Source organism: Papaver somniferum, chromosome 6, assembly GCF_003573695.1.
Source record: "Papaver somniferum cultivar HN1 chromosome 6, ASM357369v1, whole genome shotgun sequence".
Taxonomy (NCBI): Eukaryota; Viridiplantae; Streptophyta; class Magnoliopsida; order Ranunculales; family Papaveraceae; genus Papaver; species Papaver somniferum.
This window is the reverse complement of record NC_039363.1, coordinates 59737961-59810049: the sequence shown is the minus strand read 5'-3', so window position 1 is coordinate 59810049 and position 72089 is coordinate 59737961. Positions and strand designations below refer to the sequence as shown.

Below are 72089 nucleotides of genomic sequence, written 5' to 3'. Positions count from 1 at the left end.
TCTTAACATTAGTATTCCTTGTAACAATGGGAAAGAATGACGTTGAAAGACCATGCACATGCGCGTATACCATGCACCAAGTTCCTCTTCTACTCGTATTTATTTTTGGCGAATTTTTCTTTAGGAAATTAATTCCAAAAATATTTTCATAAGAGTTTTATTTGTGGGAAATTCTTTTTACGAGTTTTACTTGTTTTTGAAGAAAACCAAAACCTAACTTGATTTGCAAGTATCTCATCCTATAAATATGACTCGAAATTTTGTTTTCAAAACACACAAGCAGCGACTATCTCTAGGTCTACTTTTCTTCTTCTTTTTCTTATTTTTTGTGCGACGTTTTACTTTCATCCCTGTTGCTGAGTTCAAGAATGGGTAACTTGCGTTGTGCTAATTCAAGTTATATCGGGCAGTCTTATCATGGACACATCTTCGCACGTTGGGGTTTAGCATTACTTCAGAGTATACCCGCGAACTAATTGCTTAAGGACAGCTTGTTGAACCTGTGATTCTTCCCTCATCAATTTGTTCGTGGTAGAGTTTTTTGATACGGTTCTTTATATTTATTGTTTGATACATCTGACGTTTCTTCTATTGTTGCAAGACACCAACAATCTTAACACATTAGTATTCCTTGTAACGATGGGAAATAATGACGTTGAAAGACCATGCACATGCGCGTATACCATGCACCTAGTTCCTCTTCTACTCGTATTTATTTTTGGCGAATTTTTCTTTAGGAAATTAATTCCAAAAATATTTTCTTAAGAGTTTTATTTGTGGGAAATTCCTTTTACGAGTTTTACTTGTTTTTGAATAAAACCAAAACCTAACTTGATTTGCAAGTATTTCATCATATAAATATGACTCGAAATTCTGTTTTCAAAACACACAAGCAGCGACTATTTCTAGGTCTACTTTTCTTCTTCTTCTTCTTATTTTTTGTGCGGCGTTTTACTTCCATCCTTGTTGCTGAGTTCAAGAGTGGGTAACTTGCGTTGTGCAAACTCAAGTCATATCAGGCAGTCTTATCCTGGACACATCTTCGCACGTTGGGGTTTAGCATTACTTCAGAGTATACCCGCGAACTAATGTGTTAAGGACAGCTTGTTGAACCTGTGATTCTTCCCTCATCAATTTGTTCGTGGTAGAGTTTTTTGATACGGTTCTTTATATTTATTGTTTGATACATCTGACGTTTTTTCTATTGTTGCAAGACACCAACAATCTTAACACATTAGTATTCCTTGTAACGATGGGAAAGAATGACGTTTAAAGACCATGCACATGCGCGTATACCATGCACCAAGTTCCTCTTCTACTCGTATTTATTTTTGGCGAATTTTTCTTTAGGAAATTCATTCCAAAAATATTTTCTTAAGATTTTTATTTGTGGGAAATTCGTTTTACGAGTTTTACTTGTTTTTGAAGAAACCAAAACCTAACTTGATTTGCAAGTATCTCATCCTATAAATATGACTCGAAATTCTGTTTTCAAAACACACAAGCAGCGACTATCTCTAGGTCTACTTTTCTTTTTCTTATTATTTTTTGTGCGGCGTTTTACTTCCATCCTTGTTTCTAAGTTCAAGAGTGGGTAACTTGCGTTGTGCAAACTCAAGTTATATCGGGCAGTCTTATCCTGGACACATCTTCGCACGTTGGGGTTTAGCATTACTTCAGAGTATACCCGCGAATTAATGTGTTAAGGACAGCTTGTTGAACCTGTGATTCTGCCCTCATCAATTTGTTCGTGGTAGAGTTGTTTGATACGGTTATTTATATTTATTGTTTGATACATCTGACGTTTCTTCTATTGTTGCAAGACACCAACAATCTTAACTCATTAGTATTCCTTGTAACAATGGGTAAGAATGACGTTGAAAGACCATGCACATGCGCATATACCATGCACCAAGTTTCTCTTCTACTCGTATTTATTTTTGGCGAATTTTTCTTTAGGAAATTAATTCCAAAAATATTTTCTTAAGAGTTTTATTTGTGGGAAATTCCTTTTATGAGTTTTACTTGTTTTTGAAGAAAACCAAAACCTAACTTGATTTGCAAGTATCTCATCCTATAAATATGACTCGAAATTCTGTTTTCAAAACACACAAGCAGCGACTATCTTTAGGTCTAATTTTATTCTTCTTCTTATTTTTTTTGCGGCGTTTTACTTCCATCCCTGTTGCTGAGTTCAAGAGTGGGTAACTTGCGTTGTGCTAACTCAAGTTATATCGGGCAGTCTTATCGTGGACACATCTTCGCACGTTGGGGTTTAGCATTACGTCAGAGTATACCCGCGAACTAATTGCTTAAGGACAGCTTGTTGAACCTGTGATTCTTCCCTCATCAATTTGTTCGTGGTAGAGTTGTTTGATACGGTTCTTTATATTTATTGTTTGATACATCTGACGTTTCTTCAATTGTTGCAAGACACCAACAATCTTAACACATTAGTATTCCTTGTAACAATGGGAAAAAATGACGTTGAAAGACCACAAGTTTAACGGAAAGGATTTCAAGAGATGGCAATCCAAGATGCTATTTTATCTAAGCCATCATGAACTGGATTATGTACTTGTTCCACATGCTGAATTGATGAATGCTGAAGGTTTAACTGAGGAGGCGATCGAGTATAACAAGAGGTGTAATTTTCTGGCGAAAAATCATATCATGAATGGTTTGGAAGATGCGATGTATGATTTTTACAATGCTAAAGAAAATTTCAGTGCTTATGATTTGTGGACTGCGTTAGAAGCAAAGTATCAAGCGGAGACTGCAGGGAGCAAGAAATTTCTGGTGGCGAAGTTTATGGACTTCAAGATGACGAATGATAAACCTGTTGTTGATCAATTTCTCGAATTTCAACAGATCATTAATGAGATTCTTGCTGAAGGTATGGTCATTGATGAGACGTTTCAAGTATCTGCGGTAATTGAGAAGTTACCATCTTCTTGGTCTGAATACAAGAAAAAGCTAAGACATGAAACTGGCGAGATCAACATGGTTGAATTAGGAAAGAAAATTCAAGTGGAAGAGATGTTGTGCACCAAGGATAAGAACGTGTCTTCTGCAAGGGACATGAGTAACAAAGCTCATATGACTGAACACAGATCTTCCAAAGCTGGAAAAGGTGAGAGTAACAATCGTAACTCTAAGCGTGGTCCTCCCAAGAAAGGTATGTTTCGAAAACCAGAGTCTAGCATTACTAAAATTAAGGGTGCTTGTTATGCGTGTGGAGTTACTGGACATATGGCAGTTCACTGTAGACATCGTAAGGACAAAAAGGATAGTGCTAACTTGGTTGAAAAGAACAAGGACGAGTTTTTGCAGTAGTGTCTGAAGTTAATTTGGTGACCAATGTGATGGACTGGTGGGTAGACTCTGGAGCTACCAAGCATGTTTGTGGGAACAGAGACCTGTTCACCTCCTACCAGAGGGTAGGGGAAGGCGAGAAACTCTATATGGGTAACTCATCTGCATCAGAGGTTGCAGGAAAAGGAAAGGTCGGTCTGAAGCTCACATCTGGCAAGACTCTCACATTGAATGAAGTTCTTCATGTTCCAGACATCTGCAAAAATCTTGTTTCTTGTTCTGTTTTAGATGATAAGGGTTTTAAAGTTTCAATTGAGTCTGGAAAACTTATAGTAACTAAGGGCAATGATTATGTGGGTAAGGGTTATAAGACTGGGGTCTTTACAAACTTAATGTAACCTGTCCTGAAGTGAAATTGAATGATTCTTCTGCTTACATGTGTGTGTCATCGAATGTTTGGCATGGTAGACTTGGTCATGTAAATTACAAATCAATGCATAAACTGGCTAGCGTAGGCTGCATACCCAAATTCACTTTAGATAAAAGTATAAGTGTGAGATTTGCGTAGAATCTAAGCATGCTAAGAAATCATTCAGAAGAATGTCCAGAGAAACACTAAACCCTTAGAATTGATTCATTCAGACGTAGTTGACATGAAGTCAGTTCAAACTAGAGGTGGTAAGAAATGGTTTGTCACTTTTATAGATGATTGTACGAGGTACTGTCAGGTTTATTTGCTTAGAGGGAAGGACAATGCCTTAGAAGCCTTTAAGATATATAAACGTGAAGTTGAAAACCAATTGAATGCTACCATTAAAACTTTTAGGTCTGACCGTGGTGGTGAGTATCTAATTCCTATTGGAGATTTCTGTGAAGAACATGGGATAATACATGAAACTACAGCCCCTTATTCACCTCAATCCAATGGTGTAGCTGAACGAAAGAACCGTACCCTTAAGGATATGATGAATGCCATGTTGATTAGTTCAGGATTACCTTCGAATTTGTGGGGGGAGGCTATCCTCTCAGCCAATTACATCCTGAACAGAGTACCCTTTAAAGGATCAGATAAAAGTCCATATGAGTTATGGAAAGTAAACAACCATCTTATGATTACTTCAAAGTGTGGGGGTGCTTGGCAAAGGTGGCCATCCCTCCTCCTAAGACAATAAGATAGGACCCAAAACCGTTGATTGTTTTTATAGGGTATCCTGAGCATTCTAGTGCTCATAGGTTTATGGTTGTGAGTTCTGAAATTTCTGACATAGGGTTGAATACTATCATGGAGTCTAGGGATGCTGAGTTCTTTGAGAATGTTTTTCCTATGAAACGTGATTCTCGAAAGAGATGTTTAGATGATCCCCTAGAATTTACATCATCCAGTCAGTCATTACCTTTAGAGGAAGATGAACCAGAAATAGAACCTAGAAGAGGTAAAAGGGTTAAAACTATGAAAACCTATCCTGGTTGCATTACATACCTAGCCGAGTCTGATCCTCAGACTTACAGAAGCCATGACTTGTCCTGAAGCTCCGTGGTGGAAAGAAGCTTCAATTAGTGAAATGGATTCCATTCGAGAAAACGGTACTTTTGAACTTGTAGATTTACCTCCAGGGTCTAAGGCCATAGGTTGTAAATGGATTTTCAAGAGAAAACGTAATATAAATGGAACTATTGAAAAATACAAGGCTAGGTTGGTAGCGAAAGGCTATAAACAGATAGAAGGTATAGACTTCTTTGATACATATTCACCAGTAAGTAGAATTAGCTCCATTAGGATGTTAATTGCTATAGCTTCTGTCCATAACCTACAGATACATCAAATGGATGTAAAGACAGCGTTTTTGAATGGTGAATTAGATGAAATTTATATGGAACAACCCGAAGGATTTGTAGTTAAAGGTTGTGAAAGAAGGTTTGTAAACTGAAGAAATCTTTGTATGGATTGAAACAAGCACCTAAACAGTGGCATGAGAAATTTGATCATGTGATGATTTCTAGTGGTTTTAGAATTAATGAATCTGATAAGTGTGTTTATACTAAACTTGTCAAGGATGCCTGTGTGATTGTATGCTTGTATGTTGATGATATGCTTATACTAGGTACAAACATGGATGTTATTAATACCACTAAGAAAATGTTGAATGAGAACTTTGACATGAAAGACTTAGGCCCCGCTGATGTCATATTAGGGATGAAGATTAGAAAAACTTCTAATGGCTATAGTCTGAGTCAGTCTCATTATGTTGAATCCATACTTAAGAAATATAATCAGTTTTGACTGTAAACCTGTTTGCAATATATTACCTTCTCACTCATATGATTCTTCTTGCAAACTCATGAAGAATAAGGGTGTAGGTGTTAACCACTTGAATACTCGAGAGTCATAGGAAGTCTGATGTATTTGATGAATTGTACGAGACCAGACATTGCTTATGTTGTGAGTAGGTTAAGCAGGTATACTTGTAATCCAGGGCAGAAACATTGGGATGCACTTATTAGAGTGCTAAAGTACTTGAAGTACACAATGACCTTTTGTTTGAATTACGAAGGGTATCCGGCCGTCCTTGAGGGATTTTGCGATGCAAACTGGATAGCAGACTCAGAGGAGTCTAAGTCTACGAGTGGATATGTATTCACTCTAGCAGGTGCGTCTGTATCTTGGAAGAGTTCCAAACAGACATGTATAGCTCGCTCAACTATGGAGTCGGAGTTTATTGCGTTAGATAAAGTAGGAGAGGAGGCCGAATGGCTAAGAAACTTTTTAGAAGATATTCCTCTCTGGCATAGGCATGTGCCATCTATATCTATACATTGTGATAGCAAATCTACAATAGGTAGAGCTAAGAATAGCTTTTACAATGGAAAGTCTATACATATGCGTAGAAGACATGATTCTTTGAAATTACTAATCTCAACATGCGTTATTTCCATAGATTGGACTAGGTCCAAGGATAATATCGCGGACCCTTTGACGAAAGGTTTTTCCAAGGAGGTAGTTAGTAAAGCATCGAAGGGGATGGGGCTTAGGCTCAAATAATTAAACTTGCCATGAAGGATACTCAACCTTGTTGACTGGAGATCCCAAGATCAAGGTGTCGAATGAGACAATTAATTTGTGGTGGGTAAAGGTAAACACTATCAGAGAATTTCATTCTCTGTCCCTTCCTTATGGTGTTGATGTGATAGTGTGACTGCATGTGGAGGATGACTTTTAATTAAGTCTTAATGAGTTCTATAGTTTTAATTTAAGATTGAAGTGGGGTGTAGCAGTAAACACCCTTGATGGAACTCACCTATCTGAATGAGGAAGTGGGTCGCTTCCTATGAGAATGGAGCCGATTCTCTAGAGCATTCTGAGAAACAGGATACGTCCAGGGCCAAAATAGACAAAACGGCACGAACTTAGCAACACTTGGAGGATATCATGCGTGGATGTTATTAGAATTACACCAAACGCTAGCAGTTCAAGACATCGCACTGTCTAGCTAGTAGTTCCGATAACTTCTCACTAAGCAAGGTTCAAGACCTCATGGACACCTTTGCCTAAATGGTATTTTCCGTACTATGATTTTTCGTTATTTACCGAGATTCCATTCATGTGGGGGATTGTTGGAGAAAATGAGTTATTTAAGAAATGGATTTTTGGTCTTGTTGTGGTTTGATCTCATGACCTAAGGGTCTAAGGATACTCACTCATTTTTGAGTGAATGAAATGGAACCTTTAGTTCCACATTGTGGAAAACTAAAGAGGTGCTCCACTATATAACCATGTGCTCATGAATATGTTGTAAAACAATGTGGGTGGAGCGGGTGGGCCGAAAAATACATGTTTCGACCCATGCCCATGCGCGTATACCATGCACCAAGTTCCTCTTCTACTCGTATTTATTTTTGACGAATTTTTCTTTAGGAAATTAATTCCAAAAATATTTTCTTAAGATTTTTATTTGTGGGAAATTCCTTTTACGAGTTTTACTTGTTTTTGAAGAAAACCAAAACCTAACTTGATTTGCAAGTATCTCATCCTATAAATATGACTCGAAATTCTGTTTTCAAAACACACAATCAGCGACTATCTCTAGGTCTACTTTTCTTCTTCTTCTTATTTTTTTGTGCGGCGTTTTACTTCCATCCCTGTTGCTGAGTTCAAGAGTGGGTAACTTGCGTTGTGCTAACTCAAGTTATATCGGGCAGTCTTATCCTGGACACATCTATGCACGTTGGGGTTTAGCATTACTTCAGATTATACCCGCGAAATAATGTGTTAAGGACAACTTGTTGAACCTGTGATTCTGCCCTCATCAATTTGTTCGTGGTAGAGTTGTCTGATACGATTCTTTATATTTATTGTTTGATACATCTGACGTTTCTTCTATTGTTGCAAGACACCAACAATTACAACCATGATAGTGCCAAGTCCAGCAACGATTAAACGAAGACTGATGCCTATGATGCAAGTTTGAGACGACGAGCCAAGATGCAAATTCCTGTAACGATGAGCTGAAGTCTTACTACGATCATCCAAGGTCAGAAGACGATGATCCAAAGTCATGGATGAGAAACCTCGATACCGATGATTCAAAACCAGCGGACGATGCTTAATCCGAGGACGATGATGCAAGCTCAACTACGACGAAAACTCCATGACGGTGGAAACAACCCAAAACAAAGTTCATCCTGTGTCCAGACGATTCATGAAGGCCAAAGCCATCCAAAGTGTGACGACGATAATCTCCGAAGAAAAAGAACAGAAGCCTCACTACGATGATGCAAAGATAACGAAGAGGATACAAAAAGCCTTAAAACGAAGGTGCAAAATAGGCGACAACGGTCCAATCCTGATGACGATGATCCAAGTGACCCGACACAAAGTCTCTCGTAGTTCAAAGTCCAACAACGATGATGATGGGGGCTAAATACCGACGACCCAATAAAGACCCAGGCAACGATGGAGAAAAGATTCCTTGCTGTAAAGCCGATGCTGCATAACGACAATATCAAATCTGATGCCAATAATCCAAAGACCGAAGGTGCAGAGTTTGATCCCACAAACCCATGGACGCGTAATCTAAGCGCCCCGAAGGTACGAAGTTGACGACGCTGCAAAGCCGCCATGTAACCGCAGCATGGCCTGACTCAAGGTTGCTCGTAGCCAAAATCCAAAGACTAAGGTGTGAAGTTAGACGATGATGCTTAACACAAGAAGGATAACCAATTGCAACACGAAGCTTAGTTCACCCGAAGATACGGGAAAAACCCAACCCGATGATACAACTTTATTACGCACGATGATGTAGCTTCGGTCACACACTTCAGCGATGCAGCTCCAGCTTCTTTATAACCAAGCCTGTTGAAGAGCCAGCTTCTTTATAACCAACGATGACGATGCGAAATCTGGAGACGACGAGCCAAAATTCGAAGATGATGATGTAAGTGCCTGCGACGATGAGCCAAGGTCCTTTGATATGGATGCAATTACAACCCTCCGCCCCAATCCCAATAACGCCAAGTCTTTCGAAGATGATGCTTTGCCCTGTTATGTCGAAGCAAAATCCGATGACGAAGATACAGCTCCGATCCATAACACGATGATGCAGCTTCAAGTCTCTTTCGTGTGATGCAGTTCTGGTTGACGCAGAGGAGAAAAGTTGCAGCTCAAAGAATATCTCCTAGGAGGGATTCACAGCAAATCAACAGCCCGATTCAATAATGGTTGCTAACGCAACTGCCTAAAAACTTTTCAGTGTTTTTTATCTGTGTAGGTACTAAATTTATGAGAGACGGATTCATCACATCCAGTAATGCGGTAGTCTTGTGAATTGCTAGCTCCAGAACTCCCAATTCAAGCATCCCAAAAGACAATAATATTGACAAGATATAACGGAAATAACGAGAGGGCACATCAGCTTCACCAGCGATGCATAAAGGTGGCCAATAAACAACATATCAGCAAGTTGAGAACAAGGCAATGTAGCTTGTACACAACACAATCCAGGATCCGAAATGTAGCAGCAACGCTAGCTAGTTGATGACCATTTGAGCAACCGATTGATGTCGCACCAGTTCCCTTACCAACGATGTTCAAAGTTATCGATGACATTTCCCTTGCAATCAATGGCGCTGCAAACAAGCTGATGGTCCATACAACATTGTTGTAGACGTACTACTGCTGCCTTAGACGTGTTGTCATTGCTACAGTTCTGCTGTTACCCGATGCTGGTGCTACGACCACGATGTTAACTACTGCCACTATCCGTTATTCTTTGACACTGCAAGAGGAAGGAACCAACCCAGCCATTCGAAAGCACCTATGATAGACGAATATCAGGCCAACAGCTTACAAACTTAGCATACTACGACTTTCCCTACAGGGGCAATCACTTTTGTTTCCACCAGCTTCGTTAACCAGCTTCTGAAACTAAAAGGGGGCATACATACAACACACACAACTAAAAAGTTTACAAATATTCAGATCCCTTACATTTCGACAATACATCCTAAAATGCATAGGCATACATTTCTATAATGATTTTTAACTATAGAAAACTGCATTCATTTCTAAAAACTGCATAAATTTTATGCATCCATACATCATACAGTTCTTTAATACACTTCGTAGTTTCATTTCGAAAGAGAACCGGGGCAAGCACCACCGGTCTCAAACCATCATACTGGGGAAATCGCTTGCACGCAATCTCTCCGGACTCCTCGTAAACGTCTATGAGTGTATGATCGGGGGAAGGCTTTCATAAGAAAGAGATACCCAACATGACATGCTTTTGGCAACTCAGCGAAACGGTTGTTTGCAAAACATTCAGTTTTACACCACGTCTTCGGGAGATTTTCAGACCCCCACCGTTCGGTAATTTCATGGCCCGGAATCAGCCAACGGGGTGACAGGTTCAAACACTCATCTTGCCTCTACGACTACAGATTTAGAAATTCTCACAATATAGGGGCAAGAGCAGCCATAAATATGCTTGATGTTTGTTGCTTCTTAAAGCATTTTTTAATAAATACTTATCACTCATGTCATCACTTCATCTCATTGTTTAATACAGAGAACAGTTACTCAAAAATTCCATACGCTTATGTGTTTATATCATTCAAGGCAATGCAGGAAAATTAACCAGTACATGGGACAGGGCCGACAAGCAAGTAACCATATGAGAGAACATATAATGGCAAATAAGGATGAAATACAAAGGATAGACGAGCATCAATGGGAGCGGAAACAATTCAAAGTCACAGGAAATGAGAAACCCCCACTTCGTACATTGCAACTTCCTTCACCCATGGACATTCATCGGGGCTGAATCTTCAAACCACCCTGGTCAAAGAAAGAAGCAGTCCAAGCACGAAGATGAATACAAGCAAGCCTCAAAAGTTGAATATTGCTGCTAAAAGCTTACTTGCTGTTGTTATATCCCACATTGATGCTGCTACATACAAAGCTACCGACGATACCCGAGTGTACCTGCTGATGCAGCCTCCAAGCCTCCGCGGAATCCAAAGCTACATACAAAACTACATACAAAGCTACACACCACATCAACTGTTTGCAATCGGAGTGATCATACACCAAAGGCGGGAACATCAAAGGTTGAAGAGCTATTGCTATAAGTTGAAGTAAGAGATTGAAGGTTGAAGAGCCTTCGGTCCCTATCTTCGCTCACTCAATACCAAAGACGAGAACAGCTTCACAATTTCCATTACTATTATGACGGTGTTGCCGCAGTGACACGCCCAAGATATGTACATGTCGCTGATGTTGTACACAACACTGATGCTGAATGTTGTTGTTGCTAAAGTAGTGCTGTGAAGTACATTCAACTCGAAGTATATGTGGGGCAAGCTTAGTACCAGAAATCACGCGTTAGAAAGAAAAGGCAAAATACATTTAAACTCTTGGTTTGCAGAGATGTTTCATAATTTCGATGAAGGATAGGGGCAAGTATATATATTGCAACACAGTATATTCTTCACTGAAATTTCTCCACAAAGAACATAGAAGTCAGAAGAAGGAAGCACAGATAAAAGCATGAAAGCGCAAGGCATAAGTTATTTTTCTCAAGGATCGTTCACCAACAACCCTCAACAAAAGGGACAAATTGTATACACCATAAAACACCTTGACACGTGGAGGGAGATTAGAAGCTGGAGCAAGATAATAATAAAGCAACGCAACACACTATATCAATTCCAAGAGTGCTTAGAAACTAAGCTAATGTCATTTTTGTAATAAACAAGGATCCCTTTTTTCTATAAAAAGGGAGAAGATAAGGAGAAGAGAAAGAGGAGAGGGGGACAGAGAGGTGGTTAGCTAAGGAGGAGGAATTAATCCACTACCTCTGGAGATAGGAATAATAGTTGGGTTGGTTCGCTATCTTCGTTCTACCTTCGTTACTAAACACTTTCACTGAACTCCATCTCTAAGGGAGCTTCGTAACCTCTGTAATCAAACCCAAACTTAATAAAATTGTTACTATCATTACCCCGTGGATGTAGGCATTGCCGAACCACGTAAATCATTTGTGTTTATGTCTTCTTACATTCCTGCACTTTATATCTTGTTTAATATTCTCCAATTACTTCTTATTTTTCATATTGCTATATCATTTTGATCAATTGATTGCGACACTAGAAAAATGGTGTTCACAATTATAAAAACCATACCAACCCTGTCTATTCGTCAGACGTCCATCCCATCAATATCTCTAGTTGAATCTCCCTGAAACAGCTCCAATTATCCAGCCCTAAATCTGTCCGTGAATATCCATTTTTCCCGCCAAAATTTCAGAATTCAAATGTAGAAGATGATGCCCCTTATCCTGCTGTTGGGTGTCTTTAACACTTGGGGTGTCATGGAGTGTAAATAGCAAGTGAGCCCCTTAGTAATTGAGATGCCCCTTATCCAAATAAGGGGTGTCTTTAGTGATTTTCTCTCACGAGCACAAATACCGCTTTTCGAGCCAATTTTTCCACACATGTTTATTTCTCCAAAACACCTACAAAGACATAAAAAGCCGAAATAAATACAAATATGGGTACTAACAATATATAAAATCGAGATCAAAATATACACATAAATGCATCCATCAAATACCCCCGAACTTATTATTTGCTAGTCCTCGAGCAAATCTAAAATACAAAATACAATCCTAACTCACTGTCGTAGGCATCGTCGATTGCACTTAGCATGTGCAACAAGCCTTTAAACCCCTAGGTGGCCCTAGTGTCCGAGTTATAGTCTCGGGAGGGCTTACCAGAGATATACCCACAAAACCTTTACTCCAAACCCTGGCTATCTACGCTGAACCTTGGAAGGCACTAAAGAATCTCCTTGGTTGGCATACTTATTGACTACAAGAGGAAGTACCCTGATGCGAAATTCCAATTGTTGTACACGAGTTTGCACTGAAGCATACTAAAATTCATATATAAGTGACAAAGCTCTACTCAGATAGTTTCTGGACATCATAACCGGAGTCAACCAATCACATGGATAGATTAAGAAGATGGATGCAGAGAAAAACGTAGATGGTTTTTTGATGTTGACTAAGGTGAACGGTGTTTCTCATATCTGTCTGAAGGCCACTGCCAAAATGAACCTATCCTAATGGACTGAGATACTGGTCTGGACTAATATCAACACACTGGCATATACAAGGGAACCAGTGGTCGATAATCTTAATTCTAGGTCAACTCAGCTGGCATATATAAGGGTACCAGTGGTCGACTTTATTGAATTTATTCCGGTTGGTCTGGTGGTCTGGTCTCAATTTTATTTTATTTTTTCACTTTTTCACATTTTTTTTTGGTATCTCAATCACTCTATTTCACCCTAGCAATGGTAACAACTTGATTCGTCTGCCCCACCAAATCACTTAGAAACGTATTTAAAAGAAAATAAAAACAGAAGGTGAAAAGGATTCAACGAGATATGGCGAAACTACCATGTTTTTTTTTTCTAATACTTGAGCTCTGTGCTTTTATGAATAGACTCTTTAGATGTTTCCATCTAATCAGATTGGTTCCTCAACTCCTACAACCAAGATGCTTCCATCCACTTAGATTTGTTAGTGTCATCCTTAATAAGCATAAATTTCTAGGCTATGGAGTTTATTTGTCGCAACTAAAAAGTTTCTCCCATACCCCCAAACTTAAATCTAGCATTGTCCTCAATGTTCTAAAGATAAAATTAAAAGCATGAACAAGGAGAAAATGTTACCATTTGAAGCAAAATAGATAAGGAAAGATATTATCGTGTTGCATGAGCATGGGTTACCTCCCAAGAAGTGTTAAGTTTAATGTCTCCAGCCAGATTAAGAAAGGATTAGTCACCTTATAAAATCATAAAGTAATAGCCGAAATATCTACGGGTCATCCGCATCAAAAAGTGTTACCACGGATAAAAGGAAATTGCAACAAACCAATAAAGTGAATAAACATAGTACACCCTTCTCTAGTTTCCTGTTTAAGACAACTACATCTAGTTGTGGTTCAGGTTCAGATTCAATAAATGGGTCTAAATAAAATATTTTCATGGGTTGCGCCTCCTCATAAGTAAGATTCGAAATATCAGGTTGTAAAGTCTGCAAAAACTCAAATAATAATTTAGAAGCACATAATAATAACCTGAATAGTTGAGGATCCTCATAGTCAATCATATTTGACTCAAACAGTTGACCGCAATGAAAGTGGTGGTCATTTTTAAGCAAATGTGTCGTTTCTATTTTCCTAAAGTGTTTAGGTTTAGTCTCATAACTTAATAACTGACACATTTGAAACTTATACGCTCCCACATTAGGAAGAAAAGTTTTGGTGGGAAAACAAAATCAATCTGGGTATTATAGCCTGGGTAAACCACATCAACCATAGGATGGGTTTCTAACCACCAAACTTCTTTATGGACATCACTAGGTTCAGGAAAACGTGTATGAAGATAATCTTTTAAAATGGTTGAGGCACATATGTCAAGTCCCAAGTGGGAACCTTTGTAAGAGTTAAAGCACATGGAGAATGATAATCACCCCCAAACTTAGAGTCTTGGGTGTCTCTAGATAGACTAGCTATAATTTTCTTAATTTCTAGATCGTCAGAATCCTGAAAATAGTCAATTGCTTCTTCTAGGTTATACTCAGGTGACCCATCCTCACTCATATTTAATAGCTCTACGAGTTCATATTCTTCGTCTAAGACTATTGTTTCTAAATCGATAGACTCCAAAACATTATTCTCAGAATAAACTCGTTCCTCTAAACCATTATCGGCTTCGTAATCAAAAGGAAATTCTACATCGTCTAGAACGGTGGAATCTCTAGTCAAATCCTCGTCCTTTTGAATAGGCGAATAATTATTAAAATTATTTGGATTTGAATTAGAGATAATATTATCATTATAAATCTCAGTTGGAGTAACTAATTCCTGATCACTATGCCTACATATTTCATATTCTTCACCAAGACTATCCTCATCATAACCATTATTGTAATAACATGAAAATGGTTGAACCTCATCAAAGTAGGTAGTGTTACCAATTCTAACTTTGTCATCTTGATTATGCAAATAATTATCCTCATTTTCAAGGGTATTATTGGAAATACTGTATTGGAAATTAAGATCATTTCAAGCAAGTTTTTCGTTTGTCTCAGCTATATTCTTGAGGGATTCTTCTATAGAAGGTTTATTCATTGGTGAAGTTTGTTTATTCACTTCCGACACAAACCTATTTGTCTGTTCAGTTAACTTCTTGAGAGACTCTTCTAGAGAAATGGAAGGATCATAAATAGCACTAGGGTATAACTGTTTGATTAAATCATTCAACGGGGAACTAGTGCTATAATATTCCTTATTTTCTTGCTCGTATGACCGGTACGCGTGTGGATAGTGATTGGGCTCATCATGGTATGAGCCATAACCTTGAAAAGGTTGGTCCCAATCACTATTCACACTATGGCCAAAATTGTAACGTCCATTTTGAAACTCAGTCGGATATTCATTATATTGGCTATTGTAATACCAGTTCGACATTATATTGTTCACGTGGAAATGCAAGGTTGACTAAAATAGGTAAGCTCGGGTTACCACAACAAAATATACCTACAGTCAAAGACTGGTCTAAGGTACAAGGCTGAGGTTTGTGGACTTTCAGCTGATAACTCCCATAAGGCCCAAGGCACGGGTTCAGCTTACTAATCCACAAGTTTTCCTAAACTCGGTAGTCTGACGATGCAATTGGTGTGTGCACGTGTGTCAATAAAAGAAAACCCACTGACAGGGGATTCGTGGGTGGATAGAGTCCCCTCCCGTACCAGACGGGCGATGAACTGTTGAAGTCGACTCAGGCCACCGACTCCAATGTCAGTGTCCGAAACAGTATCGTAACTGTCGTCCTTCCCCGCAACAGTTTTATTTGAATCAAGCCTTCCTTAGGGTTTTAAAAATAATGTCCAAGTCCAAAAATAATACAATAAATCAAACCCTAATACAGTTTCCAAAATAAAAAGAACTAAAATAACTATATACAAAATCTTCTTCTTCACTCCATTCAGATTCCTCTTTTCTTTCCTTCTTTGGAGATGCTTTCCTTTTATAGCGCTTTTTCTTTCCTTGTCGCTTCGCTCCAAATCTGAAAAGAATATAAAAATACCAAAGGCGTAAAAAGAACAAAAAAAATCTAAAAAAATAAATAAAAATAAATAAATCCAAAACCTAAACCTAATACAAATCCGCGTCGGCGGCGCCAAAAATTGATGTAATATTTATAGTGGTAAATAAAGTTGTCGTTCACTCGGACTTGATGAGATTGGTTTAAGACTTAAAAATAAAATAAAGAAAATATATTCACAAGGTTGTCAAAAATATCGAGAGGGACTGGGACTTAGGATTCCACCATTAATCACATTCAATTGGTTTATATACTGATTCTTAACAATTATAGCTCTTTTGTAGACTCTTATTCTTTTCCAAAGTTTGATTTCTAAAACATTAGATGTAAATCACAAGCATGGTATATCAAAATCTCTTATGTCTAAGCATATACCATCAAACAAAATCACAACTAATTAATGAAAATCATATATCGATTAAACATAATGCAAAAAGTCAAAAGAATCAAAAATAGTTACCAATAAATTGTGAAACATGGCTTCCTCCATTGTCCCAGTGTTGGGGTTTAGCTCATGATGTCGTACAAACTCTCAAAAGATAGAAACATGGATCGAAGAGTGTTTAAAGATGAAAGTACAAGGAAAATCAACAAAACAGATCAACTACAACGTTTATATACGTTGCAGATCGACTGTTACTAATGACAAAGAAGATATAAGACTGCTGGAAATGATACTATGTGTATCGTGGATAAACCACACTTGTCTGCGACTGACTTGGGTCGTCTAATGTTCTTCAGCCTCGTCTTCTTCCTCCTGCTGCTGCAACTTTCTCTGCAGCGTGATTTCTTCGTACCAGAGCTTCCCCTAAACTACGTAAAGACCCCCAACTACTCGACCGAACCCTGGTAAACTTCCCAGCAACCTATATATACTCAAAAGAGTTATTGATTCTCGAATAAATCTCCAAAAATATATGTTCTTTCTTTCCGGCCAAGCTACGACAATTCCTGTTTTATCCCTTCTTTCCACGTCTGTTGATATCCAAACAAATATAGGACTTGATAGAGTCGAATCTATGTAGAATATCTTCTTTCATTACCACTTAATTTCCAAATACAAATCGTACACCCGTGAAACTCTCCTTGATGGATTATCAAGTAAACATAGAAATCATTCCTTCCTTTACCGAAACTATCCAACTACCTTCCCTGTTTATCGAAAAGCACTAGATACCAATCCAACTGCACGTGAGAACTCGAATAGATTTCGTCCAAAACCAAAATAGAAAGTTCGTCGGTGAACTTTTGTTCTTCTCCTTGTTTATCGAAAACCCTACGATCCAATCCAGTTTGATCGATTATAAAAACCATACCAATCATGTATATTTGTCATACGTCCAGCCCATCAATATCTCTAGTCGAATCTCCCTGAAACATCTCCAATTATCCAGCCATAAATCTGTCCGTGAATATCCATTTTTCCCGCCAAAATTTTAGAATTCAAATGTAGAAGATGATGCCCCTTATCCTGCTGCTGGGTGTCTTTAACACTTGGGGTGTCATGGGGTGTAAATAGCAAGTGAGTGCCCCTTATTAATTGAGATGCCCCTTATCCAAATAAGGGGTGTCTTTAGTGATTTTCTCTCACGAGCACAAATACCGCTTTTCGAGCCAATTTTCCCACACATGTTTATTTCTCCAAAAACACCTACAAAGACATAAAAAGCCGAAATAAATATAAATATGGGTACTAACAATATATAAAATCAAGATCTAAATAGACGCATAAATGCATCCATCAGGGAGTCGGGCAACAATCTGTGCACCAACTCCTTTCTGGATAGACCTACCCTGTGAAAAAAAGAACCACCTATTTTAGTATTAACATCATAGTCCGCTAAGAAAGTCTTGAGTCTCTTCAGGAAAACAAACATGTCATTGCAAATTTCACCTAGAGTCGTGAAGGCTGGGACACCAAAGTTGTATCTGTGAGAAGTGCATTTGTGTAAGTATTTGGTGTGTTTTGACTCACAGCCGTAGAGATAACATGTTCAGGAGTAAATCCCCGACCGTATCCTCCAGAAAAAGGTGAGACCCCAGTGACATCAAAACAAGTATCTGAACTGAAAATATTCTCAAGATATTTATTAATAAAGTCCATAAATTCAGTTTTCCTATTTTCAATAAATGTTAACCGATATTTCTGAAATCTCTCTTAAAAAATTTCTATTATTAGTGTAGCACATTAACTAATAATCTTTTTCAGAGAATATACTTTTGTTGTTGGTAATTAAAATAATAATTAAATGTTTTTTAGTATTTCAGTATGGGATCACCTTGAGCATAAAGGAATATCTTTGAACAATAAATGATAAGAGTTATGTTCATGTCCAAATAATATCGACATCTAGAAGTTTCTCTTAGCAAACCCTAATTCCCAATTCACAAATAATCATGAAGAAAACGTGTGAACTTTAGAAACTCGGTTTTTCTCTTGGGATCGGTTCTACCAATACTCACAATGTAAGTTGTGACAGGTTATACCATGCTCCCCAAGATAGGCTGTGACCGGTTACACCATGCTTCCCAGAAGTAGCTTGTGATCGGTTATATTTTACTTCCCAAAGTAGCTTGTGATCAGTTACACCTTGCTTCCCATAGTATCTTGTGACCGATTACAACTAACTTCCCAATGTAGCTTGTGATCGGTTACACCTTGCTTTATGAATCAGCTTGTGACCAATTACACCTTTCTTTCTGAATCAACTTGTGACATGTTGCACCTTACTATACGTTATAGGCTATGACCGATTATACCTCAATTCTCAACATGAGTTAAGGTAGGTTCTACTTTGTCATCTAGTATTGGTCATCCAAAAGATATTCAATAAAGAACCGGACCAACAAAATCATGATTTCCCTTTCGATTATGAAACAAGTTCATAAATATACTTCCTCAAACTAATGTAATATTTGAAAAGGCAGTGGTCTAAAAACCACACCCAATATTTCGCTTAGCAATATGTATGGACAAACTCCAATATACTTTTAAGAGAATCAACTAGACAGTCAGACTCAATCTTATTAAGAGTATATCAAGGAGTTATATCTCAATTTCTCGATTCAATACTTACTAAAGCAAATAAAAGTTTGCGAGTCTAATTGAACACAAGAGAAATTAACTTGAACGGTACCAAAGACCAATGTTCAAGTATCAATCAATTTCAATCAACAACTAAAGGTTGGAATTACCAATTGATCGATTCAACGTACAACCTGTGATATTTCAATTATGTAACAAAATATAATGGGGAAAAGAAATAACACAGACACCAGAAGTTTTGTTAACATGGAAACCGCAAATTAAGAAAAACCCCGGGACCTGGTCCAGATTGAACACACACTGTATTAAGCCGCTACAGACACTAACCTACTACAAAATAACTTCGGTCTGGACTGTAGTTGAACCCCAATCAATCTCACACTGATCCAAGGTACAGTTGCGCTCCTTACGTCTCTGATACGAGAAGGATACTACGCACTTGATTCCCTTAGCTGATCTCAAACACAACTAAGAGTTGTTATGACCCAAAGTCAAAGACTTAAATAAACAAATCTGTATCACACAGGAAAGTCTACAAGAATAGATAAATCAGTCTCCCACAGAAATACCTACGGGTTTTGTTCCGTCTTTTGATAGATCAAGGTGAATAGGAACCAAATGATATACCGGACTTATATTCCCGAAGAATTTCCTAGAAATATCAATCACTTCACAATAATCTAAATCGTACGATGGCGAAACTAGATATTGTGGAACCACAAACGATGAGACGAAGGTGGTTGTGACTACTTTTCTATCTTGCCTATCAGAGAAATTAATCTCAAGCCAATCTTACGATTGTACTCAAATACGATAGAAACAACAAGATCAGATCATGCAACTACAGAGAAAATAGTTGGGTCTGGCTTCACATTCCCAATGAAGTCTTCAAGTCGTTAACCTACAGGGTCTTGGTAGAAACCTAAGGTTAAAGGAGAATCGACTCTAGCTTATACAACTAGTATCACACAGGAGGTGTGGGGATTAGGTTTCCCAGTTGCTAGAGTTCTCATTTAAATAGTCTTCAAATCAGGATTTGCAATCAATGCTACCTTGGTAACAAAGCATTGAATATTCACGGTTAGATGAAAACCTGATTAGATTCATGCTAATATCTTTCAACTGTGATACCGAACTTAGCTTGTAATACACAAATGAAATGCACGTTCATTTAGGTTTGTGTAACCATACCTGAACGTGTACACCTAGTTGGTTCAACAGTAGTTAACCAAATGGTTAGCCATATGAGTACTTTCATATCAACCATATTCTTCTTTACCACAACCAGTTCAAATGACTCAAATGAACTAGTTAGAGAGTTTTTCAATTACTTAGATCTCATAGAAGTATATAAGACACAATCGAAGCAAAAACGATTTTGATTCACTCGAATCGATTCATGAACTTTATAGTCACGGTTTGCAAATATGCATTCCTTAGTTTATATAAGTTTAAGTTCACGAATAAACCGTTTTTAGAAAATAACCCACTCAAGTATGCATACCGGTACGCATACATAATTACCTGGATTAAGTTTATTTTCAGTTCACAAACTCCAGCAGAAATTTACGGGACGTGAACTTCAGACAGTACGCGTACAGGTACGCGGACTTTAGTTCCGGTTATCCTGAGCAGCAAAGTACGCATACTTTGGTTTAAGGATTATGAACTTACACAAGTATGAGTTCACATAAAATGTTTATATCCATTCAAGTTTATATATTCTAAACTCTTATTTCAATAATTAAAACATTCTTAAGGGAAGTTATATAGTTGTTGTTCACAAACTATTTTTCGTCAAAGCGATTTTCAAGTAATTGAAACTAATATGACTTTCGTCACTAGTAAAGATGAACTTGGCCAAAGCGAAATCTTACCAACACATATTTCGAGAAATAGATAAGCGAGATAAACTCGGCTCGAAATAGCAAATGTGTATAATCGAAATATATATAGCAATACGAATTTTGTCTCAAGATAGGAGATAGAGTAGATATATTTTTGAGTGATAGATATGTTCAAGTCTCCACATACCTTTTGGTCGATGAAGTTCCACCAGTTCTTCGAGTAGTTCTTCGTCTTTGTATGATGAACGTCGTGGAGTCTATAGCTCAACTACACTTTCTATCCTAGTCCGAGACTTAGCTATAAGTAGACTAGAAATCAAGACTTATAGTTTTGGCAACTAAACTTGATAAACAATCTTGAGATAGCAACGCTTGGGATTTCGACCGAGCAGTGCTCTAACAATCTCCCTCTTTGTCAATTTTAGTGACAAACTATCAATACATATGGAATACAAAATAAATAAACTTTGCAGCTTCTCTTCCACATGCATGATCTCCTTGGTTTTTCAACATTACTCGAAATCTTCGTCACTTCCAAGTACTCCAATGATTCCAAAGGTTGTAAGTTCAGCATCATCGTTGTTGAAAATCCGTAGCTATAACAATGAGAAAAAAAAAGCTCTCAAATTCATTGTTACACAGTGTCATAGTATTAATAAACAACATCAAAGTTCAATTGTATCACAACTTCAACAACAATACTATGGTGATATGAATCATTTCCCCTTAGTCAATACTCCATCTCACATGGAAACCACTCCCCCTTACATAATGATCCGAAAACCATATGTATTTGTAGTGTGAACTACACATTAGTTCTCCCCCTTTTGTCAATAAAATTGGCAAAAGTACAAAAACTAGTGGGATCCTAATGAAATTTCCTCATGGCCAAAAGAAAGCACATATCAACTTTTTAGATGCAATCATATAGCCGAAACTAAATGCATTTATCAAGGAGTTTATAAAGATACAAGATACCCCTATAATATTCCACAGCCGCACTCCGCACAAATATTTGGAAATTAAGCACAAGTTCAATTAAGAACTCTCTCCCATAAAATGTCATTCCAGAAATAAAAACAAGAGCGACCTTACTTTCACAAGAAAAGAAGGATTTCTTTGGACAACACAAATCACATAAGAATATGAATTTGTATCCAAAATACTCAATTAAATTAACCACAAGAGAACCCATGATTAATTTAGTCGTAAATGCTCAACATAAGAAAACTTATGGAGCCGCACAATATATACATAAAAAAATATGGATCAGGGAAGATCAATACCGCGGAATAGACAAGGATTCATTTTATTTTCCATCATTATTTGCACAATGACATACAATAGACATAATCCTTGTAAACAAAAGCTCATCCTTTCTTCCATCAATAATATTTGGATAATGACATAAAAGGCTTAACTTTTGCTTGTGAAAAGTTCATTCAATCTTTTATCAATACTTGCATATCGACATACGACATACTTAACTTTTGACCACGTATGGGACAATCATCTTCCAAACAAACTTTAGAATTTAAACAAGTAAATCTAAAAACATTGAAGATGAAAAACGTTGGACATAGCTATGTGTAACAACCATAGAGCTTTCTCAGAGCATCTACTGAGAATTCTTTCTCATTATTGAAAAACCCGTTGATTATGGGATCTTTCAATTCCTCTAAATCTTCAGAGATATCAGTCAACTCACTAAGTTCTCTTTTTAGCTCACGCAAGGTGTTCTTTGTTAGAGACACCATTTGCTCATAGTGAGTTATCTTTTCTAAAGATGAAATAATTTGAGATTTTAAATTATTTCTTTTGTTGATGAAGTCTTTCACCATACCTCTAAAATACTTATCAAAATGACAAACAGGTAAGAGGTAATTAGAGGAAGAACCTTCTCCATCATTTGTAGATCTCACTTTCTTCTTCCTTGAGGAAGTGATTCCTTGACACAGATACACATTAACTTTTTCGACTGCATCCATTTTTGTGGTACCTCTAGTTACAGGATCCATGAAACTGTATCTTTCAAGGTAAAGAGATGAAAGACTTGATCACAAATGATTATGAATAAACTTATGGCCACCAAAACCCTAGAAGAACTTTGAAAAAGTCTTTCATGGTTTATCTAAGTCATTAGGAGAATATTTCTTAACAAAAATAAGAAAGGAAAACACAAATAAAAAGACTTGAGCCACTTTTGATGCAAGCCTCATTTTATCAAGCTAAAGATGAGGATGCAGACGTCACTGGTATTAGACAGTGATGGAGTGAGTCAAACACTCACATCATTTAACAATTAATGGCATACCAAGGTTTGTTGTATAAACAGAATTCTTACCTCATCTGAATTTGGAATTTCTGGATTTTTTATGAAAGCCTTGTTGATCATCCAGTGCCAGATTCATCCTCTGCATGTTCTCCTGAAGTTTGGCAATTCTTTTGTTGTTCCTTTTGAATCTACAACACATACTTTGAACATAATTTGCATTTCAAAACGAACAAATCAATAAAGATTTTTTGTTCTGTTTAATTGACTTATGTTTATCACAACATTTTTCGTACATTGTTCCAGCATTATTCGGAACAAGAGCGTTGTTTGTTTTACAGTTTTGCTTTTAAACCCCAAACCATTTGTGTTTCAAAAGGGCTTCTGACCAAACAACATTGCTGATATGTTGTCATAACTTCCGGATAACCTTTGCAGGTCATTCTTGAGAGTATTAATCTCTCTTTACTTTAGAGACACGGTTCTGGTGAATTCATCATTAAGACAATCTATCTCAAGATTTTTCACCTGGAGCGACGATTCAAGTTTCTTCAACAAAGCCTTTAGTTGAAGATTTTCTTGGTGAATCTCTCCACTTTTATTCAATAATTCACAAATCTTTGTGTTAGACTCAAGTTCTGAATCAGAAATTGAGTAGATGGAGGTTTCTGCTGCAAGAGCTGAGAGTTCATTGCACACATCAGACGCATCCAAGATGTTGACACCCAGGGAAGATTTTTCTTGTATTGAATCATCTGAAGCATTAGCTGGAGAAATATGTTTATCACATCCTTTACTTATTTTTACAAAATCCTCGATCTTTTCTGTTGTCAGTGATTTATCAAAATCAACGTGATTGGAACAACATTCATCAACCCAAGACAAGTTAGAAGATTCACTTGTGTTGGTCACAACATTGAACGCAGATGTCCTGACTGTGCTTTGATTAAGATAAAAAAAAAATAACTTTCCAATTAGAGTATTTCTGGAAAGCTCATCAAGGTTGTTTTCTTCAACGATGGCATGCTTCTTAGAATCGTATCTAGATGGCAGCGATCTGAGAATTTTCATCACAATGTCCTTTTCAGGAATAGTCTTACCCATAAGATGCATTAACAATTTCAGACACTTTGTGATTAAAATCATCAAATGTTTCTTCATCTGCCATATGAAGGTTTTCCCAATCAGAATTTAGGTTTTGAAGCCTAGCTTATTTTCAATGGTATTCCCTTTAAATACAACTTATATCCCAGGCTTCTTTAGAATTTGTGCATGTAGTCACATGATGTTGAAGATATGGGGTAATGGCATGTATGATAGCATTTAAGCCGTCAAAATTTTGCTTTGTATCAAGGATTTCTTCTGGACTATTTCTACCAATATCCATAGGTATAGATACATCGGCTTCTGTATTAGCCGGAGGATCATAACCATTAACAACACATACCCATGTTTGAAAATCACGAGCTTGAATAAAAGCACGCATAGCGATTTTCCATCATAAATAATTTGAGCCATCGAAGACTGGTGGTACGTTTATGGAGATAGAATTCATGTCCATAAAGTCAGATCGCTACAAACACAGACTTATAAGGTCTTTAAATGTGTTTGTCTGCTTTGATACCAATTGAAAAGGCGAGGGTCTAACAACCACACCCAATATTTCGCTTAGCAATATGTATGGATAAACTCCAATATACTTTTAAGAGAATCAACTAGACAGTTAGACTCAATCCTACAAAAAGTATATCAAGGAGTTATATCTCAATATCTCAATTCAAAACTTACTGAAGCAAATAGAAATCTGCGAGTGTAATTAAACACAAGAGAAATTAACTGGAACGGTACCAAAGACCAATGTTCAAGTATCAATCAATTTCAATCAACAACCAAAGGTTGGATTTACCAATTGATCGATTCAACGGATAACCTGTGATATTTCAATTATATAACAAAATATATTGTGGAAAATAAATAACACATACACCAGAAGTTTTGTTAACAAGTAAATCGCAAATGCAGGAAAAACCCCGGGACCTAGTCCAGATTGAACACACACTGTATTAAGCCGCTACAGACACTAGCCTACTACAAACTAACCTCGGTCTGGACTGTAGTTGAACCCCAATCAATCTCACACTGATCCAAGGTACAGTTGCACTCCTTACATCTCTGATCCCAGCAGGACACTACGCACTTGATTTCCTTAGCTGATCTCAATCACAACTAAGAGTTGCTACGACCCAAAGTCGAAGACTTTAATAAACAAATCTGTATCACACAGAAAAGTCTACAAGAATAGATAAATTTGTCTCCCACAGAAATACCTACGAGTTTTGTTCCGTCTTTTGATAAATCAAGGTGAATAGGAACCAATTGATATACCAGACTTATATTCCCGAAGAACAACCTAGAAATATCAATCACCTCACAATAATCTAAATCGTATGATGGCGAAACTAGATATTTTGGAATACGATGAGAGGAAGGTGTTTGTGACTACTTTTCTATCTTGCCTATCGGAGAAATTAATCTCAAGCCAATCTTACGATTGTACTCAAATACGATAGAAACATCAAGATCATATCACACAACTACAGAGAAAATAGTTTGGTCTGGCTTCACAATCCCAATGAAGTCTTCAAGTCGTTAACCTACAGGGTCTTGGTAGAAACCTAAGGTTAAAGGAGAATCGACTCTAGATTATACAACTAGTGTCACATAAGAGGTGTGGGGATTAGGTTTCCCAGTTGTTATAGTTCTCCTTTATGTAGTCTTCAAATCAGGGTTTGCAATCAATGTTACCTTGGTAACAAAGCATTCAATATTCATCGTTAGATGAAAACCTGATTAGATTCAAGATAATATCTTTCAACCGTTAGATCGAACTTATCTTGTTATACACAAATGAAATGCATGTTCATTTAGGTTTTTGTAACCGTACCTAAACATGTACACCAGTTGGTTCAACAATAGTTAACCAAATGGTTAGCCATATGAGTACTTTCATATCAACCATATTCTTCATTATCATTACTAGTTCAAATGACTCAAATGAACTAGTTAGAGAGTTGTTTAATTGCTTAGATCTCATAGAAGTATATAAGACACAATCGAAGCAAAAACGATTTTGATTCACTCGAATCGATTCATGAACTTTATAGCCACGGTTTGCAAATATGCATTCCTTAGTTTATATAAGTTTAAATTCTCGAATAAACCGTTTTTAGAAAATAACCCACTCAAGTATGCATAACGGTACACATACTTAAGTACCCGGATTAAGTTTGTTTTCAGTTCACAAACTCCAAAAAATTCACGGGACGTGAACTTCCGACAGTACGTGCACAGGTACGCGGACTTTAGTTCCAGTTATCCTGAGCAGCAAAGTACGCATACTTTGGTTCAAGGATTATGGACTTACACAAGTATGAATTCACATACAATGTTTATATCCATTCAAGGTTATATATTTTAAACTTTCATTTCAATCATTGAAACATTCTTAGAGGACGTTATATAGTTGTTGTTCACAAACTATTTTTCGCCAAAGCGATTTTCAAGTAATTGAAACTAATATGACTTTCGTCACTAGTAAAGATGAACTTGGCCAAAGCGAAAGCTTACCAACACATATTTCGAGAAATAGATAAGCGAGATAAGCTCCGCTCGAAATAGCTAATGTGTATAATCAGAGTCTATATAGCAATACGACTTTTGTCTCAAGATAGGAGATAGAGTAGATAGACTTTTGAGTGATAAATATGTTCAAGTCTCTACATACCTTTTAGTCGATGAAGTTCCACCAGTTCCTTGAGTATTTCTTCGTCTTTGTATGATGAACGCAGTGGAATCTAGAGCTCATCTGCACTTTTTATCCTAGTCCGAGACTTAGCTATAAGTAGACTAGAAATCAAGACTTATAGTTTTGGCAACTAAACTTGACAAACAAGCTTGAGATAGCAACGCTTGCGAGTTCGACCGAGCAGTGCTCTAACAATAATACATAGTTTCTAGGCTAAATCACACATATATTCTACACATAATCAAGTAACTAAATACATTGATTATGTTGATGTCGTATTTATGAAGTTCCAAAAGATAAGCGTTTATACTTCGTAATATAATTTTTTGATACTTTGATCATAATGTTATGACCAAGTCTAATCAGTAGAGTGTCATAAATATAACTTCGCATGTTATGTTTTCAATATAAAGCGACTTGAAAGATACTTTAGGAATGGAACAAGATCAAGTCAATATTATTAACCTCAAGAGGATGGATGATGTCTTCGTTGCAATCGCTACTTCTTCGCTTTCTTTAGGTCTTCAGAGTAATACTTGTATGTCTCAACATTCCTAGACTTTCTAGTCTAACGTAAACGAAGTTGACTCTAGTAAATAATCAAGCGAATCTAAATGAGTTTTGATATTATAATATGACAACCAAACTTGACATACCAACGGTTGGTGGGTTCAACCGAGAAATGCTCTAACATCTTATATGGAGTATGAGTGAATGAAATGAGCAAGTTTTGGGCAGATTGGGTATGGGTATGAGGTTTCTTTATATAGAGAAAGACCCCAACTGTTAATTTTTCGAACAAAGTGAAATAATTAAGCTCATAAAAACCGATTATATGTTGATGCCAAAAGGAATAGGTATATGTGGTTGTCCACTATGACCAATTGTAGTTTTGAAAATCAACAAAAAAAATTAAACTTTCCACCGAACTTATTATCTCATACGTAATCTGATTATGTGTAAAAAAGTATACATGAAACTAACTTCTCTAAACCTTAAAGAATCAGATTATACATAAAACCTAGATAAAACGATTGTACCATAAATTCATTGCATACCACAATTGTAATAAACATAAAAATCATCATCCAAACCATAAACATAATTATCCAAACCATAAGTCTTAGAACATTAACTTAAAACTTAAACCACCTACATTGGCAGCAATATCAGCAACAACTTCCATTTCTGCATACATAACATTCATATTTGCATCGTATTCTCTTCGAGCTGCGATTTCATCCCTCCTTCTGGTAAATCTAATGAGCTCAATGAGCTCTTCCAATGCAAGTTGGTCAGCAAGTGCCAATGTATGCTCCAACTTGGTCTCATACCATAGACGAACTTGTACATGCTCTTATGTAAAACCGCGGTTTGCCTGGCACCATCCTCTTGTTCCATATCCCGATTAAAAAAGCGCAAGTGAGTGAAGTCCATATCTACAAAATAAAATAAAATCATGACACAATCAGTTTATTAGGTAACTTCTCAGCCACCGATACTGCACAATCGGTGTATAAAACGATATATGTAATCTGATTCTAGGTATAAAACTCTACAGAGAAATCAAACCCTAGAATCGGTATATGAGGAACATCTTATAAACCGATTCCTATGACCTAATATGTTACTTAAAAATACTTGGAATCAATTTATGTTAATGAACTTATAAATCGATTCCTATTATGACTTTTTATATTATGATTTTACCCATAATCGGTAGACGCCAATCACCCTATAAGCTGATTTTGTTGTATGTTCTTTAAGGATGCGAAGAAAATACCATAATCGGTATATACGATGCTTCAATATAACTTAAGGTAGATCAGAGATACTGATTTGTAAAATATTGTGTTTTAGATGCCTAAATCAATGAATAAATGAGTTTTAAGAAAACGGGGTTGATGGGGATTTACCTTACGAATCGTTGTTAACAAAGGGTTATATTTTTTTTATTAGGGTTTGTGAAGATTATAAGAAAATGGAAAGTTTATTGTGTTTTAGAATTTTAGTTTTAGAATTTTAGTTGTTTTTTTCCCTCTGAAAATATAAATGATTTTTATTTAAATGAGTAGGATAGTTTTAGCCTATAAAGGATTAGGGTAGTTTGAGCCTATATTGGTCGTTTCATCCAATTTCATCCATTTTAGACACTCCATATCCATTCAAATAAATTGGAAGAAGAAATTAGTAGGTCCCAAATACCTAAGCCCAAAACTAGTCGGGATAATTTACTCTACTTTTTATGTATTTATTTTTGTCATCCAAGCATCCTACAAAACACAAAGTATACCCCGATTTATTTCGTTTAATTTTATTGAGACATTCCGAATTGTTTGATCTTCCGTTAATGACCATGAAATCTACATCTCCAATGCTAGGGGGTCAAGGTCATCCTATGTAGAGGTTTTATTTGCACATTTTGGTTGTGAGTCATTTACTACATGACAAAAATAAATAAAGATAAAGACTCTTTACCTAAATTTCATCTCCAATCCCCATAGTCTTATCTAATACTTCCTTCGTCCTTTATATAGGCGGAGTTTAGGATTTTCTTTGTCTCATTAGATAAACGGAGTTCCAAAACTAAGGATATTTTTCTCCATACATACCCTTATTTATAGTGTATGAGTATTATACAATTTAGTTAAATATAAGATAGAGAACATATATCTGGAATTATTTAATATTTGTATCGGGATAAGTTCAGGGTAAGTTAGGAAAGTATTCATTTATGAAAACTAGACTTTTTTCATAAATGGGGACGGAGAATACTCATTCTCTTCCTATATAATAGGGACGGAGGGAGTACTTTTTATTTGAATTTAGATACAAAAGATGACGTGGACTTAAGACCCAAGGTAATAAAGAAAGTCTTATTTAGGCTTTCTCCTTTACCCCAACTTAGCTATGTCATCTTTTATTATGACCTTTACCTTTGTATTGGAGATGAATACTTACTTGGAAAAGTTTTAAATCCTATGTGTCATGCTATTTTAAGTGCTTCACCCCTTGCATTGAAGATAATCTATGAGCATCTCCAATGTCAAGGGTGGAGATCATCCTATGTGGAGGTCTAAATAACACATTTATTGTGGAGGTCATTCACATATGGACAAAATAAATAAAATTAGGACCTTTCAACACAAAAATCATCTCCAATCCCCAAGATTTTATCTAATATTGTGTCTGATTAAGCAAATGCTAGATATGATTAATATTCTCTCTCTTCTCTAGTTCCTTCTCAAAACCCAGAAAACCTCCCACCACCATTAAAGCTTACTGCTCAGATCTAGTCCATTTCGGGCTAGATCTGAGCAGGTTTCTTTACTTTTTCTTGTTTTGTTAGATAACTAATAGTTTAGGTTAGATTTGTTTGCTTCAATCTCAATTGTTTTTAGGAGATTTTATGGTGTTCTTGTGGGTTTTTTTTGCCCTTTTTGTTTATGTCTTCTCCTTTATGGAGATTTTTTATGCGCTGTCATGGCGTTTCTTTGTAATTTGAATGGATATTTTGGATGGAAGTTCAAGTTTGGTGATCAAGATTCAAGACTTTGGGCATATTACTCTCATATTTTTATGAGTAGATCTTTTTTTCAGGAAGAAAAAACCTTATCAAAATAGTTGGATTATAATCTAAAAACAATTCTTTCAATCTTCGGATTGCTTGGTACTCTTGTTGGTAATTCGTTACTTCTCTTCACTGATTACTCTTTGTGAATATCTTTTAATTGTATTTCAATCTTTGATCTTGATGTTCTTGAAGTCCATGTAATCTCTATTTTATCATAAATGAAACATATGAGATTTATCAAAATTATAAAAAAAAAAAAAAAAAAACTTACAATCTTTAAATTAACATAGAGAAAAATCAATGACGTGGACTTAAACCCAAGGTTATGGAGAAGGTTTTATATAGACTTTTTATTCCACTCCATATAAGTTCTAACCATGTCACATTTTCCAAGGACTTTAACCTTTACACTGGAGATAAAATTTTGGTGGGTAAAAATCTTAAATCTTAAGTGGCATGTTTTTTTTATGACCTCCACACCTTATGATTAAAGCCGTAAATAAACATAATACTTCTACAAAAAAAAGGCAACAACAAATAACGTTTTAGTTTCAACTCTAAAGCAACAACAAGAGTACATATGGGCCTAAGAACCCCTACCACCGATCCTTCCGGGAAACTTACCAACGTTCACTCCTTTAAGAGGAAACATAACAAAAAAAACATTAATAGTAGGATGGTCCTCCCTCATCTTGGATTGGATAAAAATCAATATAGATGGCGCTGCCCGAGGACACCCAGGAATTACAGGGGCGGGCTTCATTTGTAGGAATTCAGAAGCAAAAGTAATCATGGCTATCGCGCAACCACTAGGAATTACTACTGGTTTAATTGCAAAAACATGGTCGCTGCTGCTAGCCACAAGAACCGCGACAGAGAGACAATGGATGAGAGTTCTTTCCGAGACAGATTATGAAAATCCAATGCGCTTTGTTACATCACCTACAACACCACCGTGGTTTTTACAGAGAATGATAGCATAAATAAAGCATCATATCAATCACATACCACACACAACCATCCAACACAACTACAGAGAGGGAAACCAAGCGACAGACGAACTTGTTAATCACGTAACGGATGGAAGCCAGACAAGAAATCTTGGAACCAAAATATGGGAACATGCAATCCCAAGTTTCATTAGTCAAATTGTACTCAGCGACTCCATGGATATTAGATACCAGCGTGTAATTTCCTCCTAATTTCTTTAATAAATCATTCCGCGAGTTATAACCCCAAAGGTGTCACTACCTATCCACAAAAAACCCGTCAAAACAAAAGTAACACAAAAGATGAAACCAGAATTTGGTTTCATCATAAAATTTGATGAAACCTCATAGAATTTGACGAAACCAATTTTTGATTTCATCATAAATTTTGATGAAACCAATTTTGAAATTTTGGGTTTTTGTATCAATTTTTTGAAATTTGAGTTTTTGTATCAGTTTAGTTTAAGATGAAGTTTTAATGAATCCCAACATTTGAGTGGGGTTTTTGTACCACAGTCACCTTGAATTTTTTATGGCTAGTTTTGTTAATAAATACATGATTTAAAGAAAAATAAAAATAAATCTAAAACCAGTACTAGGGGTGTCAACGGGTCCGGGTCCTCCCGGGTATCACTAGATCCGGACCCGGACCCTACTTATAAAGGTCGGATCCGGGTCCTAACGGTTCCGGGTCCGGTTCCTACACTTGTGGACCCAGAATCGGACCCGTTTAAATACCCGGGTACCTGCCGGTCCCGGGTACCTGCCGGTCCCGGGTACCCATTGGGTCTTAAGAAAACTATTAAAAAAACCTCAAAAACTTAATATTTGTCTCTTTTTGGCTTGGATTTAAATAACTTTTATAAAATTTATTATTATTTCTTATTAATGTACTAAATAAAAATTAAATGTAAGAGAAAAATTTAAAACGAGTAAAATATCAAAGCTAAAACTAGCAAAAACATGAATAAAAGTATGAGTAAACGGGTACCCGATACCCACGGGTACCCAACGGGTATTACCCGTTTGGACCCGTTTAGATTCGGGTCCAATCGGGTAATTACCCATCGGGTCCTAAGTTGCTAATGGGTCCAACTTTAGGACCCGGAATCGGACCCAAATCTACCGGATCCGGTTTCGGGTAATGGGTACCCATTGACAGCCCTAATAGGCCTGTCAATATTTGTCCGATATCCGGTATCCGTTTCCGAGTATTCGAGATCATATAGGATTTTATCCGTTTTATCGGATATCGGATATTTTGTCGGATATTTCTTCCTTAACATATCGGAAACGGATTAGACCCCATCCGAAATGTTAATATCCGATAGTATAGGAACTTATTTATAATTTATCCTAATTTCGAGTCTAGTATCGGATATTATCGGATATTATCGGATAAATATCCCATAAGTGTCAATTATGAAAATGTTTTACAAGGGTTTTTAAGCTTTTTTGTTATAACCGGATACTATCGGATATTTATCGGATATCCGACAGCTTAGCCTATCGGAATCGATATCTGATTTTGATATCCTATAGGATATTATCGGATATCGAATATCCGGTAGTGCTTAACATGTCGGATATCGGATTTCTAAATATCCGACGGATATTCTTCCATTGACAGGCCTAAGCCCTAACCAGTACTGTACAGTAGGTAGTAGCAAAAAAAAATAATTAAAATGCTTCATATTGGTGGGGACCTACATAAATGCCGATCCCCATGTAATGGAGAAGGAACGAAAAACACATGAGATGAGACGACCATTTTCTTCTCCAGTCCTCCCTCATCCTTTTTTTATTCGAAAACTCTACATTGATGGCCCCTATAAATCCCTGGTGGTGGGTCCCAAAAGTTTGTTTCACTCGGTGAATTTCACGGTCGAAATTCACGGTGAGTGCAGAACTGCTCTTTTTTATTCCCATTTTTCAAGACAACAAAACCTGCTTTTTGTCTTTCTTTCTCAGTTTCTTACCCACTGCCACCCTAAACTTACGCATGTGTGTGCCTCACTTGTTTTTTATTGTCGATATTTTCCGGGAAAATTACTTTTTGACTTAGCCGAGCTCAAACCAAGCAGGATCTTTCTCAAGCGTCAGGAGACCTATTGTGGCACAGGCCTATGCAATTGACTATCCAAATCTTATAGCTCGAGTTAAGCCGAGTTGGTTGTAGCGAAGCCAATGAAGTGATGGAGTCCCCAAAGTCCTGAAAAAAGCAACCTTAATCCTACTTGGACCGCAGTACTGTCTTTGTATCTCCAATGAGAAAACATTAATTAATTAACTTTGAGAAAATGAAATGAAATCTTAAAATCAAAATCCCGTTTTACACTATCTCACACTTAAAAGCTCTTCTTTCATCTACTTCTTCATCTTCTCCCCCAAAGCTCTTTCTTTTTTCCTACTTTTCAATAAATATATATAAGCTTCCTCATTTTTATGTTCTCTGCTTATTCTACTTTCAGTTAAAAGTCTCATCTTCCTTTCCTCTTTGGTAGGTCTGGGTTTGAGTTGTTGGTGAGGGTTTAAACAGTGTGTTTCTCTCTCACTTCAAGCTTCATCTGTTTTATATCTCTTGGGAGGTGGGTTTTGAGTTCTTGGAGAGATGGGTGGTCCATTAGGGGCAATTATAGGGAGATATCCAAAATCATCAGCTACATCAGATGATGGAGATGCTCAGATGCGTGGGATCATTAAGGGAAATAGAAAGTGTAGAGATATAGTGTTTCTTGTTCTTTTTATTGCATTTTGGATTGCTATGATTGTTAATTCCAGCTTTGGATTTAACCAAGGAAATCCATTAAGGTACTTTTTATTTCTTCCTTTTTTATAATTTTTTTATTTATACTGTTTGAGTGTTCTTTTAGTTCTTTGGAGCTAACCAATTTTGTTGTTTTGAGTTTTTACGATGTTTTTCTATCTCGTTGTAAGATGGGTTTTCAATTTTCTGATCTGTTGATGTTTATGTGACTTTTTTGCTGAGCATTGTTGGTGGAAATTTGCTTGTTAACTTGGTTTTAGAAGCACCTCCCTTCTCAAAAAATTGCCAATTTTCGTGTGTAACGCTGTAGCTAGAGGCAGTGTTTTGTATTTGAAGACTAAAATCCTAGTATTTGGGTAGGTTAATTTCTTAAGTTATGATGTTTATCCATGCCTTTGAATGTCATATCACTTGGTTTAAGTATTTCTCTCATGTGTATTGAAGAAATCTCTCAATCAGTTTTGAAAATCTTAGTCCATTTTTGGTAATGATTATGTGATTACTTTAGTTACACTTTCTTCGGTTGCATCCAGTTATTCCTTAGCTCTTATAAGTAAAGAGGGCATTAAACCCTTTTAACTCAAATTAATTTTTGGGAATTTAACCTTCATATATATGCCACATTTCAGCCATAGGGTCAGAGCTCCACAAGGTGCAACATACATTTTACAGATTATATGGGCATTTGAATGCCAGATTAGTTACAGCTAGATATTCTAATGTGAACGGTTATATTTAACATCTGATAAAGCTTTTACTTATGACGGCAGACTGAATTATGGTCTGGATTACAAAGGAAATGTTTGTGGAAACAAGCATGGGAATCCTGATCTTCGTGAATTGCAAATTAAATACTGGGTAAACTCAAATCAAGTATATGAAAGTGGTCTAAAGAACAGCCAATTTAAGCTAGCTGATGCGAGGAGCATTTGCTTGATGGAGTGCCCGTATCCATCTGAAGACTCTAACTCTCTTAATTGGGTCTGTGACTATCCGGAAGGAGAAATGGCAGATAAGGACTCGATGGATGTCTGGATTAATAAAAATTATGACTATTATGAGGATCTTACTCCGGAAATGAGGAACAGCTCCCTTCAGCTTCAAGGTCCTTGCTATCCTGTCATATTTCCAAGTGTAAATGGTAAGTCATGCATATCCTGTTGTCCTAGTTTTATGTAAATAACACTTCTGTCAAGCAGCCAGATTATTGCTTATTGCCTTATTGGGTATATTTTCACTTGTATGGCTACTTAGTTTGTCAAAATTTGGTAGAAAATACCAACTGGTTTCTTAAATAATGGAATGGCAATAGATCGACAGAATTTCATTATATGTTTACTAATTGCCATGTTGTCAACACTACTCTGAATTTGGTACTATCAACTTTTAGTCTTTGGTTCTTTTGTTAAGTTATTAAGTTAATAAATATGTGGATACTTCATCTGTCTTCTCTATTTTCTTTCGTTCGTAGTTCATTGGAGTTGCCAATTTATTGCACGCCCATCAAACGCGTCTTTAATGAAATGGCAGCAGATGGGTGGAATAAGCATCAATCAGTCTATCATAATAGATAACGCTATCCACAGGTCCATCAATTCTAGATCGGCCGTCTTAAAGGTTGGAAATTTTCTTAAGCTATACCCCAGTCTTGTTATTTTGCCATTTGCATGATGTCTAAAATATCACAGAACTGCCACTAGAGAGCAAATGTTGTTTTTTTGCACTTTTGTATTTAAAATGGAAAAAGATTGCTCAGTATGTTATGTTCATGTACTCCATATTTAGGTAACACTTCGATAGAGATACATTTGGTTGGTGGTGTGATCTTTGAGCCATAGATCTTAATGTTGACATTTGTAATGTAAAGTCCTGCTAATTGGATGTACATGTTCATTATACTAATGTATCATTCATTTTATTCCTTCTAATTTTTTTGACGCCACAAGTTTTTTTCGTGCAGAGATATGTAGCTGATGTTGGAAAATCATGGGGAGTGCTGATTGTTTGCGGAGGCATCCTGCCACTTTTTTTGTCAGTTTTCTGGTTGTTGATGATTCGGTATTTTGTTGCTGCAATGACATGGATAACAGTTGCAGTCTTTAATGTTCTTATCATATCAGTCACAATGTTTTACTACTTAAAAGGTCAGGAATATCTTCTTTTATAGTTCATCATTTTCAATTTCTTCTTTATCCTATGATTTAGATTCAGGCATCTCGGAGATGGGCAAAAAATTGAGTTACATCTCGTGATTGTGTAAAAAACTCATTAGATCCCAGTAAGGTAGAAGTTTGCTTCATTATCTGAAGTTGTTACCTTTTAGTTTATTATATATATATATATATACCTTGAGTTTGCGCAATGGAAAAATTGAGCCACTTGGATGTATCAGGAGATTGACAAAATATTCATGGGCTATTAGTTATATAACACTGTGGGAGGAGGAGGAACAAGTATGGCATAGAAAACCTTCTACATTTGTTGGAACTCCCCCATCTGACAAATGTCTATCCACTGTTTCTAGTTTGTTAATGAAATTTTTGATAATGTAATTCATGGTATATTTGATTCTAAATGGATTACTTTTGACCTTTCGACAATCATCTTTTAGCTGGATGGATTGGGAATGATGCAATCACCCCCATCATTGGTGAGGATGATCCCTACATTCATGTATCTGGAAGGGTAGGTGAAATAATCACTTAATATTTTGGTTGGGTTGCTCTTTCGTTCATCCGTTTCACTAAATATTTTCTAAATTCTCAGGAACAAAATCACATCAGGGCAGCTGCTGTTTTTATGACCATTGTAATGGCCATTTCGGTATTGTCATCTCTGGCTATTATCCGAAGGATCCTAATGGCAACATCTGTACTGAAGGTATGTAATATTACAAAACGGTTCAATGGGACTCTGGTCCACATTCTAGTCTGTTGGGAGGATTATTTAAATACCCCTTATTTTTCCATTGGTGCCCTTGTTTTTATTTGGGAATAGTGTGTTGCAGCTGCCAATCAAAAATACATGGAGTTCTCTAATAGTATAATGCAACACTTAACTTTTTTTTTTTTGTCACGCAGGTTGCTGCAAAGGTCATTGGAGAGGTTCAAGCACTGATAATATTCCCTATCATGCCGTATACTCTCCTTGCAATATTCTACATGTTCTGGTTTTCAGCAGCTCTTCATTTATTTAGTTCCGGTCAGATCCTCCAGAATGACTGCAAATCTGATTGTTGTGCCTATGACCTTAAATCTAAAAAAGTAATGTGTGATAGATGCTGCGGTTACAGCATCCATTATACTCCTCATATTGCTATTGCCATCTTATTTCATCTGTTCGGCTGCTACTGGGCAACACAGTTTTTCATCGCCTTTTCTGCAACTGTTATTGCGGGTTCTGTGGCTTCATATTATTGGGCTCGTGATCAAACGTCGGTAAGGAGCTGCACTCGAATTTATGAGTTTAAAATTCAACACCCACACACGTAAACTTTCACCCACATATGAAGAAACGTTTGATAGTAGAAGTCTTCTCTGACTGAAATATCATTGTGGTTTGGTTCTCCGATTTTGAAAATGTGTGGAAACTTTCTTGGGTACTATAAATTTGGTGCCACCTGATAATATCTTAGTATTATTTCTAAGTCTAATGTGATTTGTCTTTGGGGTGCAGAAAGAGATTCCATTTCTTCCAGTATTTTCATCAATGAAACGGCTGATGCGTTACAATTTGGGATCTGTGGCCATTGGATCGTTGATCGTATCGTTCATTGCTTCAGTCCGCTATGTGCTTGAATCAATTCGTCGCAAGCTGAAGGGTGGTGATTCCACATATGAAACATCATGGGTTGGTAAAGTGAGATCTGGTTCTTCTGGTTGCTGCCTTGGGTGCATCAATTGGACTGTCAGATCTGTTAACCGCAATGCCTATATAATGGTAAGCTTTTAGATGTGTATCCATTAGTAGTGACCTCAAAGTTTGAACTTCTCACTTTTCTTTAATGATTATTTTTTCCGATACGCACAGATTGCGATAACTGGAAAGACCTTCTTTAGATCTTCTGCAATTGCTACAGGACTGATTATGGATCATATTCTTCGAATTGGGAGGGTGAATGTCATTGGTGATGTCATTCTTTTCCTAGGGAAGTTGTGCGTCAGTCTCGCGAGTGCCCTATTTGCGTTCTTGATGTTGGATACTCACAAATACAAATCTGCACATAACAAAATCTCTTCTCCACTATTCCCAGTTTTGGTATGCTTCTATTAGTTTGATCCAAAAACAATGGGTTATGGATGGATCCAGTTACCTTTACACTTTGTTCGACATATGTTCTAATAGTGACAAATTTCTCATTGACTATGTTACTGCAGGTCACTTGGTGTCTGGGTTATGTTGTTGCTTCTCTTTTCTTTGCTGTGGTGGAGATGTCAATTGATACGATAATTCTATCATTCTGCCAAGATTCGGAGGAACATCAAGGAACTGCTCAATACGCTCCCCCGCTTCTAATGGAAACACTTAACGAGCAAAATGAGGTGCAGAGACTCACCCAGGGATTCTCTTGAAAGACCACTTTGGCGTCTCTTCTGTCTCCAACATTTGTTCCAACCCTTTTCTAGAAAGCTTGGGATTGTAATCAGGCCATGTTGTATATATAGTAGCGAATGATATACAAATCCAGTGTCCAGTAAAGGACATGGTAATTTTGGCTAATGAGTAACGGTACTGTCTTACTAATTCAAAAATTCTACTATCTGCTCTTGTTTACTTCTTTTTGTCTCCTTGTTCCTTTATATCTCATTATGATGACTACCTCGGCAGGTAGAAGTATCACAGTTCACTGAATCACTAAAGAATAATTGGTGGTGAAGTTTGACACCATAAAGCATGAGAGAGGAGAGGGAGAGTTGGCATTGACAATAAAAAGTCACTACCAGTATTTTCATATATTTATGAACTTAATATAGTTAAGTTTCATCAGATACAACATGAAGAATTTTAGGCATTTTTTTCTTTGGATTTCTATAATTTCTTTCCTAAGTTCTCGGTTAGAGTAAAAGAGTCCAGAGAAACAGAGAATATCGCTCGAACTCATATTGAAAGATTCAGACACTGGCTGTTTTTTTCATTTCAAGTACGTTAATATGTTCAGTAAGTCTCCACCCACCAAAAGCAATCCCATTCTTTTACCAATTTGTCTTAAGCTTCCCCGATAGAACTACTCATTCATCATCATCACTTGCATTTTTCTCTCCATAGAAGCTCAATTCTGTCGGATTTATTTCATCCATTTGAATCCATATGGTTCCCTCATTTCCTTCCCCGGTCCATTTCATAGATTCCTTCTCCAACAACTTCAGCACCTGCTTAGAGGAAGGAATTCAATTAGTGAATGAACTTCAGTTAATGCAGATGAACTTCAGTTAATGCAGGTATAACTAAAATCTTGTCTAATTTATTTAATTAAGTCTATTGAAGGAAATTTTCCGTAAGCACAACGATCCAAGCCATTTGCAAATGAAGCATGGAATTTTTAACTAAATAATTTACAAATCGACTCTCTTACCCTTCTTCTCCGAGAAGCCTTCTTAGTATCACCATCATCGATCACAACCTTCAGTTGATGACCTGGGGTTAAAAAAGGTTTTTCATATCACAGGACTAAATAAATCAAGAAATTATAAATCTAACATTGTGAGTTACCTACCCGGGATACCAGAATGGGTTTTAAGATAAAACTTCATCTTACTAATTGCCTCCCCTTTATCAAAGTCACGCAAATCAACAGGTGTCACATAACTTTCCTTCTCTTCTCTGCAATTTTCGGTTTTATTTAAGTGGGTTTGTTATCAGTTATCATCTCTCTGACAGGAATTAACAGTGAAGGTAAAAGATATTGGGATCCAACCTCTGTACAAGATTCAGTTGGTTGGACATTTCATCTGCTTCTCGGGCCTTCTTATTGTAACTTTGTCCCTAGACATCCAAAATTCTTCATATTAGAATTTTGAGTTGTAAAATCGAATTTAAGTGTGCAACCTGCACAACTAAAAAACATACCTCCTCCCTAAGTTGTTCAGCCAAGGCAAGATTTCCTTTAGCATATGCATCGAACGCCTGTGAGCAGAACCTCATTTAGTCAATTTTCATATTCAAACAAGGAATAACCGCTAAGTTTTCTACTATTATTTTGGAGTTTGCTGCTTACGGATTTAAAATACTCCTTCATGGTGGTCCAGTGCTCCGCTGCAACTCTGCGAAGGACTTTATACCTGTCGTCCTTTTCTGCATGATCATATTAATCAAAGATGTATGAAGAAGTTAGCAAAACGACGGGTAAAATAAAAATACGTTTCAAACATAAATTATAGGGATATGGAGTTATGATATTATATGTTATAATGTTTCTCGAGATTTTCCAAAATCAACTGAGGATGCTTCTACAGATACAATCCAGTGAGTGAAATCAGACTGTAGCAACCATATTCCCAATATATGAAGTCAATTTTCAACCAAAGTCGCTTAACATCAGAGAGCAAGAAATGGACAATTTGAATTTTAAAACCAGTAGGCAGATTTAAGTCACAAAATACATAAACTCCAAAATCAACTGAGGATGCTTCTACAGATAATCCAGTGAGTGAAATCAGACTGTAGCAACCATATTCCCAATATATGAAGTCAATTTTCAACCGCAGTCGCTTAACATCAGAGAGAAAGAAATGGACAATCTGAATTTTAAAACCAGTAGGCAGATTTAAGTTACAAAATATATAAAGTTAGCGTTAAAAGCTGTGGTTTTGCAAAATGTACCTGGAACTGCCTAAACAAAAAGATGATATGGCAGCATCAAGGACAGAGATCGAAGTACGTACCATCATCACTCTCTTGAAGTGGTTTTAAAAAATCAGTCGAATGCTCAGTGTCTTTATAAGGTTCAGTTACAATTTTTCGGCCTGGCCTTGGTTGCACGACCCATCGACCTATGCTAACTCTTTTAGGGTCTTCATCAATTATCTCTGGGACATTAAACAGCGATGCTAACACTTCCTTTTGAAGATCATATCTCTCTTTGTCTCGGCTAGTTGATTCATTTTCAGGTGTTAATTAGCTCGTTAATACATCCGCTTGAATAAAATCTTTTGCAAAATAATGAGAAAGTTACTCCTCTAGCACCAATGAAGTAGAATACATATTACCACTAAAACTAAGAGAAGATTCTTAAGCTAGTACAATAAACATACCTCTGGCGTAAGTCCATCTGTTCGGAGCTTTCTGACGAGGAAGACTTTAACTTTGAAGATTCTGCAATCTGTGGACATAACTGTGAATAAGCAAACAACAAACCATAGACTGATTTTCCAGGAGCACATAGGGCAAGAAGTAATATAAACTATCCTACACAAACATCCTCACATATAGCGGAAAAGAGACCACTGGTTGATTAACCAAAGATTTGGATGAAAATGGTTACGATTCTCGATTCATAAACATCCTTAAGCTTGCCATCCTTCAAAATGATCCTGAATAAGCAAACTATATTTCTTTCTTAAAGTTAATTTCGAGGGAAAACATAAAAACTAGTTTCTTAGAAAAATAAGAACACGAGGACAAATAGTGTAGCGAAGGCCTAACATGATGGAAATAATATTCAGACCCTGTCAGGTAAAACATATCCTTTTCCTAGTTGACCGGAACTAGTATAAGAAGTTACTATTGAATAACTCAATCATGACCATGAAAATCTAGTAGATTTACCTTTGGGGTGGAACTGCCAATGATGTCTTTACCGTTTTTCATCTTCAAAGCTGAAAGATCTGTCAATCTTTCCATGCTCTGCGTTGCAAAAGATAATTGTAAATTCAAAAACATATTTACCAAAAACTACATATAATGTGGACCAATGAAGTGAAAACACGACATTACACAGTACTCAAAAAGATAAGACCGTTCTTATAGGCATGCAAATGATACTGATAGTAGAAAGATGTTGCAAGTTCAAAAGAAGCATTTACCTGAATGATGCAGCGATTAAAGTCATAATATTGGTCCCCAACAGAGCCAAAAACAAAAGGCATTACAATCCAACATATCAAAAAATAAAATAATTAATGAGGTTGGTACCACAGGGTCTATATTGCAGTAGAGTCATAGCAAATGACAGAACTCTCATGTTTCTAACCTTTCATTCAGATAAAAAGTAATTATTATCCTAAGTAAATGCACTTCAATATGACCTATGTTTCATTTTTAAAGAAATCATACAAAAATTGTCAAGCTAGGTTAAAAAATGAAGTTAATAGGAGACAAGGTATTACACCTTTTCTGCGTCGTAGCCACAAGCACCTGCAAATTACATTGAAAGTTCATTAGTAGAGAATTTACCCCATGCAAATATGCAAGTGCATTATTTGGAAACTTAAAGCATATATACATCTGGTGCACAAGGAATGCAAGATAAAAAATAATTTAATGGTTAAGACATACATAACAAACAGTAAAAGATAAGATGCTGTTATATCACACTGAATAAACGAATAGGTGCAGCACAAAAGCTAGTCACATGCATAATCCATATTCTACAAACAGGTGAGGGAATCAATTGCATACGTATTGAATGCTGAAACTGGCAATATTGTTTGATAGAATTCTTCCGGGGAGTTTGCCTTTAAAATAAACAAGAGAGGTTATATTAGCGATGCATGTACTAGTGTCATGTTTCGAGCAACAAATCTTTGCTACAATAATAAGGAAGACTCTGGGATTTCCTTTAACTATCCACTAACCATGACAACCTAGTGGGATTCCTTCATGGATAACTATCCCAAAAGAAAAGATCATACTAATACATGTGAAACAAAGCTTTTTAATAGCAGACTCCAGTTTAGCAATGACTCGGCAGGAAATGAACAAAAATAAGTGGCAGATTTAAAAGTTTTTTCTCATAAGCCAACTCATGGAACTCGTCAACAAGTAAGCTAGCCCAACAATAGAAACATCTCCATTGTTGCTCTCAATAGAAAATAGATACATCCCCGAACTCGTCAACAAGTAAGCTAGCCCAACAATAGAAAATAATGTTTCCCAATCACAAAAATTATAAGGACCACCCCTCCTGGGGTTTAGTTTACAATTCAATTTATGCAGTACATTGTTGTGTCCCTTCCTGGAAGTTCACAGTGATACAAAATAGGATTTGATTTAAGAAGAAGAACAAACATCACCTTGGCCGCAAATGCAGTAAACGGCAAGGACTTTATAAGAGATACCAAAGCAGGGTAAAATGGATAGATAAAAAAACATTTAAACACAGTACTTCATTTGCTGCTGAAAACAGTTATATAAACCAAGCCTGACAAGACACTAATTTCCAGTGAAAAATGAAAGCATGGCTTCGGCAAGCCTAAACTAGAGAAGTTAAGAAGCAAGACAAACCAAGAAAGAGCATAGGTAAGTTTAGTTTACCAAGAACTTCTCGAATGACATCCATGTCAAGCTGAAACCCATCATTTCCTAGCATTTTAAAAACAAACTCCTCAATCCCCGTATGCATCTGGTCCTTCATTGCTGCAGAATCTGATGAAACATCTCTATCTATGAGGTCATCAACCAAAAATCCTTAATCTCCACTTTCAATGGTTTAGTTGCTCTCACAGGAACATTTGCCGATGTGTTGGTTGTAGCATACCGCTTACCCAAAACACTTGAAACAGTGCCAATGGAAACAGACAGCTTTTTCGATTTTGATCCTTTTGAATTCCTGTCTGCACAACCTGACCTGTTAGCAACACTCTCACAGGAGGGTTCTGATTGTGATGTACGTCTTGTTTCACTTTCAGATGTGATAGGGATCGATTTCGATCCTTTAGAATTGATAGCAATACTCTCAGGAAAGGGTTCTGATGATGATGTACTTCTTTTTTCCCTTTCAAATGTAATAGGGACAGGTGCATTGGAATTGTTCCCCTCGCAATCATAAAGAATTTCAGCAGCCATATCTGGATTACGACCAGCCTTGCAAAATGCAGAGCAGATCTCGCTGAGAGTGAATGATGAACTGAATGCATCTATCAACACTTGCAATATTTTCTTTTCCTCCAAGTCATAGTCCAATGTACGAGACGGAGATGCTTCTATTTTAGCCATCTCCACCTAAGGAAGAAAACAAAATCTTAAAAAATAATTAAGATGTAAATCAATATGAATCTACTCATTTCATTTGAATATGAACTGAATGGGATGGCTCAATCTGCACTAGTGTATACATGCAACAATTATGACGATGAACATACAATATGACTTGGATTTAGACTTCTAGCAAACACTGTAACTGCATCAAATCACAAAACACACCAATTGCCTAATTCTGATATTTCAATCATGAACCAGCACAAGTCGCTAGGATAAGACAAAAAAAATTTATATTCTTACTCTTCTCCAATTCCGAACTTCTAAAGATCAGCAAATGCATACACATAAGGAAAAAAAATGATATAAGACAATCCCGAAAAAGCTTTTATCATAATGAACTTGGGTAGTGTTCTAAGTGACAGAATCTTTTCCGGTTGACTATCCTGGCCAACAATCTAAATAATCTGTCTATTTTTTCATCGGTAAGCATACAATTAGACCGTCCAAATAACTCTTCATCTCCGTTTCCAAACCAAACCATGCAAATGAATGTTGTCCATGTCAACAAATTAGATCACCATGAGAAAACCTAAATTTCTCAATTTCATCAATCAATTGAACCACGAAACTCATGTTACTAAAAAAGAAATCCTAGTCTAAGAGAAATAAATCTACAAATTACAGAAAGTCTTCTCCGATCAACAATACTGACACTCAATCTAAGTGCATAAGCGACTAAACTAGGAGAATCCAACTCAGATTCTGTTTTAAAAGACAAGCAATCAGAGTAAAAACAGTCTACAAATCAAAACTCAAATTGTTCAACACATGCATAATTTTATGTCAAATTCTTTCAAAACCAGAATGAAAATGTGTGATAAATTATTTTAATGAAATAACAAATTGATATCATCAGATGTACTATTATAATGCGATTACACTACAAATACAAATAGATTCAGAAACTAAAATCTGAAAAGGAAAGAAGAGATTCTTACTCTCTTCACTAGGGTTTTAGGGTTCAAACTTCAAACGGGAACAGATTTAACACTCACTGTCTCTCTCTCTCTGAAAAATGTTATCTTCCTAGAGAAGTTCGAAAGACAACTGAATAATTGTGCCTTCCGTGTTCACCTATTTATAGAAATGGCTTAGGTGGCAACACAAAATCCTTGCTTCCGATAAAAAAAAAGGCTCAATACATTTTTTTTCTTTTTTTATTATCTTCATTTATATATTTATTATGAAACAAACAATAAAAGCAAAAGATTCAGTTCGCGCTCTTTCCACATTCTCTCCGTAGTCGCTTTCAGGGTAATTTAGTCATGAAATGTCCATCAGCGCGTATGGGCAATAAGCGGGTAAGATATCTTCAGATCTCTAATCCAACGATTCAAAATCGGAAGTACTTGGACATTTTCAACGAAATTTTGGCTTTTCTAGAGAAAAGGGTAAGGGAGAGTTGATGATTTACACATGAGTCAATGCATGTCAATGGTACGGTGTATTCATGAGTTTTACTTTAACTAAGTCAGAAGCGTTTATTGCACTCGAACTCGAAGACGCGAATTCATGAGACTTTTATTTTTCATAAAATTTGAATCACATTGATAAGGCCGATTTAAAATCGGTACGATTACAAAGGGGTTTACAGATCATACAACAACCATCAAAGATATTACTACTCCACCAATTCTTGACAGATTCAAGAGGTTCATCCACCATTTTGACTATTCCAAGTGACAACAAGGGCAATAACAGTATCAGATCTAAACTAAAAGACCAAATATGTTTCAACCAAAACATATCTGCATCACTGCAGGATTGCTGTGATGGGATCTTAAAAAGATCCAACCAGGGGTTTACAAACCTAGGTTTTTTAACATGTAAATAGAGGTAACAAGAGTGGCATCGGTATTTTGGGTAACAAGAGTAACATTGGTAACATCGGTCTTTCGGAACGGTCGTCGGAACTGTCGAAAACGGTCGGAGTCTTAATGAATCGGTCTGAATCGAAAGAAGAGTCTTGTTTAGTTTTGTTGTTGCTGTTGATGAAGTCGCCCATGGTGTTGTTGATGATGTTGCTGATGGCTTTGAAGAAGATGTTGCTAACTTTGTTTTTGTTGCTGCTGTTTCAATCAAGGTTAAAGAAATCCTTCTAATGGAAAAAGAAGCACAACCCTCAACTGGAATCATCATCACTTCAAACAAACTTTAGCAAGAAAGAGATTTTAGCAGAGAAATCAAACAGACAGACACCCAATCTGAAAAAATTCCAGATCTAAAAAAAACAAAAAAAACAAAAAAACAGTAAACTAAGATGCAAATAGATAAACCTAGTTCTAAAGGAGCAAAAATAGAAGAGATTAGAGAGGCTGATCTGCCCAGATCTGTCCAAAAGGAGCCGATCTGAGCAGATGGGTTCAAGTTCTTTTTTTCGTTTCTCTGGTTATTTTAGAGGAGGAGAGGAGAGGTAATTGCAAGCGAATTCATGAGACCCACCGTCCGTTTGCTTCCTTTAAATTAGATGAAGTTGGAACTTGGAAGATAGTAAAATAAATAAATAGTTAAGAACTGCATTCAAATGTTAGGTGTTTCGGATAGATACAATTATACAACATAGTAATTGCATGTAGTTCTTAGTGCTACTATCACCAAACAGTAACATTGAATACTCACCCCTTGATATGGGCAATGAATGTCGCATGTACATGCCCTTTAATTATATCGTCGATCAATATTGACGGCTTATTTTTTTTATTTTAACTATGTGCGATGTGCTTGCTAAATTCCGTTCGAAAACAAATCAAACTTTTTATTGAGTAATTTTTTTCTCCATGGAAAAATAGTATCTTTGTATGTATTATTTTGCATTGCATTATATATTGTAAATTTATTGAAACGGGAAGGCATATATAACATTTTCCATAACAAAATAACCAAAGAATCCTTAAGAGTAAGCCTCACTTTATACGTGCAACAAATCTTGATTTTGATATTGCTTTGTGAATCGTGGGCTTCTACAAAACCTTAAATTATCAATCTGATTGCTCTCTAGTATTGCAGACATAGGGTTGAAAAATTTGTCTGACAAATTTCAGAGATTCTGTCACGTCGTATTGCTGCAGTACCTAGATTATAGCACCACATTTTGTTCGGTTGGATATGATAATTTTTGACGATCAGCCTGTTTTATCAATCGGGGGCTTCCGCGGAGGTTAATAATAGCAGCCAGATTGTGCTCCAACGTCAAAAATTGGATTCGCGAAACAATTAGGAAATATATATTGAAACATATGTATGTATGTGTGTGTGTCTGTCATTATATTGAATATCTAATTTTTTAAATCATGGATGCATAAAAATAGTATTGCGGCAAAAATATTGATTGTAAAGAACAAAAAAAATTGAAGTCTGTAATTTGGCAATCCATACACATATGAAAATATTGGCCAAAGAAGTTTCGGAATTCCGATCGAGAAAAACGAACTTTATCCATATAAAAATTGTAATATAAACTTGATCGGTGGACAGTTCATCCACACTTTTAAGCAAAGGAGAAACTGAAACTTGAAGTTTAATAGCGACATTTATTCTCATTAAAGAACTCTATTAACTTCTAAGGGACTTTAAGTTTTCAAATATATGTTTTGTGCAACACTGTACCTAACATATAACTTTCAAATATATGGTAGTCCGAGAGGAATCTCTTGTTGAGACATAGATAGAATGGTCATAACATACTCACTGTGATAAGACTGCAGACTGCAGTAATATCTGAAGTTTCACAATAATATCAATGATCCCAAATGATTTAAGAACACTACCCAAGACGGTTTGGTGGACACGTCGTCAGGGTGTTTATTGAACACCCTAGGTTCAACTGCTATTGTTACCAAAAATTAAACACTTAAAAAAAAGCGAAGTGCACTCCCAAAGATATCATTTACACCTAAAAGGTATAACTTGCATCGAAAGCAAACTGCAGGTTGCAAATAAAAATTCAGACCAAACATTTTCAACAAACCTTAATGAGTTAAACAACTCTCTTAGATCATCCTACACAATAATTAATGTTTAATTTTAGTGTCCTGATTTACTAAGGTTTAGTCTTCTTAATTTCTATGTCAGGGAATAGTGCAAAATCGACTTCCACTTTACATATGGTATACCTTCATCTTTGACAGGGTAAAAAAGATAGGAAATCAAAGATGACCAATATGAACAATCCTTACTTCAAACTTGAAAATTCCAAGTTCCAGCTTCTGCTTTGATTCTTTAAGTACGTGGGGTTCTGTAAATAGACAAATCAAACTTTGTTAGAGCACTGCTCGGTCGAACTCGCAAGCGTTGCTATGTCAAGCTTGTTTGTCAAGTTTAATTGCCAAAACTATAAATCTTGATTTCTAGTCTACTTATAGCTAAGTCTCAGATTAAAATATAAAGTGTAATTGAGCTTCAGACTTCACGACATTCATCGATTGAAGACGAAGAACTACTAAAGGGGAGTTTGTGGAACTTCATCAACAAAATGTATGTGGAGACTTGAACTCATCTATCACTCAAAAGTCTATTTACTCTATCTCTTATTTGAGATAAAAGTCGTATCGTTATGTAGACTTCGATTATACACATTTGATATTTCGAGCTGAGTTTAACTCGCTTATATATTTCTCGAAATATGTGTTGGCAAACTTTCACTTTAACCAAGTTCATCTTATATTCTTGACGAAAGTCAAAAGATGATCATGTGAAAATCGCTGGTAACATCTTACATGATTTGTGTGAGACAGTCATTTGATGTAGAATCGAAATGTTTCGTATTGGTCTATCAATCACTTGAAAATTTCTTTGAAGCTAATAGTTTGTGTGAGACAACTATTGACGTCTTCCAAGAATGTTTCAATGATTGAAATGAGAGTTTAGAATGATTAACCATAATTGGATATAGCACAGTACGCGTACTTGTATGCTAACTATTGCAAGTTATTCAAAGTCCGGGAACCATAGTATGCATACCCGTACGTGTACTGGTTGGTTTAATGAAAGTCCGAGAACTTAGTATGCATACCCGTATGCGTACTACCGTAAGTTCATGTCCGGAAATTCAACTGAGTTCAGAAGGTATGTGTACCCATTCGGAAACTTAGTCCGGCCACTCAGGTATGCGTAGCCGTTTGCATACTTGAGTAGGTTATGTTCTTAAATCGGTTTGTTCATGAACTAATACGTTTATAACGTAAGGATTTGCAAATCGTGGTTATAATGTTTATGAATTTATTCGAGTGAATCAAAATCAATTTTGCTTCAAGTGTGTCTTGTATACTTCTATGAGAATATAAACAATTGAACAACTGTAGAACTAGTTTCATTTGAGTCATTTGAACTAGTTGTGTTAAGATGAACAAGGTTGATATGAAAGTATTCATATGGCTAACTTCGGTTAACTATTGTTGAGCCAACAAGGTGTACACGTTTAGGTACGGTTACCCGTATCTAAATGAAGTCACTTTTCATTTGTGTGTAACAAGCTAAGTTTGATCTAACGGTTGAAATATATTAGCTTGAGTCTAATCAGGTTTTCATCTAACGGTGAATATTGAATGCTTTGTTACCAAGGTAACATTAATTGCAAACCATGATTTGAAGACTATATAAAGGAGAACTCTAGAAACTGGGAAACCTAATCCCCACACACCCCGTGTGATACTAGTTGCGACTAGAGTCGATTCCCCTTTAACCTAGGTTTTTCTAAAACCATTATAGGTTAACAACTTAAAGACTTCATTAGGATTGTGAAGCCAGACCCAACTATTTTCTCTGTAGTTGCGTGTTATGATCTTGTTATTTTCTATCATATCGAGTACTATCTTCTCTAAGATTTTCTCGAGATTTAATCTTCGATGGGAAAGATAAAAAGTAGTCACAAACATCTTCGTCTCATCCTTTCTGATTCCACAATATCTTGTTTCGCTACTATACGATTAAGATTATTGTGAGGTGATTGATATTACTAGGCCGTTCTTCGGGAATATAAGTCCGGTATATCAATTGGTTCTTGTTCATCTTGATGAATCAAAAGACGGAACAAATCTCGTAGGTATTTCTGTGGGAGACTGATTTATCTATTCATGTAGACTTTTCTGTGTGATACAACGTGAGATTGGTTAGGGCTCAACTACATTCCATTCTGAAGTTAACTTGGAGTAGGCTAGTGTCTATAGCAGCTTAATATAGTGTGATGCTCAAATCTGGACAAGGTCTCGGGGTGTTTCTGCATTTGCGGTTTCCTCATTAACAAAATTTCTGGTATTTATGTTATTTCTTTTCCGCATTATATTTGTTTATATAATTGAAATATCATAGGTTGTTTGTAGTTCAATCAATTAGATAATCCAACCTTTGTTGATATAAATTGATTGACACTTGAGCATTGATCTTTGGCTTTCAAGTCATTTCACATAATAATCAGGCTCGCGGATTTCCATCCGATTGATTTGCTGATTACATTGTGAAACAGAGATGCAACTCTTGGATATATTTCCATTGATTGAGTTTGACTGTCTAGTTATTTCTCTTGGAATTATATTGGAATTTGTCCATACATATTGCCTAAACAAAACATTGGGTGTGGTTGTTAGACCCCCGCTTTTTCAAACTTATTAAACCTATATAAGTTATAGGGATTTCTAGACAGTTACTAATATTTACTATCAACAACACATTCACATAAAACACGGTAAGTCAGAGTGACGCCAAAATACTGAAATAGTATTATATAAGTCAGGAATGAGGCTATATCCATGTTAAATTCTAGAAATTAGCTCGTAAAATGATAACATGTTTCATGAAAAACATTTGCGACAATAGTTTTTCCGACACCATGGAATACACACCTGGATAAGTACCACTAACTGTTGGTAATTCCCAACAGAAACATATTCAACAAAATACCCATTAGGCTAGTACTGACAAAACATGTTTCACATGCAGGGATAAAGTGTCGCCTTTCACTGGAACACATCTTATTCATGGACAATTGTTAGTGTCTCTGATGATTGAGGAAGCAATGGTGATGTGGTGATGGTCGGACATTGTAGGTAAACCATTTGTGTCCCGAATCCTGAATCCCATTGTACATACTTCAAGTGTTAAAAACTTTTTGAGGTTTTTCTACTGAGAATAATATCATTTTCTAACAGAATTGTGGTTGGCTGGCGTTTCATAGAGCCAAATAAGATTTTTATATTTAGGAGACAAATAGAGACTAAGCTTTCTTTTACTTGAGATTTATAGTGACATGATTGAATTTTCATATCCTGGAGATATATATAGGCATATAGGGATTGCACAACAACGTGGTTACCCATGAACCACAATCTCACAGACTCACATTTCAATCAAGAAATAAAGGAGTAAATTATAAGTTTACGTGAATCTAAAAGAGCTAAGGAGTTAGTCATTTCAAATTTTCTCTTAGGAATTTTGTCGAACACCTTATGATGAAATCCAAATGTCAGTTTATACTAATGAAATTCAGTAACTGTAAATTGTAACCTGAAATGAAGATCAAGTATTAGCATATTACGTACATATTTATTCCAAATAAAAGTTGATATTGTAGTTATCAAAGGATTAAAATGAGTTGGTTACCGATTTCGAACATCCTTTTCACAACGATCTTCACGCCTGTCCTCTAGGATCGAATCAGCTTCAGAAATCACAAAAAATTGGGGCGAAAAAGATCTTCTTTTTTCATAATAACATATGGTTTGAATTTGATCCTTTGCAATCTAAGAAAGAATATTGTAATTAGATTTTGAAAGAGAAGGAATTTGTTTGTGTTTGTGTCACAAGATGAAGAGCAGGGAAAAACTAAATTTAAAGGCCAGTATATTGTTATGCCCATTGTTTTTGTCGAATTTACAATGATTAAATGAAGACTGGTAATTTGAGTGAGGGTACCTTCGTACTTTCCTGGTGTCCGGACCAAATTTTGGGTCGTAGCAAAAAGAGGTCTTTTAGTAAGATTTTATTAATATAACTTTTAAAATATACCCTTGGTTTATAAGAAGGGAAAATTATGAAGCAATAGTTGGGAGCTTAACAACAAGCTGAGACCCAACCCCTTTTTGAATTGCTCCAGCTAATCTATGGAAAATAAAATTGCCAACTCTAGAATTAGAATCATGCCAAGCAAGGAAATTCTTCAAACATTTCAAGAACACTATAGTCTCCTCACCAAGTTCGCCTAAGGTCCTAAAAGCCAAGGTGAAGAGGCTGTAACCATGAGCTAGACATATATCAAGGTATTTATTTCCTTTACGCTCCACAACGCGAGACACATCCACACCAGTGGGAAAATGTTGCAGATCCTTTTCAGTGAAAGGTGAAACACCAGTCACATCAAAACAAATATCTCGCCCATTTTCCCAGTTGTAGACCAAGATATCGACGGGTCTAACTTCACCGCCTTTACGAGAGAAGAACCCCAAGGATGCCTCATTTTTGGCATGTACCCCAACCCTGAAACGAATATCAACTAATGTGTCACGGACAAGGTCATGTCGAAATTTGAGACCAAATTCGTGCGCGAACCCTGTAAAGCGTGGTCCCCGAACACATCCATATCTTAACACAACAGGGGCATGGACTATCTTTAGCAAACAATGAAACTCCAAGCGTATATGCAAGAACAACACTAAATTGACGAGGCCCAATCTTCTGACCCAAGTTGTCAATAAGAATATCTAGAAGATAGTCGTGTGTGTGCTTAGTCTTTTTGTTATGCCACAATGCCAAGTCACACTTAGTCATATTGTACTTGTTGGGCATCTCCTTTATCACAACGTTAAAGTATAACACTTCCAATTTTCTCAAGGTATCGGGGACAGTATCATCAACACAAGATGACAAATCAATACCTGACACAAGAAAATGTATCCAAAGCATGCATGTATATATGGATCATACCAGAGATTCCAAAGTTGCGTAAGATTTCACCATGTAGTTGTTGAGTCTGTAAACATGAAGCTAAGTAACAATACTGAATGTTGTCCCCATAGTGTATAACCCGAGCCCATCATTCTTGATTGGCAAGGAAACAATACAAAATTATAGATATCCAAAGCCTGGCCCATCTCCAGTAACCAACTATCGAACTAAACTAGAGAAATGGCTATAAAAGATGGCTTGCGCATCTTTCGCAAAAACTTGAGCAGTTGTATGCAGGGTGAAATAAATCTTTGAGATATCAGAGCAGTTACGTAACAGCTGAAACTTTCATTGTGGGTCATCTAACCCATGTACAACCTTCATTAACTGCAAAGTTTTGTTGACACGAGCAAGGACCATCTGGCTGCAAAAGTTGGGATTGTTGATGGTGGTTTTTAGTTCAGGTATACAATTGTAAAACTTTGCATTTAATGTGCCGTCACTCTGCAAAGAAACAGAGACATGTAAAAGTGATGAGTGCCCAACCTTTTCACTTGCGCATTTATTGAGCAATTCAATATATCCATATAAATTTACCAGAATGGTGCATGTAGCAACAATCCCAGATATTCTGTAAATTTCGACACCCTGCCTGTATTATTCAACTAATATAAGTTTTTTTGAATGCTTTCTGTGCTATGTTCCACGGCTGAACCCTTAATATTGATATGACATGATAATTAGTGCTTAGTCACAGATGAGTAACATGAATTTCCCGAAGTATCAAGGTTAAGGTCTGCATAAAAGTACTCAGTCGGAAAGCATGTTGCTCTCTGGCAATAAATCTAAAAACTTTGTGTCAACACGCAGAGTTCAATCAATTTTGTGATAATTCACAAGATTCAAACACCAATCTAATTAATTTACAAAAATTAGGTTTTTGCACCCTGCGCAGTATATCAGACCCTGCTGGTCGAAACTAAACCTAGATAAACTAGGAAATTGATCCGCCATAGATTAGTAGGTGCAAAGTCCTACCCAAAGTCTGAAAACAAGGAATAAAAGAGGAGTCGCGAAAAATAAGAGCAGCAACAAAGGAAAGTATGGTCGTGCCATAGGCCAGCCGGCGCCACCTGCAGATGGCCACGCCCCCATGCTGCTTGACGACCCTCCTCTTTCCCATCGACCAATAAGGTCGCTCTAAATCTGCCACATGCACATGAGATGTGGCCGGGCCCATACTTTCCGACCCTCTTTTCTATCGACCAATCAAGTCACTTTAAATCCGCCACATGCACATAAGACGTGGCCGGCCCATACTTGCCGGCCCTCTTTTCCGTCGACCAATCAGGTCGTTTTAAATCCGTCACGCGCACTAGAAGATGTAGCCACGCTCTATGTTTGGCCGACCCTTTTCTATTGATCAATCAGGTTGCTTAAACCTGCCACAGTATTAAAAAAGGAAAATTGCACCGGATGGTCACAATGCCAATTAGCTTGCCAAACCGCGCCAACATACTAATGGCATGCCAAACGTGCCATTCCGCGCCAACATGATAATGGCATGCCAAACGTGCCAACATGCTACAGAAGCATGCCAAACGTGCCATTCCACCACAAACAACGCGCTTACGTGCTAACTCACTGATGGACACATTTACGTGTCAATTTTGTCCTCAATGTTCCGTATTTGTTAGTGCTCGATTTTATATTAATTATGGTGTTTTATGTGCTTGTAGGTATTTTTGGGAAATAAACTTCTTTGTGGAATTCGGCTCGAAAAACTACTCAGGGCACCCCCAAAGGACAAGTGCTAAATGGACCCCAGTTTTGGCTAAGGGGAATTCCATTGCTAAGGGACATACTACTGCTAAGGGAATCCCTACTCCGGATAGAGGGCCCTCTTTCTTCTTCACGAGAAGCTGAAAATGGCGGGAAAACTTTCGTTCAAATTGTCAGCTTTCACCGAGATTTCCTGAGATTTCCTATTTTTATTTTTGGGTTAGCTTTCACCGGGTTTCTTCTTGGATTGGGCCTGTTTCATACAAACAGAGATGGTAATGGGTTTATTTACGTAAAAAAAAAAGAAGTTTATTCACCCGATTGAAGATAGCAGAGCGAATATTTATTCTCGGAGATTTTAGGAAAGAAACTTGCAGTAGAGGAAATATATTGATTGGGGATTCTATACTATTGATGGTGAGAGATTTTTCATATCATTCAGGCGTAAAGAAGATAATAAGAAATGGAATTATTCTCGTATCTCCCTGTAAAAGGAAAGGAGATTGCTATGAGTTATTACGCATGATTTTCTTCACCTGTTGAGTATAAATATCATCTTGGGGTATCACTGAAGTTATGGAGAGTTAGGGGTAGTCTGAGGTCGAAGAATCACGCTGCAGGAGGAGTTGCAGCAGCATCAGGAAGAAGAAGTTGCAGACGACACACAAAGAGTGTCGTTCTGAAGAACACGAAGAACAGACGCAATAAAGCAGTCGTTTCTATACAGTGACAGCAGCAAAACATTTGTATAGTCTTTATTCAGAATTGTAACAGTTATCTTCGTGAGCAACAGTTCTTTAGGTGTTATTCGTAACAATGTGTTCTGTGACACTCGTACAGCGTTGCGAATTTCTGTTTTATTTTATTTCTTCATTAAAAACACCATTTGAGTCATGAGTTATATTTTTGTGTGTGTTTTTATTATGAAGAGCTAGAACCCATTACTGGGACAACGGAGGAAGCAACTTTTCGTGATTATGGTAAATGAATTAATTCCTTATATGACTTTTTGCATAGATTTAATTGCGTTATGATTTCTACTAATTATTTGTTATTTTGTTTGATGTCGCATGCTTGGTTTTAATCACTTTTGATGTGTCATGCTCACAACTTACAACTAATGTTTTATGAAATCTATTTTTGGCAAAGAATTAGAGTCACAACTTCTTTTGTTTGAGCTATATTGTTTTGAATTAATGATTGAACCACAAGAATATGAAAAGTAGTGAAATCCTGCGTCCTAGTATCTCTTCATCCTGTGACCTTATTTTGTATATTTTCCTTTGTTTTTAGTATTTTGTATATTCAAGCCTAAATCAATCTCAACAAAGTCCGAGTGAACGACAACCTTCTTACCGCTATAAAAAAATTCGATCAATTTTTGGCGCCGCCGACGCGGATTTGTTTATAGACTTGTTTTTAGGTTTTATTTTATTTGTTCTTTTTTACGCGATTTGGTATTTTTGTTTGCTTTCAGATTTGGAGCTAAGCTAAAGGAAAAAAGAAAGTGTTGAAAAGAAAGGAAAAACCCAAAAAGGAAAGAAAAGAGAAATCCAAAAGGAGTGAAGAAGAATATTTTGTAAATAATTTTATTTTTATTTTTTAGAAACTGTAATTAAGGTTTTTATTTTTGTAATATTTTATTTTTGGACATTTTTTTTCTTTTCTTTTGGATATTGAACATTGGACTTTATTTTTGAAACCCTACGGAAGGGTTAGTTTAAATATAAACTGCACAGGGAAGGACGGCGATTACGATATCGCCTCGGCCCCTCGGGTTCGTACACTGACATTGGAGTCGGTGGCCCGAGTCGACTTCAACGGTTCATCCCCCGTCTGGAACGGGAGGTAAGAATTCTAAACACCCGCGAATCCCCTATCAGCGAGTTTACTGGATGATTTTGTATGCATATATGTTGAGGACCTGAAATCGGATTTAATTTTCTAGTAAAGGGCAAGGCCTGGCCAAATCAAGATAAGAACTCGGATTTCATCACTGTTTCCTTCTTGCCCACCTTAGGAACACGTAACCTACGCGAACCTAAGCCTTAAATTTGGACTAGAACGAGACCGATAGGGTAACGAGCTTATTAGGAAAATCGTTCAAAAAATATTGGTTACTCTTTTGAGTATACTTTGAAGTTCATGATGGTTACTGTGAGTTGAATACGCCGCCTTGTAACGCCGGTGAGGGCTTGGGTATCAAAGATCCACTGAGCTTCCCTCATCTTTATTCAACTTACTTTAACTCGGATTGATTCCAGAGAGGTTTGCTCAGATTGTAATGAATTCCTTTTCGAAAGAATAGAAGCTAGTCTAGAAACAATCTAAGTGGAGCCTTCATGCTTTTTGTTTGCTAGATAAAATAGGCTTGTTGTGGTTGAGTCATCCTTGTTTGTGCTTGTTTAGAATTCCCTTGCAGTTAGGATGTCGAACTGGTATAGCCAATACAATGATTATCCAACTGAACAATATGGAAATTACTCTTTTTATGATCATAGTGTGAATAGTGGTTGGGCACGCCAACTTTTTCAAGGTTTTGGGTCATACCATGGTGAGCCCAATTACTATCCACACGCGCATCGGTCATAGGGAAAAAAGATTATAATACTAGTTCTTCGTCTTTAGAGGATACAATCAAACTACTGAAAAGTAGTCCTTTTTATGATCCTTCAGTTCCTATTCCTTCTCTAAAAGAGTCTCTCAGGAATTTAGCTGAGTCATCACGTAAGTTAGCTGAATCAACATACAAATTAAATGAGGTGAACAACGTAGTTATGGACGAAAGAACTGCAGCAACGACTGAATATTCTTTGGAAGATATCCTCAATAGGTTAAGTGAAAACTTAGATCCAACACTTAGGGAGATTTATTTAGAAGAGACCCTTGAGAGGATAGTTGAGTCGACACGTAGACTTAAGTTAGAGACGAACGAAAGTATTGCTCGAAATGACTTGAATTTCCAATATAGTGTATCCAATCTTGAAAATGAGGATAGTTATTTGCATAATTAAGATATCGAGGTTAGAATTGGTGATACTCCTTGTGTAGATGAGGTTCAGCCATTTCCATGTTATGATAATGATGAGTATGATGTGGATAATGTCGATGAAGAATCTGAAGTATTTAGGCATGATGATCAGGAATTTGTTACTCCTATTGAGCTTGATAATGATAATGATATTTCTGGTTCAAATACCGATAATTTTAATTATTATACACCTATTCAAAAAGACGGGGATTTGACTAGAGATAATACTGTTTTAGACGAAGCTGTACTTCCTTTTGATTACGAAGCCAATGATGGTTTAGAGGAACGAGTTTATTTTGAGTATAGCGATTTAGAAACAAAATTCTTAGACAAAGAAAGTGAACTCGTAAAAATGAGTGAGGATGCACCTGATTACAACTTAGAAGAATCAATTGACCATTTTCAGGAATCTAATGAGTTAGAAATTAGGGAAATTGTGACTAGTCTACCTAGAGACACTGAAAACTCCAAGTTTGAGGGTGATTATCACTTTCCTGGTGCCTTACCTTTAACTCTTAGAAAGTTCCCTCGTGTAGGACTTGACATTTCTGCCTCAACCATCTTACAAGATTGTCTTCATACACTTTTTCCTGAACCTAGTTGTGTCCATAAGAGAGCTCAGTTGTTAGAAACCCATCCTCTGGTTGATGTGGTTAACCCAGGCTATGATACCAAGATTGACTTTTTTTTCCCACCAAAAACTTTTCTTCCAATTGTGAGAACATATGATTTTTAGATGTGTCGGTTATTAAGTTTTGAGACTAAACCTAATTACTTTAGGAAAATAGGATCGACACATTTTCTTAAGGAAGACCACCTATTTCATTGTGGTCAGCTGTGTGAGTCAAATCTGATTGACTTAGAGGATCCCCAATTATTCAGGCTTTTGTTATGCGCTTCTAAGTTTTAGTTGAGTATTTCCAGACTCTTCAGCCTGATCTTCAGAATGCCTTTGAGGAAATCCAACCGATGAAATCTTTTTATTTAGACCCTTTTATAGAGCCTGAACCTGAACCACAACTAGATGTAGTTGTCTTAAACAAGGGTATGTTCGATGTCTTCTTGGATTGTTATAGTTTCCTCTTCTTGTGGTTAGCACTTTTTGATCCAGATGACCCACAGTTATTCCGGCTATTACTTTATGATTCTATAAGGTGACTAATCCTTTCTTAGTCTGGCTGAAGACTTTAAACTTAGCACTTCTTGGGAGGTAACCCATTTTCATGCGACACGGTAATATTCTTCCTTATTTCTTTTCCCTCAGGTGGTAATAGTTTCTCCTTGTTCATGTTTTTAATTTTATCTTTAGAACATTGAGGAAAATGCTATATTTAAGTTTGGGGGTAAGGGAGAAACTTATAGCGCCACATAATATCCGATTAGCTAAGTTTACATGCGGTTTCTCACCGAAAAGATGAAAATTGGAATTGCTAGGGATAACATTCTACTGAGACATTAGAGAAAAATACATTGAGATCTTTGACATTCAGGAGAGAACTTGTTCCTTTTAAAGGGTAACCGTGATGGACCTAACCATCCATGATGGAAAGGAAAGTAGGTCAGAAGGAAATGCCAGAAAGACAAAGAAACCTCACAATGTAGTCTTAGTTACTGGATTATGACTCTCTCTCAGTAGAAACTTATCATCATCAACAAGCGGAGCGACATAAAAATCTATGAAGAAAGTTGAAGACGTTTAGGTTTAGAAACAACAATAGAAAAGAATAATTCAAAAAAATCAAAGTTGAAGATTGAGTTACAAGAGCAAAGAAAATCAAACAATATACGTTGTTGAAGTTCATGATACCAAGATATTACAAGTTATGAAGATCCAAATTCTAAAGTCCTTCTATAATGGACATGTAAATTGTTGTCTTGTTATTTTTGTTTCAAAAAAAAAAAAGTACATTTAAATTTTGTTTAATAAGCCCATAGGGAAGTAGAAATCTATAAGGAAGTTTCAAGCAAGAAATCGAAGAGAAGAATTAATTGTCAAGGTTCTACGAAGTTCGAGAGTTTATCATCAACAGTTGAAGACCGAAGAAGACGTTGTTTCTATTGAGCACTATGAGAGAGTCGAGGAGAGATGCATATTGGTTGCTTTGTTAGTCCGCTTTCCATCTGGCACAAGATCTTTCTAGCACTGGTTCAACTCATCACACGTAATTAGTCCAGCTGTGTAGCAGATGTCCCTCTCATTTTTTTCTCTCTCCTAATCTTATCCAGCTGTAAAGCGGACGCATCTTACAATGTTTATCTAGCTGTGTAGCGGATATCTCTTTATCTAGAAGTATTGCGGATGTGTCTCCCATATTCTTTGTTCAGCTTTAGAGCTGGCACCTTTAATTTCTCTGGCATTCTAGTTACTTGGAGATAGGTTGAGAATCTGTATGTCCTCATAGCTCTTTGGATACTTGTGACCAATTAGAAGTCATGGTTTTGTGGGTACACCTCTGGTAAAGCCTCCCGAGACTATATCTCGGTCACTAGGAACACCTAGTGAGTTAGGATTTTTTTTAGATTTGCTCGAGGACTAGCAAATAATAAGTTTGGGAGTATTTGATGGACGTTTTTACGTGTCTATTTTGTCCTCAATGTTCCGTATTGTTAGTGCTCGATTTTATATTAGTTATGGTGTTTTATGTGCTTGTAGGTATTTTTGGGAAATAAACTTATTTGCGGAATTCGACTCAAAAAACTACTTAGGGCACCCCCCAAAGGATAAGTGCTAAATGGACCCCAGTTTTGGCTAAGGGGCATTCCATTGCTAAGGGACAGACTACTGCTAAGGGCACCCCTACTCTGGATAGAGGGCCCTCTTTCTTCTTCACGAGAAGCTGAAAATGGCGGGAAAACTTCCGTTCAAATTTTCAGCTTTCACCGAGATTTCCTGAGATTTCCTATTTTGATTTTTGGGTTGGCTTTCACCGGGTTTCTTCTTGGATTGGGCCTGTTTCATACAAACAGGGATGATAATGGGTTTATTTACGTAAAAAGAAGAAGTTTATTCACTCGATTGAAGATAGCAGAGCGAATATTTATTCTCGGAGATTTTAGGAAAGAAACTTGCAGTAGAGGAAATATATTGATTGGGGATTCTATACTATTGATGGGAGAGATTTTTCATATCATTCAGGCGTAAAGAGGATAAGAAGAAATGGAATTATTCTCGTATCTCCCTGTAAAAGGAAAGGAGATTGTTGTGAGTTATTACGCATGATTTTCTTCACCTGTTGAGTATAAATAGCATCTTGGGGTATCACTGAAGTTATGGAGAGTTAGGGGTAGTCTGAGGTAGAAGAATCACACTGCAGGAGGAGTTGCAGCAGCAGCAGGAAGAAGAAGTTGCAGACGACACACAAAGAGTGTCGTTGTGAAGAACACGAAGAGCAGACGCAATAAACAGTCGTTTCTGTACAGTGATAGCAGCAGAACATTTGTAACGACTTTATTTAGAATTATAACAGTTATCTTCATGAGCAACAGTTCTTTAGGTGTTATTCGTAACAGTGTGTTCTGTGACGCTCGTACAACATTGCGAATCTCTGTTTTACCTTATTTCTTCATTAAAAACACCATTTGAGATATGAGTTATCTTTTTGAGTGTGTTTTATTATGAATAGCTAGAACCCATTACTGGGACAACGGAGGAAGCAACTTTTCATGATTGTGGTAAATGAATTAATTCCTTATATGACTTTTTGCATAGATTTAATTGCGTTATGATTTATACTAATTATTTGTTATTTTGTTTGATGTCGCATGCTTGGTTTTAATCACTTTTGATGCGTCATGCTCACAACTTACAACTAATGTTTTATGAAATCTATTTTTGGAAAAGAATTAGAGTCACAACTTCTTTTGTTTGAGCTATATTGTTTACAATTAATGATTGAACCACAAGAATATGAAAAGTAGTGAAATCCCGCGTCCTAGTATCTCTTCATCCTGTGACCTTATTTTGTATATTTTTCTTTGTTTTTAGTATTTTGTATATTCAAGCCTAAATCAATCTCAACAAAGTCCGAGTGAACGACAACCTTCTTACCACTATAAAAAAATTCGATCACTCACTTTTGTTCGTGGCCAAACGCCATAACAGAGTCCAGTCAGGGTATCTCAACTAGAACACGATTTTGCTTTAGTGGCATTAGTTGAAACCCTAATTTTGGTCGTGGCTCAAATTACTCCACTTTGGCCCACAACATGTCACAAGCCGTGCGGGACCCAGGAAACCCTAAAAATGGCGCCATGTTATGCCACACGCTAATTAGGGTTTTGGTATGCCAAACCCTAACTTAAATAACGTTGCTACGCCAACCAAGCTAAGTAATGCTACCTAAGGCATTAAGTTTGATATGGAAACTGGAACCAATGTTGCCGAGCCATATTTGGGTCTAACGCCAATATGCCAAAATATAGCGGTCACGGCTACGCTGGGCGTTATTCGTACCACTATGCCACTGGCATGTGCCAATGGCGCCACTATGCTATTATCAAGTGCCAACGGAATATGACCATAATCAACGACCATCCTTTCTCACGACTTACAATCTCAACCGTCCAAATTCGTCACAAAATTGACCGGCTTATGGTAAGTCCCAGGTTCACACCATTTTTCTATGGCAAGTCCCATGAATTGACTTGCTACAACATGATCATTCACTACCTGGCTTGCGCACAATTGATCAGGATAACTAGGTCTTGCATACAGGACCCTCTAAGCGATCTGCTGCACAGTTTCCACGAAAATACTCAAGACATCAAACATGTCACAAGATGGGGGATGCTTATCAGGGTATTGGTCTGGCGGTTTATAGCATGCGGCGTGCAACACGCCCATTATAAGAAAGTGTCAGGAAAGCAGGGCAGTTAGTGTCGGCAAGAAGTAGTGGGTGTAAACAAATTCGTTTCCTTCATATTGGGGCGTGGTTTTTGGCACTTAGACATCACCCCACTTCTCCATCACTCAACCACTCCCACTTCCTTCGAGATCAGGGTGCGTTCAATTATGACTTGTATAAATTGGTTTCTACATATTTTGACCAAAATAACAGAGTTTTGGTTAACACAACACAAGTATCCAGAAAAACACAAAATAAATGATTACTTACATTTCGCAAGCTAGTTTCACATTCTGATACAAGTCATAAAATAGCCACACTTTCAGAATTAACCATTCTGGTCTCAACACCTTCTTTGCTTCCCTCCCTAAGACCAACCCTTCTCCTTCACTTTGTGACCGAAGCAAGACTGGAACGACCGTTTCTTGGTTTAGGCCAGGATTGTACGGATTGATCTCTCGAATCTAAAAGTACTCCCGTGCAGTGCATTTGTTTAAGGTCTAAATTCGTTTCTCACTAACACACCCAAATTTATCAAAACCAGCAGAAACAGTTTTTACCCCAAAACAACTGGCGACCACAGTGGGAGATTAATATTTCAGTCGCAAAAATCAATTCAAAAACATTTCCATTCTAGTTGGTCTTAGGCCTAATTCAATCACTCACTGAAATTCATTTCAATCACCAATTCTAAACTTTTCATATGTATCCTGGTCGTCCTAACCTTACCAGAGCAATTACTGCCCGGAAACCAACTACCATGGAAGGCATAACAAGAATGTTAGAGGATGTGGACGCGAACCAAGTTGATATTATCAAGCGTAAAAATAAGACGCTTCGTATCCTGAAGAGTACGATAAGTCGATTGTGGAAAGAATCAACGAACACTTGCCCGAAGGATCCTACTGATTTCAGAGATGATGCGAAAAATATGAATATTTGGATAAGGTATGTGCCTCTACCAATGAGTATGCCGACAGAACACGTAGCCGTGTCACGCAAGAGCAGAAGACAAGCAACAAATTGAATTCTGTCGATGACGAAGAACCAAGACATTTTCACAAAACCAGGGGAGGAGACTTGCCAGGTGCGTCATAATGTCTATAGACAAAAGTAAAGAGCCGTCCTATGAATATTTGTTGGACAACCTTTATCTCCAAACCCTTGCATAAGTTCAAAGAGTTGTCCAACAGTCCACAACGAAAACTGCTTTACTGAAAAGAGAGGAACCTGGAGAAGGGGAAATCTGCCAAGATTCCTATGGAGACGAGCGCTACTCCAGCAAACAATATCCATCCCAGCCACTTCGCATAGCCGTCACTGATGCATGCTCCTCAAGAGAAATTACCTTTCAGCAATATGGCGGAAGCAAACGGCCCGCTTACGAATCAATGGCCGCTCAAGCATCGATTCCGCCCTCGAAAAGATCTTCATATCAAAGTCTACAATAATCTCCGCCACAACATTCCCTGATACGAGAGAATATAGACTCAAAACATCCACGCTTCCCATTGCCTATAAGAAGAATTCTGGAATTACTGGAAGTTTGGGTGCGAGAAGGAGCATTCCAACTACCTCAGGTATGGCGCCCACCAACTGATCAAAAGATGTTAGATTCAAGATCTTGTCATTATCACAGATTTATCCATCACCCTAACATTGGGTGCAATGGTCTGAAGCGCATTTTCCAAGAAAAGATTGATTCAGGGAAATTGCGCCTTGGAACTGAAGATTCTCCGCTTTACCGCGGATCGACATAAAGATGTTGCAAAGACAATAAAAAACGACTGGGGACTTCTCGCGTCCAGGATTGCGCCACGCGATAAAATCGGATGTGCACCGGAAGATTCAGTTTCGTCGGGAAACCCTTAAGCGAGTAGGTTTTTGGAAACCATGTTTACACACCCCCATCGTTTTGAATTCGTTGGAGATCTGACACAGGAATCAGTTCCATATTGAAAAAAGAAGCCAATAAACCAATCTTTCTAGGATTTTATATCGCTCCTTTAAGGATTCACAAGTTCTTCAATGCTATTAGATTAGTCAAGAGACGATTTAGCCGTTAATGATTCCATTAATTAAATATAAAATATCATTACTAAAAAACAATCTTATAATAATTTGGAAATTTAATTAATACCACTAGATAGATCTCGAAAAGTTATGCGAAATGGACTACTAGAACGCGTAAATCAGACATCGGACGAGAAGGTTATCACACTTGGAAAATCGAAATAGAAGTTAGTCGCATTGACCGTTGACTGTTGACCCCGTTGACCGTACCTATATTTAGACGAGACCTCTAATTAGTATTTGGAACCTTTTAGTAATTAGGTCAAAGTGGTAATAGCAACGAGTCTAAAAGGAGTGTAAGATTTTATATAATCAAAAATTCAAAAGTTAAGTTTTAAGCATATCTTCTCTTCACGTGGGTTGTTTAGTTAAGGTGGTGGTGTTGTTTGTTTGAGAAAACAGAGAGTAGGAGGAGAAGTTGATAGGTGTAAACACATAACTCACGAAGCCATCCACGTGTTCACAAACAATATTCGTATACATCCTAATTCTAGAATTGTATGTCGTATGCGTAACGAGGATGATGATATCGATTCATCGACTCGAAGCCTTTGGGCTTGTCATTGTCTAGTCGAATATTATCATAAATAATGTTCGTATAAAGAAATAAACCAAGAATCAAATATAAATATAAAGCATATGAAGTTTAACGCTGAATGTAAGGTGCTGAAATGTAAATGAGATAAATTTACGTGGTTCGGCACTAAGGCCTACATCCACGGGGTTGGTGTTTCACTATGTACTGAATGGTTACAAAGATAGTCGAATGACTTTAGAATATACATAGGTCTGTGGAAGTAGGGGTATTACTTACTCTTCCTATTTCTCTCTCCTATATTCTCCTCTAATTGCTCTCCAAAATGGTCCACCCCTCCTCTCTTAGTGGAGAGGGGTATTTATAGGGATGGAACGTGGGTCCCATTTCTGAGGTGTCGTTGTAATCTTATCTTCTTGTGCTTTGTGCCTATTACGCAGAGGTCTTCGGCATATGCCACGGCCTGAGCTTGAATACGAAGGGTTATCCTCGCTTCTTCCACGAGCTGATTGACACGTGTATATCTCTTTGGTATTTAATGCGGGTAGATGGATGCCTGCTCGTGTCAGACAAGTGTCTCTTTGTCTGGTCACATCTGTGTCAGCCAAACTTCCTCTCGACCATTGATCTGGGATCTTACTCGGGATTGGGTGTCTTAACACCGAAGGGGTATTATCTGGTGCTCCTATGAGCCATCATACCTCTGTGGTCCTATGTCCCTGACCGTCAGATCTGCTGACCGATGGCATCTTCTGATGAGATTCTTGCTATCATGTTTTGATGTCTCCCTTCGCATGCCTTCCACGTGTCTCTTTCTGTACACGTGGTGGATGATGAAAGGTTTACATACAATTTGCCCCTCTTCTTCTAACTTGGGCGTATTTTGCAATTTTGAAGAAGAAAGGTAGTCCTACACGTTTCCCACTTTGCATTAACTTTCCCCGTAACTGCTCCTTGGTACGAGGAGCAGTTATTGTCTTCTCTAGCTTCATAAATAGGAAAGAGAATGTGAAAAAAACTTTTATCCTCTTCTTGTCAGTGTTCATTCTCTTCTTGTTTTCTTATTCTTGTTCTTTAGTCATTTATTATCACCCTTCTTGTGAGGAATATAACAACATTCAATTTTCGGTTTCTTTCTTCTGCTTCTTTCGTTTTTGATTGTTGCTTCCCCTGTATCTTTAGATATCTCCGATCCTCCTTTCTTCGACTGCGGTTGGTGCTTGTCGTCCTCTTATATACAGGTATGGGGTTTTTCATTAGTTGTTCATCATTGATTATCTATGTATCTACCCGTTTGTCTCCTGCTGTTGTGTTCTTGGTTTTGCGATGAAGATCATACATGTCGAAGCATATATGCTTGCCCCTGTTCTTTGTTACAGCGTCTGTGAGTCTGTATCTGAGTATTATCCCTGGAGTCGGATGGAGTATTTTTTAGTTCTTAGGGTTTTTAATGTTTATCCGGATGAACCATCAATTATGGGTTTTTTGATCCTTAGTGATCTCCTCGTATTCTTCTCTAAACTGTTTTTGTGTTTCCTATATATGTCTAATCGTCCGCGGGCTCCTTACCAAACCCCGCCGTCTAGTCCGCCAAGATCCCATCCGCGTAGAGATTCTGACAGATCTCCACTTGGGGAGTCCCTTACAAGTCTTCGCAATCGGATCCTCGGGGTCATAGGGTTTCATCTTCCTCCGGTGCGAAGATTGTGCCAACTAAGAAAGGGGTTATGCCGAAGGGTCCTTCTGGATCTAGGTATGCTGTTAACCGCGCCCCTTATCGTCCTCGTGAAGATTCTAGGAGTACGCAGGCTCCTCCTCGTGATGAATCTAGGAGTACGCGGGCTCCTCCTCCTCGTACTGAAATAGTGGATGCTCCGCCCCTTCGTTCAATGGCTCCTCCTTCAGTGCCTCCGCAGAAATCTTTGTCGCCGCCTCCCGCGGTTTATTTCAAAGGGAAGTACTCCAAGGGTACTATGTCGAGAGCTGATCCATCTACAAATCTTCCTTCTAAAAGGAAATCTTCGGAATTGGGTCCTACTTCTGATTCCGCAGACGAAGAAGAAACTGTCCCCGTGATACGCAGCATTTCAGTTGGTAAGAAGAAGGTCACTTTCAAGCATATTGATATTGAGATGCTCAAGGAAAAACATGAACTTCAAGCTTTTGAGGTTCGCTTCTATGCCCCTAACGATGATATCACCTACGAGCTCCTTGCTAATTATCAGTTTGACGAGTTTCATCTGTTGACTACGGTTGGAGCCTTCGAGGCGGGCCTTATGTTGCCCCTATATAAGTCGGGTGACTCCTTTTATTATGACGTGTTGGCTAGTCGCGAAGGCTCTTCCACGAACACTCATAATCGTTCCATGTCACAACTATCTGGGAATTATTTTCGTTCACTGAAGGAATGTTACCTGCGAAGAAAGGGAGAGACTATGATGACCTGCTATGTTCCAAATCCTGCTGAGAGAGAGTGGTACACTCCTCAGAATTTTAACAGTTCTTTTGGGGATTATGTCAACAGCAGAAACCGTAAGACGTGGAGTGTTAGTCTTCGTAATATTGCTGCTCCCGGTGGTGAAATTCGTCTTTTGAGTGAGGTGAGTGATGCCAAGCTGAAGTATGTTCCTGGTACTGAGGGATATGCTAAACGTAAACTCTTTCCTGCTCGTGAAAGGATTAAGCGTGACCATGATTATTAATGGCATGCTACTGTTATTGAGGTAGTTGGTCCTTGGGCTTATGGATGGATTCCGGGTCCACGCGGTTGGCGTCCTTCTGAAAATAGCAAGCCTCGTGAAACTCCTCCTGCTCGTTATGGAGATTTCTGTCCTTGGCGTCCGAATTTCGCGGGCATGAATTTTCCTTATGCTCTTGATGTCGTTGATGGAGATGACGAGGAGGGTTCTGGTGCTATCCATCCATCGAAGAGTGCTGTTGCTGCCAAGATATAGTTTCTTTTTATATTCTTTATCTTTTTTCCCCTTTTTCCTCGCTTGAAATAATTTTCATTTTTGAAGTGAGGGAAAAAAATGAGCCTTTGTGGGATGTATACTGGTTTGTAGGTGTCGAAGAAGAAGAAACTTGGACCCAAACAATCTTCTACTGCGGTTACCGGTGAGGCTGAGGGTTATGAGGAGGTTACGAGTCCCGTAAACCAAGGGTATGGTGAGGATGAAGAAATGTCCAATGGAGAAGAGCGTACCGACACTTCTCACCCTGATGACGAAGGTGGTAATGATGAAGAAGAAGTTGCCGCGGGTGGTGATGGTGAGGCTGAAGTTTCCGCGGGTGGTGATGGTGAAGAAGAAGTTGTCGCGGGTGGTGATGGTGAAGAAGTTTCCGCGGGTGGTGATGGTGAGGCTGAGGGTAATATTACCGTTGGTGGTACTGGCGGGAGCGGATCTGCCCCTGTTGGCGATGACATTGTTGGTGTGGGTACTCTGCCCGTAATTTCGGTAGGATATATTCTGCGAGGGAATACTTTGATGTGACTGCTGCCATGGGTCTTGCCGAAGACTTCTCATTGCTTTCCCCAAATGATGGTTGGGATGTGCTTGGGGATCTTGGCAAAGAAGGTACCACTGATCAGCAAGCTGGGAACGCAGGTGGTCATGCTGAGGGTGGTAATGTCGAGACTTGCGCGGGTGAGGAGATAACCGCCAAGGGGAAGTCTGCGGTTGAGTCTCCTTCCGAGGATTTCCCTTACTCTCTAATGCCTGAAGGTGAAGATACCATTTTGGCTTGGCTAAAGAAGAAGAACCTGATGTTCGTCCCTAACCCTGCCCCCGTGGTCACTGGTGAGAAGAATTCTGACGCTTATACTCGTCGAATGATGCAATTGTCTTCTGAAGCCCGCGTTGCTGAGATGTGGGAGAAGAATCTTAGAGCTTCGGAAGCTAACCTAGTGGTTGACCCTCCCTCCTCTGTTGCTGATATGATGGCCATAGATGATGGGTACCAGTACGGTTTTCCCCAGCAGCGTGTTTTAGAGGTAAATCCTTGTATTCTTTTTATGATATCCGCGCATTGTGTTCTTCGTAATATCTGATCCCTTTGGTATAATAATGTTTGTTGTTTGTGACGTAGATGATGAGGAGCGAACATTGTAACCATGTTCTATACCAATTCTTCAAAGCAAAGTCTTTAAAGTTGGAGGCCATGCTTCATCATAGAGAAGAGGAATTGTCTGCGGCTGAAGTGGAAATAAATGAACTGAGGGGCCGTCTGAAGGAAAAAGAACATCTGCGTAACGCTGAGGAGAGTCTTCATTCAGAACTTGCAATAGTCCGCAACGAATTGGAGCAGACTCGTAGAAGTGTCTCGTCCTTCACAGGTTCGTATTTTACGGATTTTTCACTCCTTGTGATTCCCTATATTTATTTTGGTGTTCTGTCTGAGTCTCCCCACCCTATCTTCAGTGGGTGGAGTCCCCGAATTGATATGACTTCGGAAAGAAAGGGAACGACAGAAATCCCGTATTGCAGAGTTGGTGGGTAAATTGAAGAGTGAAGCCGTAAAGTGGAATGCTCGTGCTGATGAGCACAACGCCTTAACAACTGAGTGGCGTGAAAAGCGAACACTGATGGTTGATATGAAAAATAAGTACAATCATGACCGTTGTTTGTTTAATGGTACGCTGCTATGGACGCGTGACAACCTGCGTGATGCTCGAGAACATGCTTCAGACTTAGAGGCTAGAGTGCGCTTTTTAGAAGGAGAGTTACAACAGGCTCGTTCTTTCTTAGGCCCCGGGGTTAGGGATATGTTGCGTCTTTCCGAGGAAAGAGATAATGCTAGGGCCGAGGTTGGTGCTCTTAGTAAAGCCCTAGCAGCGTCTCGAGCGGATGTTGCTCGCCAAGTGGAGTCTGAAAGAGATCTTGAGTGAATGTGTATCGACTCATAAAAGGATGGGGGAGGTGAATGATGAAGTCAACCATCTTCGTCACTTGGATTCGATGAAGCAGGTAGATTTAGACGAGTCAATTTGCTCTTACGAACCTTCAAACGGATTATAAGAAACTATCCACCGAATATGACTTTCTTGATGAGGCTCGGGACGCAGTTGTCAATGAGTATGAGAGGCTTCGGCTAATGTCGAAGGTATAACCTCGTTTTATCGAGTGTGATTCTGTTTCTTCGTTTTAACCCCTTGGTATTTTTGTTTTCAGCACTCGAGGGACAGCTTCACGCAGCAAATGATGAGCTTAAAAAGACTCAATCTGCCTTAGTGCAGCAGGAAGGACAACCAACTATTTCAAAGGGTTGGCGCGTCTCGTGAGGAAGCAGCGGAGATTGCCTCCAAAGAGGCGGAACGCCTATCTGTATTGCTGTCTCAGCCACCAGCGGACCGCTGTTATCACTTATAAGGCTCGATGTCAGTTGGCTGAAGAGACCAACAAAGTCCTGGATAAGATTGAACTTGGCTTAAAGTCGAACATGGTCTTGTCAAGAATTATCCGCGCCGTCCCCTTCCCGCGCCTTTGCCTGGTTCTTCTGGGCCCTCTTCAGGTGGTAGCGTACCTTCATCTCGCAGAGACAACCCCGTTGATGGAGCTGTATCGTCCAAGTAGATTTTTTTATTAGTCATAGAAAGTTGATCCTGTTGATTATATAATTTCGGATCATTTTTTGATGTGTTTCCTGTTTTATCTATTTGCTGAATCTTGTAATCAACTCTTTATGAAATGGATCATCCTTTTGGCGTACCTGCGTTATCAATTCATTTTTATTTTAAAGTATTGTGAAGTGTTAAACTAGAAATAATTTTTGTAAAAAGTTGAGAGTGTTTGAGTGCGACACCGAAGGTAAATACCTTCGTGATCGTCTTGAGACCTGTCACCCCGCTGGCGAATCCTGGGCCAGAGGATTCCCAAACGGTGGGGGCCGAGGCAGCGTTCTAGGATATGGAATGCTTATTTGAAAATATTTACATGCACCCATTCCGTCGACCCACTGCCTTAAAATTGGTTGGGTATCTCTTTCTGCTGGGTGCCTTCCCCCTGGTCTTACACTCATAGACACTGATAGGGGAGCCCTGAGAGATTGTAGATTAACTACTTTCCCCAATATTGTTAATTTATAATGTAATGTACATGCGTTCATCCAGCGGGCCTTTTGACCATTTCGTTTACTTGAAGATTTCCCAAAAAGTTTGTTTGATTGATAGGTTGAGGCCTGCTACTCCTCGTCCAGAGATAGAAACATGTAAAGCGGTTACGCTGCCTTCTTCTTCTGGTATTCTCCACGCAGATGCAAAGCTGCGCTGCTCCTATGGGTAGTACGGTTTGAGCCATTTAGCATTCCAAGGGTGCCGGAGGACCTCGCCTTTCAGATTGCGAAGATAGTAGGAACCGTTTCCCGCAATGTCGTGTATTATAAAAGGTCCTCCCCATGTAGGTGCTAACTTTCCCCATTTCTTCTCTCGTTGATACTGCGGGATTGTTCTTAGCACATACTGCCCTT

The 72089-nt window shown here is 37.6% G+C and overlaps 1 protein-coding gene and 1 pseudogene across 2 annotated transcripts; one reads left to right on the top strand and one right to left on the bottom strand.

Annotated features, from left to right (window-relative positions):
• The first annotated feature begins 33864 nt into the window (after positions 1-33864).
• On the top strand, positions 33865-39061 carry LOC113287701 (choline transporter protein 1-like). 2 transcript variants are annotated; one of them, XM_026536519.1, is made up of 10 exons: positions 33865-34332; positions 35059-35429; positions 35760-35905; positions 36249-36432; positions 36900-36973; positions 37055-37168; positions 37369-37725; positions 37964-38227; positions 38318-38545; positions 38665-39061. In XM_026536519.1, exons 1-10 carry the CDS (start codon positions 34133-34135, stop codon positions 38857-38859), a joined length of 2133 nt encoding a protein of 710 aa, XP_026392304.1. In that variant the 5' UTR covers positions 33865-34132; the 3' UTR covers positions 38860-39061. The 2 variants fall into 2 exon arrangements, with proteins under 2 accessions (XP_026392304.1, XP_026392305.1); XM_026536520.1 differs by lacking the exon at positions 33865-34332 and adding an exon at positions 34511-34644.
• A 352-nt stretch (positions 39062-39413) lies between these two features.
• LOC113287700 lies at positions 39414-45545 on the bottom strand (annotated as a pseudogene).
• Between the last annotated feature and the right edge of the window lie 26544 nt (positions 45546-72089).

Bases quoted from the DNA above. Each gene is read 5' to 3' on its own strand.
- LOC113287701 (XM_026536519.1), top strand. From the start codon at position 34,133: ATGGGTGGTCCATTAGGGGCAATTATAGGGAGATATCCAAAATCATCA. The intron at 35,906-36,248 runs GTTGGAAATTTT...TTTTTCGTGCAG, and splicing joins CTAGATCGGCCGTCTTAAAG to AGATATGTAGCTGATGTTGG. The intron at 36,433-36,899 runs GTCAGGAATATC...ATCATCTTTTAG, and splicing joins AATGTTTTACTACTTAAAAG to CTGGATGGATTGGGAATGAT.